The 72,089-nt window shown below is 44.6% G+C and overlaps 1 protein-coding gene across 1 annotated transcript; it reads left to right on the top strand.

The window, feature by feature from the left end:
- Nucleotides 1–43,320: 43,320 nt before the first annotated feature.
- Nucleotides 43,321–60,111, top strand: DIPK2B (divergent protein kinase domain 2B). Its single transcript, XM_074929426.1, has 5 exons — nucleotides 43,321–43,688; nucleotides 48,923–49,187; nucleotides 55,775–55,948; nucleotides 57,708–57,996; nucleotides 59,163–60,111. Exons 1-5 carry the CDS (start codon nucleotides 43,465–43,467, stop codon nucleotides 59,501–59,503), a joined length of 1,293 nt encoding a protein of 430 aa, XP_074785527.1. The 5' UTR covers nucleotides 43,321–43,464; the 3' UTR covers nucleotides 59,504–60,111.
- Nucleotides 60,112–72,089: the final 11,978 nt, after the last annotated feature.

Here is a 72,089-nt window from a genome sequence, read left to right on the forward strand (position 1 = left end):
AGCCAGAGGGCTTTTCTAAAGCTGCTTTTCTAAGCTAATGAGGTTTGTATATTTCCACTGTATGTGTATTTTTAATTATGTGCAAATATGAATACCTGGCAATACTTTTTGAACCTGTTCACCAAGTTAAAAGAAAAAAATCTAACAGGAAGAGAGGAAGAGATGTCAAAGCTACAAATTTCGGCCAAATTCATTAAAACAGGCAGAGAAAGAGCTAATTAAAATCTACACGGGAGAAAAGAAAGGGCAAGAGGGAGACAAAGAATGAGAGACTATCAATGTCTAGTTATGAGGAAAACTTCAGTTACAGTTCACATCTTTGTAAAAATTGAGTTGGTCACACTTGAGACAAAACCCACAGTAAATTGGTTTCCTTTATTCCACTTACTTGGGGTTTTGGTTTCTTTATGCAATGACATTTTCCTGCATAGTATTCCTTACACATACTACTCAGCTACATATAAAGGGGCTTTAAACAGTGGGAGGCTGGAATGGATAAATTTAGGAGGGAGGGAGGGATTCTGTTGTACCAATTGGACTTCACCATCTCACTTTCCATGACATCTAGAGAAAACTCTATTAGAAAGGTAAGAAAAAATGACAAAGTAAACCACAATTTTTTACCTCCTGAGAGCTTCAGACATACAAATGAGTTCTTGCCAGATAACAAGTGAGACGGTTGTATCATTTCCAAACAAGTAACTCAAAAAAAAAAAAAAAAAAAAAAAAAAAAGCAGGCACCTTGAGAGTCTTCCCAGACTCAAAACCACAGAGATCATTTTGCAGAAGTAAGCTTTGCTCTTGGACTACAAATGTTTATGTCAAATTTCAGTTTCAAATGCTTTTGCCTGTGTGTGAGCATGTGTAAGATTATTAATCCTTGAAAGCTGGGATTCATAATAATGGAGTTATTGACATTTTCTTGGCTCTGACATTGCAGATGTGATGCTAAGGATAATAAACATTCACTGTTTGATGAAAGGGGTTCCCAGGAAACACTATCAGTAATCATTCTTCAAGCAGAAGATGTTTTCTGTCATGTGGTTCTTGACAACTATAAATAAAGGACTCAATCTGATTTTTATACACTATTTCTACACTGTAAAAGACAGAATGATGTATCACACAGTTTGCAATGAAATCCATATACACGGTGATGAGATTATAAACAAAGTATGTATGCACCATAAATGTTTGTGTTTTAAGCAGTGTTGTGAAGCAGAGGTTCACAACTGCACTTGTTGGTCTTGGTTAATGCAAAAACTCAATTTTTTGTGCTGTAGCTAAAGTGTTTCAGAGACAAATGTCACTACACAAGCAGAGGATGAAACCAGTATTCATTTGCTAGCATTAAAGTACTGTTATTAAAAGCTATCAAAGTGAAAGCTACTTTTTTTTTTTTTTTTTTTTTTTTTTCCCTCAGCTATGTCAGACTTCTATTTGTAAACAGAAATACAGACAATACAGTGTGGTACTCATCCCCAGGCTTGGAAGATCTCTAAATGAAGCACCAGCACTCCCTCAGAGAGCAGGGGTGTTGAAGAGCTCTGGCAGGGTAGGGTCCTCCTCCTTGAGCTCACAGTCAAGCTCTGCTTGTCTGTTCCTCTGCAACAACAATGAGTTGGGACCTCACCAGGAAAGGTTCAAAAGAGGTAACCAGTAAAACCTTCATTGTTAGGGGAAACAAAACCCGTGGAAACATCGTTACTTTGCAATGCGGTGTGATTCAGTGAGCCCTAAGCTAGCACTGGTGCAAGTCAGACAGCCCAGCACCCTCCTCAATGGGCATAACAGCTTAGCCCCACACCACAGTCAAGCTATTAGATTTTCACCAGCAGGACTGCAATGATGCAGCTATGCTGCCTCCCATTCAGAGAAAGCAGGACTGCCAGTGCCTCTACAGTGAACTCCAAGCAGTGAGTGCCTCTGGTTTACTCATGGTCTCCAGGTAGCGAGGGTATTCTGCACACCCCAGGAACATGGGTCAATTACATGCTCCACCATGGGGAGCAGAGATCCTTCCTTTCCCTTTCCCTTTCCCTTTCCCTTTCCCTTTCCCTTTCCCTTTCCCTTTCCCTTTCCCTTTCCTCTTCTTTAGGTCTGGCCATTTCAGAACCATATAGGAGGAAAATTATAAACATAAGCCACACAAACTCTGGAGCTACTAGACAAACAGGTAAAGAAGGTTTGAATCCAATGCACTGCATTTGAACATTTATTTTTCTGTTTTCTTCTTTTTATATTCTGTGGCCTGAATCAGCATGGGCTCCCTCGTTATAATTTCTGCCTTCCCAGGAAAGCACTTTCCTCCTCCCCCCTTCCTTTATGCTGCAGGATTATGGCCATTCATGCACATGGAATCCACCGTCTGCCCAGTAGCAACACAAGACTAAGCAACACGAGACAGAGAGTGAAAAATAAAACCAGAGAACGTTATAACTTCCAATGTTTGCATTACCAAATCTGTAATGAGGATAAATCTTGATAACCACACCCCAGCACTGGAAGATTATGCACATCTTTGAAAAGCAGATTTGACCCTCTGGCCATTCCCCCCTGACAATCTGCACTGCAAATTTGCAGCAATTTTTATGGGAACAAAGACCTTCACTGCACCATAGCAGTATGTTTGCAAGTAAATGACCATGCCGGGAAGCATGAGTTCTTAGGCTATCTAATGACTATATCAGCATGGATGTGTCATTGCTGTTCTCACAAGGCATCATACAGCCTCTCACAAAGTCATGTGAGAGTGAGTGAGAAATCAGCTGAATCTAATCAGAAGGAATGGGATAATTAATACGAACTCTGTGAGGACCTGTTTGTAAAGTGATACGCAGGGTTCTCTGTTTAGCGGCTCATTATTCAACCAAGCCCTAGTAAAGCTTCACTGTCTCCACGGAGCACAATGCAAATAGAAAAACAGCTTCATTTTTCCCATCCTGTCACTGCAGTCCATAATTTAAGCTGATCATACTTTTCCATTTTTCTCAGAACTTTTCCACAATGTGGATAGGGGCATCTAAACTGTTACTAAAATGCGCTAGCTGAGGAAATGGAGGCAAGGTGGTCAGAGCTGTTTGGAGAGGGCAGCCCCACTGCTCTCTGGTTTCTCCTGAGTCTGCTCAAAGCATGAGGAAGCAAGCAGGTAATAAACAGATTTCTGGTGAGACATGGAAAGTATCAGTGAGGCAAGTTCTGAAAAGAATGTCAAGCTCATGTGGGGAGGTTTTCTTGGAAAGTAGCTTTCTCTTTGAGAGACAATCCAGCATTGGCAGGAGATACGGAATCTCACCCACCCCATGACACTGCATTGTATGCAAAGGGAAATTTCAGTCAGCAGAGAGGAGGGAGGAAAAAGAAGCATCAAGTTGGCTGTTGCCAAAGGAATAGATCCAACCTGACATGACATACTGCTGCTGGAACAAGCCAACCAGTATTGCTTCTGTCCCACCATCCACCTTAGAGCATGGTAAATGTTCTTCCTTTCCCTACTGCCAAGGACTCGTTTGCTAATGGACTGCTGACAGATGGGTGAGAACGTTTGTTTTATTTTTCTCCTTTTCTTTATTTCTGAAAAAAATACAAAAATAACCCTTGCAAAGAAACAAATGCCATCCATTCATCCATTCCTCTGCAGTCTAAGGAAATATGGGCAACTCCCTGTTGACTTAAATAGCCTTTTTCAAAGTAAAAAACAAAATCCCCCAAACATACTGTCCTCTGCTATATGAAATGCAACAACATGGCATCAGGCTTTCTTCCAATTTGTGCAAGAAGTGCAGTCATTTAACAGTCTTAGGTACATTGGAGCTGTGCTGCATAGCTGCTGCTGAGCAAGAGCAAGCAGAAGACCACCACAGTTGTAGGGCAAGGACATATAAGTAATGTGCCCCAGGTTTTATTGTAAAATCTAGGTAGGAAACCAAGGCCAGTACATGATCAAAAGTATAATTTTGCTGGAGAGCCGCACAGTGAACACTTTTCCATCTTTATTTCTCCCTTTTTAGTCTACACCATCATAATGACTTTTCATCCTAGGACTTCCACAAGTCTGCCAGAGACATCCCAGGCAGAAATGTATGTGCCCATGCAAGGTACTACATGTTCAGAGGCCTGTACCCATCTTCAGTGTGCTGGAGTCACTATGCTTGGGCAGAACATCTGCCTAGGATTCAAATTTCCCAGCTCTGTCTTCTTTCTCTGCCCAGAAACTCTGTCCAGACAGGATCTGAAAAATACATGTCCATTTGGCCTGAATTTCTAGATGTCCAGCACTCCAGAAGGCGTGATGTTTCCAGTCAGAAAATGAGATGAGATCAACAAAACCCAGACACATGGCAGCTGTATCTTTTCCAACGCAGATGGACTGGATGCATTCTTGCTTGAAAGACACTTTCATCTTTATACCCCATTTTCAATAACTTCTATAACAAACTGGAGTGTATCAATTCACTCTTGTTTCATCAAATCTCAGCTCCGCTTTGCTTCTAGGCTCCTGTTAGTGAGCCCTGACTGGCAGCCAAGGAAATTAGAGTGTGTTGCCTAACTGTAGGGTCTTGGAGAACCAAAAGTAACCCCAACCCCAGACAGTGGTTAGTATGCAAATATGAGGTTTGTCATACATGTAAGAGATGTAGAGACAAATAGAGACCAACCTTAAATCCATTGCTGATGGTGACTCAGACATGAAGGGACAGGAGCGCTGATCAAGGAGTTGTGGGTTCCTGAAACATTCTCTGGAAGAGCAAACTGCACTGCTGAATTCAAGCACCACGACTGAGACACCCAATTTCCAAGTTTAGCCGAGCTGTCCAAAGAGTGGCAGGTAAGTTTGTGGTAGAATACATGTTTCCTGGGAGCATGTAGCTATATCACTCCAGTCAAGCAGAAAGGCAGTTATACCAATAAGGCAACAAAACCTCCTCCCAGAGTAAAAGTTCGAAACCAGAATATAATAGCTGGATATATTTTTTTCCCATTCTTTTCTGCCTTTTTCTCTCATTAGCCACACTAGATCTGTTAGAAGGATTTTCTTTTTTTTCATTCATGTTTCATGAAGGCAAAAGCATGTGCAAAATGTGCAAATTAAGGTTATAATAGACAGACAAATGGCAGCTGCCAAAGCCAGGAAGAGAAAAGTTTCTAAAAGCTAATGGTTTCACAGATCCTTACAGTTGCATTTTGTCTGTTCGCTTGTTCTTGTCTGGTGGTGCATAGTAGATTCTGGTAAGAATCCCCAAAACTGATGTTTTTATGATTTGAAGCACTCTGTATGTTATTTATGTCAGAATCAATAGAACAGTTTATGTAAAAAAGATGTGTTGTAGCAGTCAATTCAAACAGAGCGATTTGTATGCAAGTGGAACTGATCAATCCAATAAAAATGATTGCCAAGTCTCCTGAGCCTTATAGAAATACTTTCAATAAAGACATTTTTAATAAAAAAGAAATTAAATGTGTAGCAGCAAAGGATTCAAATGGAAAGCAAACCTTTTCTGAACAAGTGAGGAAAAGAATTTACACTTTGATTAAAGCCTGGTTTTATTCAATTATTGATACAGTATGGATATTTTAGTAAGGAGTATTTATTATTTATTTTTAAATCCTAGATTGTTCACATGGATCCTATTTGTCCATATAGTTATTTCAGGCGAAGTGCCTAACTCCAGGTTAACTTATCTTCCCAGACTTAAGGAAATAAGGTGCATCTTTAAGTTTGTGTTGTGGTATCTCCACAAGAAGATATAGAAATATCTGGTCAGAGAAGGGAAGTGAACAAAAAGTGCTTCACTCAACACTCCTTTAACTCATTAGCACTCAGAATCAGGCTCAGGCTATACTCAGCCTAACACAGATGTTAGAAATTTTACTTCTTACGTGTCAAAAACGGTCTGAAATACAAGTCTAAGCAGATGACACTCTCTCTAAAAAAAGGCCCAAATTTTCTGGGGTAGAGACTACAGTGTATCTGTGTGCTGTTAAGAGAGTCACCCTTCACTGGAAAGCAAAACACACAGTTAGCTGGTGTTCAGCTGAGTCAGCATTAGTAGCAAAGAAACAGTGCTTCCAAGGAAGGAGGGAGAGAATGCCTCTTTAGATTTGGCAATATAAGTCTTCCTTCCTTCTGACTGTAGCAGAGACAATTTCATAACAGGACTCCCCCATTCAAGTTTTTTTTAATCGTGGCTGATTCCATTCCAGCTTCAGAGGTTGGGTTATGACATGATTGGGTACATGGTGATACACTAAGTGTGATCTGCAACGTGTCATTGCCTTTGCATGAAGCGAACAGGCCCTTGCCTTCCCGCATCTATGTCTGTAACTGATCAAAGGCAATAGCACTGCCATTTGCTGTGCGCATGACATCCATTATCTCACAGTAACATGAACCCATGTTGTGATGACCTGCTTACACATCACCTCTGGGTAGATGGGGAACACTTGCCAGAGGGTTCTTATGACACAAGATGAAGTAGTCACTTTATGAAACGTTTTTTCCTTTCACTACAGATAGATTCAAATAGGCATCTACTGGCTTGCCAGTTAGAAGGAAACCTAACTTGTTAATACTTGCTTATAAAGAAAGTCCTCACTCAGGTTTCTCAGACATAGACACTGGGTTTGTAAGCCATTTCTGGGCTATGATCTGAGTGGAGGTACTCAGTGTCTATGGGATTCACTTTTAAAATTACACTTTCAGTGAATGGACTCACCTTTTGCTGTCTTACCTTAAATATATAAGCTTCTGCATGAGCCCAAATAAAACATCTTCCTGCCCATTCACCAGAGATGTGCCCGCCCGAAGTCTATTGTCTGTTGGTGAGAAAAGCAGAGTAGTGGGGTTACAGAGCTGGTTGTTTTAGAAGCCATTTCTCCTGTCTACTGCAATTCCTTTTAGCCTCTGGGGAATCATGACTATTAGCTGTGCAATATTTACATCAGCAGGAACAAAATCACAGAACTAAGGCCTCCCCACCACAGTCACAAGCCCAGATGATGGAGACAAAACAAGAAGTGTTGCCACTAGTCACCATCAGGCAGACTTAGGCTTGCATATTTGTGGGGTACATGAAATGAATGACCTTTGGCATGATACACACTTAGTCATTAATACACAAAACCCAGTCATCCAGCCTACTGCTTCTCCTACATTACCAAACTGTTTTCATCTTCCAGAAAATAAGTATTCCTGTGAAGTCATCCCTCCCAGGCTGCTCTCTTTTCCTAGATTGTATCCCTTTCAACTTGGGACCAAAACTCTGGATAGCAGCATGAGAAAAGCAATCATTAGAGACACATTTAATTAACCTCTAACATTTAGACTCACAGGTACAAGCGTAGTCACTCCTGACGTCAACATCACCAGTGACATATGGCAGCATAACGTAGGTCTGTGTGAAACAGAAATAAGTTAATGTCTAAAATGAGTAACCAAGCTCACAGTGAGAAATAGGTGAGGTAGTTTGGAAAATGAGATCAACCACTTGTCTTTTGACATTGCAGTATGATTTTTGTGAGATACTTCTTCACCAAGGAGAGCCAGAACAAATTCAAAAGCCTGACAGTGACCACCACCAAAGTGGAATACGCCTTTACTGAAAGTATGTATGTCTTCCTCTGATGCTTAGTGATGTGCTCCATCAGATTCAAGTCCACTAAGGGGTCAAGGAGGCTGAATCAGACTCACAAAACCAGTCTGGAGAAACACCCTCTGATACTATCTTCCAACAGGGCTGTTATCACAAGCCCTCAAACTTTCACTTACATATGCAGTAACTCATGTCAAAGTATTGCCAGTACATGCTTGCTTGATTTCTTATTCTGACCATCCTCACATTCCCCAGATTTGTCCTGATAATTAATGTTAGTCACACATCTAACTGTGAAATTTGTCCATCAGAAAATTGTGCCTTTAAAAAACTCAAACCTCTATTTTGTGGCATTTTAAAGCAGGGAGAAAAATCCTGAAAGTTTCATTTCAACAATGTTAATTTCTACATTTTGACCTGCGGGTGTATTGCAGATTGCTGTTTTCATGCTAGCAATAAATTTAAACATCAAAATGAAATGCTGCAATTTTATTGAAACTGATACCTGGTATTTCTGACATAACCTAAAAAGGTATTGTGCCAATGATTTAAAATTGTAAAGTTTTACTGTGCTTTGGAATAAGAAGAATCGTTGGCACCGTACCATGATGTTCCCTAGGGCAATCCTGCACATTAACCACAAAGGCAGATAAAAATTTCTCAAGAGCAATCTCTGTATGTTTTCCTGACCACAGAACACATGGAGGTAAAATATCATGCATTAGCCCTTTCACTAAAGAGTTTCAAATTATTTAAAATACTGAAATAGAAATTTCAGATTCAAAATCCTGGATCTGAACTGCAGATGGAGAGCTGGGACCCAGCAGCTAGTTTATGTTCCAGAGCCAGCAACTGACATTATGATGCAGTCATCTGATGTGACAGGGATCATATGCATTCCCAAAACCAGCTTCTTGAGCTTACAGTCCTTGAGCAGTCATAAAAATAAGATGTCTCTTGAGACATTTCAAAGATAAGGCTGGAGAGACAAGGGCCATGTGGTTTACAACACTCTTGGATAAATCCAAAGTAACCCTCTCCTCCCATGACGCACCAAGACCATTCATAAAGTATCCGGTTCTCTTCATGACAGCACACAGAAATGCTGTGCTAGAGGAGCAAAATAGGAGGAAAATATTTGGAGCTTTGCCACTTTTCCAGAAAAAATGATGCTTTCATGGAAACACACTCTCAAGAGTATCTTTGTCATAAAATCTGATTTTGGTGTTGGTTTTTTTAATACACAGCCCCAACACCTCCACACCTACCCCACCAGCTTCTGCACCCCAGGAGGATGCCTGCTTGAGGGGCTGCCCTGCAACATCCTCTCTCTGTCAGAAGGATCACAGACACTTTATTGAAGATTTACACAGTCTTGTCAGTTTGTGCCTATAGGGCATCTGGTGTTTAGTCACACAATCGTAGGAAGGAGGCCTATTAGGCTTAATTTCTGCCAAGTTTGCTGCAATTAGTAGAGATGCTCCCAGTTTTTAACATCTGTGCAAAGCACATCCTGGTATGGTGTTTTCTGTCCTTCCTCCCTCCCTTCCCCACCTCCTCTCCAGGATGTCTTCTTCCTCCTCCTCCCCTCTACCCTCCTGCAACACAGAGACCCATGGCAGGTGTTGGCAAGAGCTGGCAGTGCTGGGTTGCCCCGTGAGAGCCAGGGCCGCTGGGGTGGCCATGCCATCTGGGCGCCCCCGGCATCGCCCTCCCGGTGCGGGTCCTTGCAGAAGCAGGGTGCGGCAGGCAGGGCTGAAGCTTTTGATCTGAGATCAGAGGTGGGGAAGGAGGCTTCACTTCAGTTCCCTTGCCAGCTTGGGTCGTTAATCTCTACCCGTACCCACAGCAATAAAAATCGGCATTTACATAACACCGGTGGTTCACCTTGGAAGCACTCTGCCGGTGTGAGCGAAGCCAGTCCTGGCCTTGGGTCAGGGGATGCCCCCATCCCCGGAGGGGAAGCTCCTCACTGCCAGGGCACAATGAGAAAGGATCCTGCCTCTTTTGGGATGATGGCTCAACCCCTAGCCTGTGAGGGACTGGGTGGGTTTGCACAGAGAATTACACAGTGGTGGGAATCAGCACCCACCTGCCTGGGTCCTCACCATAAGCAAGACTGCTGTAGCCACACAGGGCTAAAAAGGTTGACTTAAGGTGCTCCCAAAGCAAATCTTTACCATTTTCCCCCTCCTGTGTCGCACATAAAAGAAAAACCTTCAAGTGTTATTTCTTCTGGTTTTTTATTTAAAAAAAAAAAAAAACAAAAAAAAACCCCGAACCAAATATTAAGTCCTGGCTTCCTTATTTCTGCTGTAGTGTTCCTTGGAGGGATGGGAAACGTAGGGAGCTGGAGCATCACAAGCATCAAGCAGCAGAACCCTGAGCAACGGGAATATATTTCATGTAAAATGCTGCTTGTGTTAACATCTCTTCAGCACAAATGCCTGCAAAACACCCAAGGGACAAACTCTTTCTGTGGAAATTGCAATATCACTGCCTCTTTCTCTGCAGGCAAGAAAGGATTCCTTTCCAAAATGGGAAGGAAAAGTGTGCGACATTCTGGATATTTCTAAAGGAGAAAAATAAACAGCGTTTCAAATGAAGTATTTAAAGAAATTACATTGTTTGGAGCATAGTATGTATGATATATTAATAAATGCATAGAGAATTATCCATCTATATAGAGAACTCTGTCTTTATGTTATATATAGATGTGTCTATATAGACAGAGGGACATACGCAGCAATATAGAAAGAAATGCATTCCACAAATGTTAGGGGGCAGTGTGACATATTGTAGGACACTGACCAGAAATCACAAAACCTGAAATTAAAGCATAGCTCTGCCACCAAGGTTTCATATCATCTTGGGACAGTACTTAATTTCTCTATGTCTTTCTCCTCTCTTTGTCTGCTTAAACTGTATCTCTAAGGACTTTCAATTACCTGCTGTTGACACAGAGCTTTTCAGCATAGGGATCTCTAGGTGCAGCTACCATCATCCTCAGTGGTTCAACCCAGTTCTCTTTTTGAGGACTGTCTGTAAATCTGTGAATACAAAAGAGAGAAGTACATTCCCTGTAGATCTAACAGCTTCCAGATTGCAAGTCTAACAGTTTCAGTTCCCTTTAGTTTACCAAAGACTGTACTTTGAAATGTCAAATTTCAGATACATTTAAGCAAAATCTTGTGTCTAGGTAAGCTTTAAAAACGAGCAGCAAGTGTTTGTACCCTTATGGATCACAGGCCTTCCCATTCTGCACCTCCAAACTGAGTAAGTAAAAAAATTTTTAACAAGATCAAAATGAAGATGTTCCCATGTCAAAGCAGAACTGTAAAGATGAGTGGGTTTTGCAGCAGAGAAATACACAGTCCTGGCCAGCAGTCTGATTTAATTGAGGCTGGTTTAAAGAACTGAGCTTTTCATCATGACAGAAGTCTTTTTGCTTGTATATGTTGGAAAAAATGATTCAGTAGGATTCAACACCAACTATTAGCTAGCTAGTATACTTATTTAATTACCACTATAGGGAGAGGGTGTAGGAGTGTGACTGTGGAGCTATCTCTTGTTAAGGGAGCAGTAGGAACCTGCCAGTGTCCCCCATTCTCCCCACTTGCTCTGGACAGACAGGTGAGTTCCAGCCTAGCTTTTTGACAGAAAAGATAATCTCCATCAGCCTTGACTGGGTGTGAATGGAGACACTGTTCTCTCAATTCTTTCATAGGCATCCTCACAAGAGTGAGAGTCAGAGAAGTAGTCGTCCACCAACTGGGCAGACTGGTTACCTAAGCAGGAACAAGGAACCAGTGTGGGGAGGAGGGATGAGATTGGTATGCATATGTGAAAGTTTAATCCCCAGTAATGATGTGCACATTGAAAGAATTTGCAAACATGCCTTATAGGTGGGGTTCTAATAGATGGTGGGGGATTTTTTTTATGAATACTTTTTGAATGCAAGGAAAGCAAAGATAATGGAGCATTTATACAACTGCATGCTGCCTGGCTATTTTCCATTTCTTAGAGGCCTGGATATTTGAATTCTAGTGGTCTGGCTATGGATTTTGTATTAGAACTACTTTATAAATTGCTTCAGGTATTTAAATTTTATGCTGTCAAAGACATGGAAGGTAGAGTGAAATGTGTTTGTTTGTATGTGTAGATGTGTTTTTGATAGGGGAATCAAATGTTTATTATGATTCAGCCATGATGCTTGTTAGAGCACCCTAGAGTACAAAAATGTACTGTCTACAGATATGCAGTTTAGATCTAACAACAGACAATTCATTCTGTGTACTGACTGCTCCTCTGAAATTTTTCTGTGAGGAATACATCTTCTCCATAAAAAAAAGAAAAAAACCCAAAACACCTTAACAGTATGTAACTGCAGAAGAGTGATATCACACCCTGGAGTGGAGAACAGCATAGGTCAGTTTTTCTAAGACACATGTAGGAAGGCAAATCATTGTTTCTACTGGACAACTCTGCTGAAAATGTCATTTGCACTCACTTTTTGGTTTGACTGAAACATCTTCATTTCTCCTGGAACACCTCTGAAAGGATTTTCATTCAGAGTAACTATAATACCACCAAATGACAAAAGCAAAAGAGGAGACAACACATGTCCCTATCCATGCATGCATATATATGCATATGTGTGTTCTGAAATAAACTCAATGCCTTAATATGACAGGGGGTTAGAGGTTAAGAAAATATACATCATACTACCTAATTTACTAATGCAAAATATATTAATTTCTAAGGCCATATATGGTCCTTTATAAAGAAAGAGAGTGTACACACCCTATAATTTACCCTACCTTATGGTAGCTCCTAGTATAAAGAAAAATATCACCCAGAACTCCACCCAAATCTCAGGCTAATTTGGAACAGTCTACATCCACATCCTAGATTAAGTATATTTTAAACATTGAAAGTAATGCCTTCCTTTTTGCAGAGCTCAAACTGGCTCCCTCATCTGCCAGGCTCTTGCCTCCAAGGGCTGAGCGGCCCTTTCACCCTCCGATGCCCTGAGCGCATCCATTCTCCTCCTGAGATCCGCCGCTGCCCTGAGCAGCTCCTGCACCTCTAGGCCAGGCCCTGATCAGATGTCAGGCCTTGCTAGCACAGACTGTAATGCGTGAAATGGGTTTAAACACCCAAGGAGGTATTCATATTCCCATGAGAACAGAGGACCCCTGCGGCAGGGTGCGTGGCAGCAGGGGTGACAGGTCCAGTGAACCCTGGACACCTGAGCAGCTTCTCTTCCAGCTCAGGAGGGTGCCAAGCCCCAGGCCTGGACCTCCTCTCCTTTGCCAAAGTCAGGGAGAGCTTCTCGGCAGCTGAGGAAAGAAGACAGGAGCCAAACACCAGCATGAGAGAGAGAGAGAGAGAGAGAGCAGACCCGTGCTTTGGAAGGTGGTGACAAGCTTTGGCGAAGAATTCAAACTTTTTGCCAGGAACAGAAACTCCCCCGTTCGCTGCAGGAGTGCTCCTTCCAGGCTCGTTCCCTTGCCTGCGGGCAAACGCACACATGCTCATCCTCTTCCCTGCTGAGCTCTTCTCAAAGGCAGCTGCGAGGGTGAGACCTTTGTGGCGACTTTGAGCACACCAGTGTATTGTGGCTGGTCTGTAGTGCACAGAAGGCCGGGCAGTAGGGGTTGGTCACTTGGCCACTAAAGCAAGATAAGACATTTTCACTGTCATCATCCAAATCAAATATTGGGCTCTGTTTGTTCAGATGATCTCTCTGCTACTCCCTCTTTTGATTAGCTGCACAGCAGAGCTTGAACTAAAAGAAAACAAGACAGCATGAGAGAGAGAAGAAAGTCCCTCTCTTGCTTTTAATCTGACATTTCAATAACACTTGCTTCTCCACCATCAGCAGCACCATGCTCGGCACAGACACAGATCCCCTGTGATCCACTTCTCAGAAGTGCATAATTGCCTATTTGCACTATATCCTGGGGCGAGGGCAAGAAGCTCCCACGGTCCTCTGACAGGGAAGGGACTGGCTGGTACCACAGTCCAGCACCAGTCTTGAGGCATAGCTGATCTGACCTAATAAGAAAGTTAAGCAGCATGTGGAGAAAAGAACCTACCTATGAAGAGTGGTGTATAAGAAAATGACAAACTTTCTTTCAGGTTAACTCTTCTAGCCTGTGACAGCGCTTGTAACAAGCATGTCTCAGATGGAAAGACTCCAGGAGACGTAATAAGCACATCTGTAATAAATGCTCTGTCTGAAGGTCTGGAAAGACCAATCTGCCATCAGAAAGAGCTCTGTTAGAGAAAAAATTTGAGAAGAAGTGGTGAAATAGCTGGGAATAACACAGTTTGGGGGGACAGGGTTGATAGATCAAGGATTCTCTTCCACTTTCATATTTGAATGCAAAAGTTTGCAAGGAGTTTTTGATCTATAGGGCCCTCCACTTTCATTGCTCTTACCAGACAAATTCAGCCTGTAGGAGCTGGTCAGAAAAAGGCCAGGGATGTCCCAGCTGTGGTAGATGATTCCCCAACCTGAAGCTGACGTAAGAACTGGGCATCCCATGGACAGACCTCTGATGGTACATAATGTATGGAAGACCTTCTGCCATCAAATCTTTAACAGTGGTCCGTCCCAGAGATGTTTCCTTTCCAATATTTCCTGTGTCCACAATAAGGACATTTTTTTGGTAACTCTTAAGCTCTCTCCCATTCTTTTATCTTGGGCAAACAAATAGCTAGGCAAGAGATGCAGGGCATAGAGCAATATCTGCCAAAAGCACTACACGCACAGTTAGAGGAACAGTATCCCACAGCTGAAAAGCTGGTTTTGAGCCAACTCTTTCAGCATTAGTGTCTTTGTACCACACAGAGCAAAAACACACAGTGATAAAGTCCTTGCTTAGTGATAAAACAGCTGTTGTTTTCAGCATTTTCAGCTCTGTCCCTGAGTTCCCCCTGCAATTTTTCCACCGACCCTCTAAAATGACCTTGTAGAAACCACTTGACTGCTCTGTGCCTCCACTCCAGTCCTCACACTCTGTGTTTGGGCTGCAAGCTCCACCAGGTAGAGAGGTACTGTATGTATATACCTGTTAGCACCCTTATGTGCTGGGGAAATGCTAGAGACACCCCATGGGACTGGTTTGGTGCACGCAACTTAGTCTAATTTCTGTTCTCAGTGAACACAGTTAAAAACAGTTGCATTTAGACTTTTCACTCTGGGGGTGACTGAGTACCGGCCCAAGTTGCCAGGCAGATTGTGGAGTTTCCATCCCTGGAGATATTCAGAAGCCATCTGGATGTGGACCTAGGCAACCAGCTCTAGATGGCCCTGCTTGAGGAGGAGGGGTTGGACTAGATGGTCTCCAGAGGTCCCTTTCAGACTTAACCATTCTGTGATTCTGTGGTTTGAGCTGCTGGTCAGGGTCTTCTCAAGACCATCTCAGAATTTCAGCAGCTTCAGTATTTGGTGTGTTCAAACCTGGCATATCATTCCTACCATTGGCTTCCAGCTGGGGGTGCCAATGTGACACATCATCTGCTGTAGACAGTTCATCTGATAAAAATATTGTCGTGTCCTGTTTTGAGCTGCTCAGATCTCCCTTTTGTGGTTTGATATTATAGCTAAGTGATCTATTGACTAGCTGATCTGAGAGGGGCAGTTCTGCCTGGAGAGATGAAGGCAGAGGGGTTGGAAGACTCACCCATATTCAGCCATAACATCCTATGAAAGACCCAGCTCTGACCAATAGATCTGCTCTTCTTGAATGTCAAGGCGCATCTCAACCTTCTTGGGCTCAGTCTCTTCCTGACCCTGAAAGAGGCAGAGCAGGGTAATAATACATCATGGCTCTTCATAAATGTTACTGACTCATGATACCAAAAACGCTGTGCCTGGTATTGAAATGAAGATATCTGGCATTATCGTCTTCCTCTCTTACAGCAATGATTAACACTGAGTTTTCAATATCAGCCCTAGGAACATGCTGAATGAATATCTCAATGAGGTGAATGGGTCACTTCACATGTCATGGAGCTATGGTCCCAGACTGTCTGAAGACTCACATCTGCCTCACTTATCTTCATTTCTCATTTTTGAGGTTTTCCTTCCCAGTCACAGCACCTGGAACCCTGTCTGTGTTGTTAAATGAAAACAGAGTTTCCAGAGATTAAGATAGTAACTTAGGAGAAAGGCACAACTACAGCAAATTGACACATGTAGGCTATTTCCAAAGTTGCTTCCAGTAATTTCGCAGCTTGTTAACACAGCACCTTGGTTCATTCCAGGTAGTACTAATACTAACGATAGTCCTTGGAAAATAATAGCAAAAGAGAGATTTTCTAGCTCATATTTTCTTCATCCTAAATCACCTGTTTAAATTCATCAGAGCGCTGGCAAGCAGTTTTGTGCATTCAAGCCTTTCTACTGAAGATCAGAAGAAATTGATATAGAATTAAAATATTGAAATTTTAACTTCACAGTCATTATTTTGACTGCTGTCAAAATAATCCATATCCCTACTCTGTTGAGGGAGACTCTTTGTAAGCTTCTGCATCTTGAAAGAAGAGATTAAATTCTATTTTGGTGGAAGAGGTTACAAAGATGCATATAGGAGGAATCTGCCCTGAGGGTCTGAATATCCTGTATTTAGGGGTGCTACAAGAGACCACTGTTCCTCACCCAGTCCCTAGCTGCTGCTTATCACCACTTCCAGTCATAGGCTCCAACCCTGCTAGCAGACCCTTCCCATCTGAGCCTTCCCAAACCCTCCTCAGTCATAACAACCTGAGAGTGCTTAAACCATTGGGTTTTACAGCTCCAGCTTGTTTTGCCTGAAGAAGGTGTGAGAAATGGCTCTCTTGGCAGAGAAGATAGTGAAAGCAGCTGGAGGAGACCCATGATGAGTCACTTCTGGATACAGAGCTGTTTGCTGCCCCTGGTGACAGGTCTGACTCTGTCACCATGCAGGAAAGGCATCAGCTTCAAGATGCCTGTAAGCAGTGATGAAGAAAATTGAAAAAGTGGTCCATCACAACCCCATGAGCAACTGGTGGGCCTCGGCTCACATGTGAGCTTCATTTCTGGAGTATTAAGGGCCTTATACACAGAAAACTGAAAACACAATCTGAATCCAAATAACCACTGGTATCTGGGGAATCCTTTTCAAGTGTTGGCTTCCAGGCCTACTTCAACTATCACCAATAAATGGTGATAAAATTTTAATTTAATAATAGTAATAAATTAACTAAATAAAACACATATCACAGTGAAAACATTAGACTCGTTGGATACAGGAAGTTATGTTGACGGAGCACTGCAAATTTCATAAGACCATTCTCCTCTCCTCTCACAGAATCACAGGACTGCTGAGGCAGAAGGAACATTTGGAGGTCATTTAGCCCAACCCCCTGCTCAAAGTGGGATCAATTATGGCAGGTTGCTCAGGATATTTGTGGGGTTTTGAATACCTCCAAGGATGGAGACTCCACGACTTACTCGGATAAGCTGTCCCAGTGCTCAATGACTCCAGCTGGAATTTGTGATGCTGATCACAACCCTTTCAACTAAGCAGTTCATCTAGTTTTCAATCTACCACACTGACCATTTATCTAGTCCCTGCTCTATCGGTTTTTCAGTGAAGATATTATGGGAGACAGCATGAAAAGCCTTATTAAAGCCAAGACAAGAAATATCCACAGCTCTTATCCACCAAACCAGGCATCTCATCAGGCATCATGGTTATCAGGTTGGTCAAACATGACTTCTTCATAAATCTATGCCAGCTACTTCTAGTCACCTTATCCTTTGCATGGCTGGAAGTGTCTTCCAAGCTTATTTTCTCCTTCACTTCCTTTCCCCAGAGATGGAGGTGAGGTAGACTGGCCCGTAGTTCCCTGGATTCTCCTTCTTTCTTCCAAGCATCCACTGATCACCATGACTTCTCAAGGATAATTGAGAGTAGCCTTGGAAGGACCTGGACCAGCTGCCTCAGCACTCATGGAAGAATCCCATCAAGTCCCATGGATTTATATATGTCTAGCCTGCCCAAATGTTTCCTAGCTTGATCCTCCTCCATCCAGGGTAAATCTCCATTGCTCCAGATTTTCTCACTGGTCTCAGAGACCTGGTATTGCTGAAAGAAATTCTTACTAGCAAGGACCGATAAGAAGGCAACATTGACTACATGGACTTTTCCTCAACCCACCTTTCCCCTGCTCCTCTCTCTAGATAGGACTTAAAGAGCAGAAACAGCAAAATGGGTTCAAAAAGTGACAGAACACATTCATGAAAAACAAATTACCAGAAACTAGCAATTACAGGGATCCTTCTTCCTCCTCATTTATCTCAGGAAGCAAATGGGCTTCAAATTGTCAAAGATTCTTCTTGGGACACAGCACCATATGCACACACTTCCCAAGGCTTTCTTTTTGCCCCATCAGTGATGGGCTTACTGGGCTACATTGATCTGTACAGACAGTTTTCTCTATGCTGGGATAAATGTGAGTGTGATGCTGAGGCATTGTGTGCCATTGCTCCTTCTGCTTTTTCAGTGACTCTCATAGTCTTCTCCCTGCTAATCTGCCTGCTGATGGAAAAAAAATCTGTAAGACTCATCTTGAGTAGTACTGGTATCTATATCACAGTCTTAAAATGGGACTGCAGCTGTTGTTCATATATTTTAACCAGCACTGTCTAGATAACTTTCATATAGACGATGCTGCAGCCATCACAGGGCAAAGCTTAGTGAGGTCTAACAAACCTACCTAAGTAACTAACTGTTTCAATTAGGTGCAGAGCTGCATTGTTGTTTACTAATTGTGATTAATCTTGCAGAATGAAGAGGCTACTGCGATAGATGTTGTAGAAAGAGACAATCATTGACGCTGAACACTTATGGCATATGTATTAATGATGGAGAGGAAAAACGAAATTTTACCTTTGTTTTTTCTCAGACTGCAAGCTGAATCTCAGACAGATTGCCTGTCTTGTTTAAGACCTCACCATAGGTCTGTGGCAGAGCTAGGACTAAATCCGAATTTCCTAAATCCATTCAAGTGCTGTAGTCACAGCACAGTGATGAAGTGTCCCAGGTTTTCAAAACTATTAGTGATTTCACAGAATCACAGAATCATCTTGGTTGGAAAAGACCTTGAAGATTATCTAGTCCAGCCATCACCTAGTTCTGACACTGGATTCCTGGGAATCCAACGTGAGGCAGATTGAAAGAACCTGGTTTTCAGAAAACATATTGATGAGAGGTCTCAATTTGGACAGAGGAAAACTGAGTCATATAAAATTAATAGCTGCATTTAAAAATCTTGGACAAAGTCCTTGTTCTTCTAGAGTTGCAGTATATTTGGTTTCCACTGTATTGAGTGGGGCTTTTTTCTTTGTCTTGTTTATCTTCTGGGGCCAACTTAAGAAAGATACATGAGAAAAGGTCTTTGGCTTCACATATTCAGAGTGCTCTTACCATCAGTCTATTATGTATTCTTGAATACTAAAATTGACCATGCAATCACTAAGTAGAATCTGAAGGCCATGATAAAAACAAAGAAATACAGTATTCCTGACTATAATATTTAGTTGCCACGGTGATGCATTTGGAGAGCAAACATGCTTGTTGGTCTCTCTTCCCAGCATCATGGCACAGAGAAAATCATGCTATTCTTATTTGGGGCATCATTCAGCAAATTTGGTGACTCTTTTGCTCGAGAAAGTTGAGAGGGCTGGACTGCACATGAAGCCTGAGAAACTTTCTATAAAATGGCCTGCTTGGGTTGTAGTCAAGGAGCTGGGACTGACTCAGTTCCATTGCCTCCCTGTGCCCAGCTCCTGTGCACATCAGCTGGGTGAGCTGCACCTCTCTATGCTCCTGTTTGCAGAATGGAGATAATGATGCTGCTCTCCCTCACCAGTGCTGCCTGGTGATTGAAGAGTGCACTGTTTCCTACTTTCTGTTTATATGGGAGCATTCATTCTGCTTTTGGTTCTAGCATTCATACTGTAAGAAAAAGGGTATTTTAATGTAAGAGAATAATTATTTTTATAAGGCAATACTATAAGAGCAATATGAGATATTTCCCCATAAGAATCTTCAAAATATTTGAAGAAAAGTGAGCAGAGGGCACATGAAAATCTTCATTTTCTTTGACCTGTGTTACTGAGATTAGAAACATACGCTGGTAGCTTCTCATATGTGCACTCAGAGGAAGCAGAACCAAGATGACAATATGGCTGGTACAGCTATCGGCATAAAATAGGCAGGCAGAGATTCAGCTATTTATTTTTTAATGGTTGTTCTCCAGCTTGCATTTGAGCTAAAACTCTCACAGGAGTCTTCAGTCTGTTGCCAGTGGGGCAGATTTCCAATTCTTTGCAGCCATCACATTAAAAAAACCCCAAAACTTAAGGTAGAAAACCAGAAACCAATTCTGGATCCTTGAGAGGAATAGATGGCAGCTGATCTGAGAGGTACAGCAAAGACTCTCTGCACAGGCTTCTTCTACAAAGGCTCACAGATGGCCTTATCCTGGGCCACCCCCTTCACCTATGGACAGGCATACACCCCAGTCAGCTGTGCTGGCTGAGAAAGTTTCAATCCATCAGGTCTTTATGATGGCCATCTTCTCTCCCCAGCATGAAGGATCACACATGCTCTCTCATCCACTCCATGTGCAGTGCAGGGACAAGCTTTGGCTGTGGACAGATATCCCTGTGGCAGCCAGAAGCAGCAGGGGAGATGGTTGCGGTGGCAAAGGCTGCTCCTCTGCCAGTTGTACATCTTCCTCAGGCCTTCCATCTGCAAACCACCTTTGGTTCCACTGAATTTGCATAAACGCTTTTCCAGGCAGGGGATACAGGGAGGGTGGGTGAGCAGCACCCTGGCAGATCTGAGAGCAAGGAAGGGCACAGGGCAGCAATAGCAGAGTGCAGGCTCTAACTTCACCATTTGTCCCATCTGCCTGCAGAGCATACGATTGCAGCCGAAAACACCCAGGGAAGGTGTTTTGGCCAGCAATGTCTTTCACCAGCACAGCCATTCATTCAGTGTCTCTGCTTGCTGCCTGATGCTCCCCCAAACATCCCAACTACAACCCATTGCCCTGCCTGCTGCCTAACACTACTCACCTCGTGTAAAATCAGGCAGTGATTTAGTGATACTGGGTGCAGGCTGGGGCAGATCCTCCTGTCCTTATTCACTGTGAATTGTGCCATAGGCAGTTATAGTCCCAGGGAAATCAATGGGATAATGAATACTAATTAGTGGCAAGTCACAGTGGGAGAATCTGGGAAAACATCTGTCCTTGCCCCAGGAGTGGGAGTTCCTCAGGTCCCTGCCACTGTCACACAGTTTGGGGGCCCTCATGATCCTGTGGAAAGCAAGATTTTTAGTATTTACAAGCAGCATAAAAATTGGCCCCAAAAATTACTTTCTCATCAGTTTCACTAAGCCTTAATTATAATGTAAATTGCAAAATTGGAAGGAATTCAGAGACGAGCAACAAATACGATTAAGGGGATGGGAGGATTGGTTTATGAGAAAAGATTAAAAGACCTAAGAATTATGCAGTTTGACTAAATGATGGCCATGGGCCTGGTCTTACAAACTTTTCCCAGAGATGGCTCTCCACGTTAGAGGAAGAATGATTTAAAAATACCTACCATGTCCTTCACTGAGAAATTCTGTAAATTTCTAAGGCAGAGAGGAGCATTAGTTTTCATTTTACAGCTAGTGAAAGTAAAAATTTCTAGTGTCAAAGCTTGTGTTTGCATTTTTTTTTGGCTGTTATACATGGAAAAAAAACCCAGAATTTATTCACAGCAGATAGAAATAGGGGTATATGTAAATATTTGAGATCTGGATAAGATCAATGTAACAAGAATGATAGAAAAATGGTACTTTTCACCGGAAGATTGTTAAATGCCTTTATTTGTAACTTTCTAAAAGTAAAAAAGAAATCTTCAGCCTCCCCCAAAAGTCAACAACCTTGAACAGATTAATTGCACCTTTGCTCCACAGCTTTTTAATGTTTTTGTGGATCTACTTAAGCTCTATAAAACATTACAGAGATACACAGATTTCACAGGACCAAGTATACAAAACAATTCCAATGAGAGAAAAAATAGCAACATGAAAATGGGAGATGCAGCACTGCAAAAGGAAAAGGAGAGATGCAACACCAAGTCTGAACCAGTCCTCTCGCTCCATGGTATGGCTGCCTCCTGGGGCATGGGGCTCTGCTGCAGACGAGTCAGCCTACTGCTTAGGATGTTCCTACGCATGGTCCTTTGCCCTTACTGGTGTTGGTACCGGAGAAGGGTCCCATGAAAAGCAGACTTTGGGGCTAAACTTACAGAGAGCTACTCTTTATTTCTGGTACACATTTTTTTAATTATTATTAGTTTCTCTCTCCAGACCTCCTTACTGAAGACTTGGCCAAGTGTTGGTGGTGGCACAGGGGGAATGATGATGGAACTATAGAGTTGACCTGGGGAAGGCAGAGGCTGGCAACACAGGTCTTTCTGGAAGCAACCAGCTGTTAGACTGTCAGCCACATCATAAAACAGCACAGGTTACCTAGTAAGTTTTCTAATGGGACTGAAAGTATACTCTTGACTGTCATACTTCCAGGGTTTTCTCAACACTTTTGAGGCAACCAGTCTATGAAGAGCCAAAACTATTCATGTCTCTGCTGTACCCAGTTCTGTAGCATGGAAAAAACAAGGTGCAGTATATCACTTACCAAAGCATGCTCTCATTACTGTTTTAACAATCATCACAAAATGAAAGAAATAATATTTGTCGTAACTGGCAAATACTCCTTCCTGAAGAAAAAAGTGAGGTGGTATTTTTCTTAAAGTCAGGTTGAAATGCTTTACTTCTGAAAAAGCAGCCTTCTTTTTGTTAGATTTTGGAAACATCAGAACTTTCAACTTTTCGTTTTTTCCCAATTAAAAATTAACCTACTATTTCATAAAGAAAAAAAAAAGTTTTAAAAGTGTCAGATGAATCAGAATCAAAACCAACACCAACACTAACTCAAAAAGTAATGAATTCAGAATCAAAACCAATACTTGGATTGATCAAAATGTAGTGTAATGGCTTATTCAGTCAAAAAAATTTAAGTTTGTGTTTTGGCTCAATCTAAGCAAAATCCCACTCATTTTCTTCCTGTCTGTCTATCTCCAAAATCCATCACTCATCAGGCTCTTGCCTTGGATAGCTAATCTCTGTGTTGTCCCAGAGCCTGGCTTGGACAAAGATTCAATGCATGGCACGGCATCTCTGCAAAATAGGGTGCAAGTAAATAAGGTCTCCAATCTAGGCATAGCAACTGAAAAACCTCACAGTACAGGTACCAAAACCAAACTTGGCTCAGAGAAATTTGTCTGTGTGAGTCCATGTTGCAATGAGGGCTGATGATAGCCAAGCCACTCTGCTCATACAACATACCTGGGAGAAACAACATGTGAGAAACACAAACACCATTAAAAAAGCAGAGCTGCCCACCTTGGGACCCACCTGTACCAACTCTGAAGAAGGCAATTCCTAGCATTTCCAGGAATGACCTCGGTGATTCAACAGATTCAGATTTATAACAGCAAGCAGAGCAGAAACAAATGCCATGCCTTTTTCAATGGCCCTAGAGCAAAAAAATAACCCAGTATCTTTTCCAGAAACCTCACAGCTGCTTATCTGAAGCAGCTCATGACAGTGAAAGAAGTGGATAAATGTGTCATGTAATGCTGCAAAGTGATTTTTAAAAGCAGGAATGATTTCACTTAGGCAAGCAAAGGAAGGGTGAGTCAGCAGATGATTTTGTAAGAGTGCTCAGCAGCTGGCTCCAGCGTGGTGGCTACGAGGGCGGCGAGCAAGGCAGGCTGGCTGGTGGGCTGGGAGGGTGCCAGCCATGACCCTAACCTCACGTAACGCACAGCCAAGGCTGCAAGTCTCCAAAGTCAACATGGAGAGAAAAAACTGCTGAGGGAGGGAAGGTGTTTGTGAAAGGAACAAATGCCATGGGAGAAATACCCCCAAAATCTTTGCAAGCCAGGGTAGGTCCCCTATGGTCTCCTTCCTCCCTCCTATCCCTGCTCCTTATTGCATCTCTTTGACTTCCACAAAACTTCCTCTTGAGGAGGAGGAAGAGAAGGATAAAGGCCCTTGGAGTCTTGGAAGGTGTTGCCCCTCTTCCCAGCTCCACTTTCACATAAGCCTGGTTTGAAGAGGCCCCCCCGTTACCCCACAAGGTGTGACTGCCTGCCGCTGCCAGCATTTCCCTACCCACCACAGTGCCTGGGTGGGAAGCAGCTGCTCCATAGCTGCATAGGAGCTACAGCACAGGTAGCAGTGTCTACCCCCCAGGCAGTGTTGAGACAGCCTCTCTCCAGCTACGTGCAGGATTTCCACCCAGGAGCCCAGTGGAGATGCAGGGGGTGGTGTTACAACGTCTGAAAAGGAAAAAAAAAAAAATCAAATTGCTCACCTGGGGCTGGTGAGAGGCAGCTTAGCTCTACACTGCCCAATGAGGGGCAGGTAGGTGTCCTTCCTCCCCCTCTGTGCTTGGGGATGTCAGGGCTTCCTCCCTCTGTCCCCATGCTGCATGAGGAAAAAGCAGAAAAAGCCAGGATGAAGCTGTTGGGGACTTTTGTTACAGGTACTGGCACAGCACCTTCCATTGCATGCAGGGAGGTGACGAGTCATCTGTGGAAGGAGGAACTGAGAGGCACAGCCTTTATTAGACCATTGCCACTGGCATAAATATTGAATCCATATGCGTTCTACCTAATGTCTGAATGAAACCAAATCAAAACCTAAGCAAACCTCAGGATACTCATGAGGAAATACGAAAAAATCCTCTGTGAGAGAAAAGGAAGTAGTGAATAAAGGACAGTGATCAACGAAAAAACGGGAAGAAGCTTCAAAAAAACCATGGATTTGTGTTTTGGGGTTTTTTAATCAACAATCATTTTTATTGCAATCAATACTTTCAAGTAGATTTTGCCATGTGAACTCCATTAGGCTTTGTTGTGCTAGTATGATATTGCTGTTCTACTTGATATTTGCTGTGGTTATTCCTGCACAGGTTCACACAGGTTCACACTCACCATTAAATTCCTCCCCCCCTTTTTTTTCCTTTGCAAGAAATTCATAATCAGCTTCTCCAAAAAACTCTGTAGTTCAAGAGTGCCATCTTGAGGTTTACTACATATAAGGACTAGCATGTTGATTGAACTAGTATTCAGAGAACTACTAGTGAGCTCAAGCACCTAGCATTTAAAGTATTGTTTTTAAAAGGCATGAACATATGTACAGAGGGTCAGTTTGTCTCTGCTGTGTTTCACCTGGTGTTAAGAGATCTAACTAACAGAAATGTCACTCCCAGTCAAGATTTGCAAAAGGAAATAATAATAGCAAGTGCTCTGCTTTGGGATATTCTATTTGGAATGCCTTAGGAGATACCTGATGTTCAGACTGTGCTGAGTTCCAGCTGTCTAAAAATCAATGAACTTTCAAAGTATTTTAAGTAAGGCACCCAAAATAACTAAATACGATTTTTAAAAATTTTGTGTGTGGGTGTGTGTCTACAAGATGCAGGCATGCTCGTATTCTTAATTTAAGTTAAAGGTAATGTCAGAGGCAAAACAAAACTATGACTTTCAAAAATATTTAAAATCTACATGAGGAGTATATTGCTTTAGATATTCCCATGTTTTAAAATACAGGAGAGACTTTTCATGTTTTGGGGTACAAGTTTAAGGGGTGTTATGAAATTATTTTCCTTCTACAGCATTGTCCAGACACTAGTTAGTTATCACTGCGGGAGAGCAAATGAGTAGATTGTTACCAAAAAATCACACATAGGTTGAGAATTTACCATTGAAAGTGGCGATGTTGCTTTTCATTCTTCCTGCTGCAACTGCCAGGTGGCTTTTGGCTTGGGAAAAGGATGCGTGCCAACACGCTCACAATAAAGTGCATTAAGGATGAGGCACCACAGGAAACCAGAGACCCTCAAAAATATGCATTGTTAGCACCACAAATAACCCGTGTTTCCTTGTGATATTTTTCATTTTGAAGCTGAGCAAAAAAGTAAAGCTTTCTGAAACCATTGCCCATGATGTATATTCCCTAGTTATCACCACTACCCAAACTGCACAAGTATGTTTCATTCTTTTTACAAGAATTTTATGTTGTATTGTATGGGAAGTCCTAAATCTATAAATTTGACTGAAGTCTAGATGAAAAGCAATCTACTTCAAGCTATGTAACAGTCAATCTAAAGGAAGAAGTCCTGTTTGTTTTCCAGTGCAGCCGCAGACTGCAGCAGAAGATATTTTTATCTTAAGCATTTAGTACAGCAATGGCACATCTCACAAAAGAAATCCAGTATCGGCTCTGATCATCTTTAAACTATCAGGGACTGAGTCATATCCCGGTCTGGAAGGAGGAGTAGGTAAGAAACTAATTTCCCCTTCACAGCAAAGAAAACCATGAATTTGAATTATTTTTCTTGCTTTGAAGTCCAAAATACTTTGCCAATAAATTGTGGCGGTATGTCAGATCTTCCAAATGGGATGGGAGCAGCCCACAACAGCCTACGGACTGCCTTCCCACACAGACCTGCCTCCTGCCTGCCGACCACAGCAGTACTGGGATGGCTCAGGGTGAAAGAATTATATTTGCACTGGTCCAACAGAGGGTGAATAAGACAGCAATGGTCAAGGGGCTTGAAGCAAAGGAGGTCTACCTCCACAATGAAAGAAAGGCCATTTCAAAGATCTAGATTGTGTTAATGCTATTCACAGAGAATAATGTTTTGTTCTGGAAGTAGTTTGTGTTATTTCTTGAGGAGTATCATGCTACTGAGCATGAACAAAGTGGCAGAGTCTGTCTCTCTGTAAGAGATCACTGAGATTGAGCTGTGAGTTGGTTCACTTGGAAACTATTGCTTGGGTATGAGCCAGGTGTCTATTTTGGGTCCCTCCATAGGCAGGAGTTGCTTGCAGTCAAGCCAGACTCCGTTCTAGGACGAATGAAAATGTGGCCCTGTCTTCTAGAAGGGCAGAGAGCAGGAAAAGTGCAGCAACTAAAAAGAAGTTAAAATTTAGTTGCCTCTTAGCTTTAGGGACATTCAGATAATTTGAAGCTTGCTACTGTAGTTTTTACGATCAATTCCCAGTGACAACTGAGAAACCAATCAAGAGGTTCAGGAAGATTTGCGCAAAAATTAATACCACAGTCTGATCAACTACTGAAAGGTTTTGAATGTGGAAGTTTCAAAAATTATTTAACCAAACATTACATTTACAATTGCCAAAGGGAGATAAATTTTTTGTACATCTTTGAAAAAAAAAATCATTTTATCCTTTGAATTAATCTGGTTTTGAATGTTTCATAAAATTGACATTAATCATTGTATTACTAAGCTGTCTTTGAAGTTTTCTGTGTTAGTTACTCCAGTATTTCATATCTTACATGACCTGTAAAATGACATTTTGTCCTGTCATGCCTTTACATTGTATTCCAAACAAAGATTTTTGCTTGTGTTAGAATAAAAACTAAATATCCTGAAAAACTGTCATTTATGGAGCCTTAAAATTGTTTTGTTCCTTTGTCTGTATTTTTGTAAGATGCCCTAGGTACTTGACATTAATATTTATGCCTTTCTGCAAACTTGATTTATTATTATAACTCAAAAATAATTGGTGCTACCTTATGAAATAAATCATACATTTAAAATTTAAAACCTTTTTTTCTGCCAGAGTTAATAAACTTCATTTTGTGAAGAGATAAATGAATAAAAGAGAAAAAACATTTGCATTGCAACTGTCTTCAAAATAACAAAAAAATGAGGAATAAACTTGTCACGAAATACAAAATGACTGGCAAGGAAAAAAGCAAAGAAAAAAAAAAAAGGCGCTGGGAGGAGTTCAGAGGGGAACTTCAACAGCTGTCTACTGGAAAGAAATCCAAAACCAGACGGCAAAGCTGCTGATCAGAACTTGAGAAAAAATAGCACTTTAATGCTGCTGTAGGGGAAAGCAGCTCTGTGAGTCCTAAGAGAAGAGTCCTCCTCTTGCTGACAAGCCCTTGTGCACTGCTTGCCCATCTGTGGGCCTTGCAGGGTATCCCCTTCCCCACTGAAGGGTCTTCTCCAGCTTGATGGTCCTCAGCTGGGGCAAATGCTCTCCTCAGGTGCAGGACAGAGGCAGCATCTCAGCACTTGGGTCCTTTGTGGCATCTGCTGTGTATCCAAAGCCATGTATACAGGGACTAACCGCTGGCCAAAGGCTAATTTATGATAGTGAGAGGGGTGGCTTTCCCATCTTGCATTCAAGAATGAGACCACATATGTCAGGAGAAAATAATTTCATTGGAAGAGGGAGAGCAGCTCAACTGTCTTGAATGAAGCCATCACTGCAGTGATTTGGAATGGTAAATACATGAATGTTCCCTGGATATAGTTGTGAGGTAAGAAAACCATTAGCAGTTCCATAAGATATTTCTGCAAGGGATACACAAATAATTTTTTAATTCCTGCACACGTAAGAAATATTTCCAGGAGAATTTAAATAGAATCACTTGCTTGAGAGCAAAAGCTCATGCAATGAGAACAGAATATAGAAATTACAGGTAATGGAAAAGGCAACTGCTCTTTAAAAGCACTCTGCATGTATTAAGAAATACACAGTGCACCATCAGTGCTGCCATCAGTGAATGCTAACTGTATATTCTGAGTTGCTCTGTATAGCTCTGTGATAAGCTTATGCACGTTTTTTTTTGCATTAAGCAAAGAAACCTTAGAGTAGGACCTACAATAAGAGTAGGAGCTAAAAGAAGGATTGCTCTTAAATGAATTGTGAAAAAAATAAAGCCATATAGACCTTGTATGTAATCTTCTTAACTCTATGCATTTTTTGATCCAGTTGCAAATCAAGATGCCAAGTTCACCTGCCCACAAGCTGAAGGTCTAGAGCTAGTGAAAACTGGAGTTGAATGTAAGCAAGGAGATCTAACCAAACACATGAGCAGATGAGTGTGAAAATGACAAAGAGACCATGAGAGTTTGTGTGCACAAGCAAACTTTTGACATGTGAATGGCGGTACATATAAATACATATATGCTACATTGCAGCTGAAGGCATGATTGTTCTAGAGTCAACCCTAAAAGTATGTACCCAAATGGGATTTGCAAGTGTGTGCAGGATGTGAATTCCTCGTGATGTAAGGAAACATGATAAGAGTTATATTCACCTACACCAGCCATTAGCCAAGCCAGCACTGCCCACTGTATAAAGACAACAACATCAATTCAACCCAGATTAAAATTAAAAGTCTAATTGTAAAGCTGCCGATATAAATAAAAACAAAAACAAAAACCCAAACACACCAAAAACCCACAAACCAAAACACAACACCAAACGATTTAATATTAAATGTATGATTCTGTGTGCAACATCAGCTGCCTTGAGGGGATCCAGGGTTTCTAAGTAAAAACATCAGTGCTAAAGCTGTCCAGCCACATCTCTTGTAGCAAGGCTGATGCCTTCACAAGTGGGGCACTTCGCACCAAATAATACTGCAACTGCTGACGCAGTGATGGGGGTGATGACCATGGATGGAGTAAGGGGCAGAAGGGATAAAACTATATATACAGAGAACTGTGCACACGATTTTCCTTTGTTTACTTTTGACTTTACAGCATGTCAAGAAGTTAAGTTTACCTGTTAAAAAGTTGGAGATCTGGATAGGAGCAAGGCTGTAACCAATACGTCTGTGGCTGCTGGTATTCTAAAAGTAGAGTCATTTTTTTCAGAAACAATTTTGACACTGTTAACACAATGGGAGGTAGAGCAAGTTTGCGGAACTCTTCTTCCATCGTTGCTATCATCAGCGGGATTGATAGTAATTGTAGGAAATTAGTGCAAAAAAGCAGCTACAAACATAGATGCAGCCTCAAGTTATCAAAGTGACTTCTGAGCATTATTCTCCTCTGGAGAGGAATGCTCAGTCTTCCAGGAAACCAAGCCTGGCTACATCTTCCTCTTGCCTTTCATGTGATGTGTCAATACTTATTTATAATTGTATTTTCTTCATGTAGACTCAGAATGCACATTAACTCCTGACTACAGCTTTTTCTTTTTAGTCAGTGTAAACACAATTTTCAATTTCTCCCGTTTCTGATTTATGATCAAGATACATCTCTTCTGAGATGGTTCATATGCTGTCACTTTTGAACAGAAGAGCATTAGGGAACTTCCAACTTTGAAATTAATTACAGGAATAAAGCCTTCTTTGCATATTTTATAATTATCCCTTTCTTTGTTAATGCCAAATAATGCCTTTAGCATCTTCCTGGAAAAAGTCTCATTGACCCTGCTCTGTGATTATGGTTCTTTTATCTCCCATCTGTGCTGTGAAAGCTACAGACCTTCCATTTCCGATGCAGAAACCTCCAGAATTAAAACCGTTAGTACAAACAATAAAAAGATTAAAAAGCCATAGAGGTACATGATGTAAGCCATACAAAAGGCAGCCTTATCCAGTCATGGCTGAACGAGGGAAAAAAAAAGTGATTGTCCCTATGATCTCAGCTCATGAACAAATTAGACTTTAAACTAACCCAAAAATTTTACAGACGTTGAAAGAATTCGCAAGCCTTAAGAGTCCGTTAGCAAGATGTCTGGACACAGGTCACTTCCTAGGTTGAGCTCTGAAGCAAAGCAATCACACTGTTTATCTGGTCTCATTTGCTCTTTGCTAACACTTGCTTCAGTTGCAGAAGGTGCTGTTGCAGGGCAAAATGTCACGCACATCTACTCTGACTTGCCCCAAAAAATCTTCACAGAATCACAGCATCATCTAGGTTGGAAAGGACCTTGAAGATCATCCAGTCCAACCATTAACCTCACACTGACAGTTCCCAACTACACCTGATCCCTCAGCGCTATGTCAACCCGACTCTCAAACACCTCCAGTGATGGGGACTCCACCACCTCCCTGGGCAGCCCATTCCAACACCTAACAACCCCTTCTGGAAAGAAATGCTTCCTGACATCTAGTCTAAACCTTCCCTGGCACAACATGAAGCCACTGCCTCTTGTTCTATCCTTGTTACTTGGTTAAAGAGGCTCATCCCCAGCTCTCTGCACCCTCCTTTCAGGTAGCTGTAGAGGGCGATGAGGTCTCCCCTCAGCCTCCTCTTCTCCAGACTAAACACCCCCAGTTCCCTCAGCCGCTCCCCGTACGACCTGTGCTCCAGACCCTGCACCAGCTTCGTTGCCCTTCTCCGGACACGCTCGAGTCATTCAATGTCCTTTTTGTAGTGAGGGGCCCAAAACTGAACACAGGAATAGAGGTGCGGCCTCACCAGTGCCGAGTACAGGGGTGAGATCCCTTCCCTGTCCCTGCTGGCCACGCTATTGCTGACACAAGCCAGGATGCCATTGGCCTTCTTGGCCACCTGGGCACACTGCTGGCTCCCGTTCAGCCGGCTGTCAATCAACACCCCCAGGTCCCTCTCTGACTGGCAGCTCTCCAGCCACTCCTCCCCAAGCCTGTAGCGCTGCTGGGGGTTGTTGTGGCCCAAGGGCAGCCCCCGGCATTTGGCCTTATGGAAACTCCTCCAGTTGGCCTCAGCCCATGGCTCCAGCCTGTCCAGGTCTCTCTGCAGAGCCTCCCTGCCCTCGAGCACATCAACACTCCCACCCAACCTGGTGTCATCTGCAAACTGACTGAGGGTGCACTCGATCCCCTCATCTAGATCATCAATAAAGATGTTAAACAGGAGTGGCCCCAACACTGAGCCCTGGGGGACACCACTCGTGACCAGTTGCCAACTGGATTTAACTCCACTCACCACAACTCTTTGGGCCCGGCCATCCAGCCAGGTTTTATCCAGCGAAGCGTGTGCCCATCCAAGCCACGAACAGCCAGTTTTGTCAGGAGAATGCTGTGGGAAATGGTGTCAAAAGCCTTACTAAAGTCAAGGTAAATTACATCCACAGCCTTTCCCTCATCCAATAAGCAGGTTGCCCTGTTGTAGAAGGAGATCAGGTTTGTCAGGCAGGACCTGCCTTTCATAAACCCCTGCTGACTGGGCCTGAGCATCTGGTTGTCCCTCATGTGCTGTATGATGGCACTCAGCATGAGCTGCTCCATCAGCTTCCCTGGCACCAAAGTCAAGCTGACAGGCCTGTAACTTCCCGGATCGCCCTTCCTACCCTTCTTATAGATGGGCGTCTCACTGGCCAATTTCCAATCTGTCGGGACCTCCCTGGTCAGCCAGGACTGCTGGTAAATGATAGAAAGCGTCTTGGGGAGCACCCCAGCCAGCCCCTTCAGCACCCTCGGGTGTATCCCATCTGGTCCCATAGACTTGTGTGTGTCTGTGTGATGCAGCAGGTCACTGACTGTCTCCTCCTGGATTGCGGGGGGGTCGTTCTGCCAGTCTCTGTATTCTGGCTGTGGCGGCTGGATTCCCTCAGAACAACTGGTCTTGTTATTAAAGACTGAGGCAAAGAAGGCATTAAGCACCTCAGCCTTCTCCTCATCACTCGTTGCCATGTTTCCTCCTGTGTCTAGCAGGGGATGGAGACTCTCCCTAGTTTTCTTTTGCTGCTCACATACTTACAGAAACATTTCTTGTTGTCCTTGATTGCTGAAGCCAGATTAATTTCCAGCTGGGCTTTAGCCCTCCTGATTTCCGCCCTGCACAGCCTCACAGCCTCTTTGTAATCACTGTGAATGGCAAGTCCCTTCTTCCAAAGGCCATAAACTCCCATTTTCTCCTCAGGTTGCACCCAAAGCTCCCTTGTGCTAAGAAGTAGGAGAGAAAGGAGGATGCTAGAGAGGAAGGAGCTTGATCTGAGATAGATGACAACCTGGAACTGGAGCAAGGAAGAAATGCTGGCTTCCCATCCTCAGGGACTGTACCAGGAGCACCCTAGGGTGCTAGCCTCAGCAGGTAGCAGTGGCCCCACATCCTGCCTGTCTGCTTCTCCCTGCCTAGCATGAGATGCCAGCAGGGATGCGTGTGATTGTGGTTTTACACATAATTCAGTCAACATCCAACATCATCTCATGCCTCTGTGAAGAGGTTTTTACATACAGCGACTTTTGGCCAGAGCCCCAGGGAGGGAGATTCCCAGCATGATGGTACCCTGCGCCCATGGCAAGTGCCTGGCAGCTCCTGCTGCTCCACTTTTCCAGTGAGATACTTCCTCCTGATGGGAGCGGTCTCTGCTCTGGGAATAGTCTCTTTACAGGAAAGGCAGAGGATTGCCTGTATTTGCTTTGGACGTTTCCATCCTTCCTGCCACACAGTGCTCTGTGGCCACCAGCCACAGCACCCCAGGGTTGGCACTAGGGCAGGGGCAGCAGCACAGCCAGGCAGGATGCCCAGGACAGGGCTTTCGGCATGCTCCAGAGGGCCTGGTACAGCAAGGTTGATCTGCCAACGTTATAAAACTTACAGAAAAGTGCAGGCATGTAATTTTTGCCGCAAGGACCTCATGTCAGACCTTGCTCTTTTTAAAATCTTTTTTTTCTTGTTTTTGGCTCCACAACTTGCTGTTCTTGTAGTTTGTTCTCATGATCCCTTGAGTCATGCTACGGTGCTATGAGCTGTTTGCGGAAGAATTGGCAAATTGTTCCTATTTGACTCCCTGGGTGATTTACCCATTGCAAGCTGAGGGGCATGACATTTATGCGGGTTAGTGACCTGGAGACCTGGAAGTACTGGTGCAAGCCTGAAGAATGATGAACAGTTGTGTAATGGAGAGTCAAAAAGGTACGTTGAAAGTTTAATTACAAACACCTGGGGAGCAGTGGCTCTCAGCTCCCCCCCGCCCCTGCTTAAAATGTATGAGTTGGCTTTCCAATGCTTCCCTGATATTTTTTTCCATTCCAGCAGAGACCAAAACTCTTCCAGGGAAAATATTAGTTAAATGCCATGGAGGATTACAGGTAACACGGCACTGGGTTTCCCCCTTCAAGCAGGACCCCAATAGCTCAAAACCAGCTTTGAAGCAATCACATCACAGCAGCAACAGCAGCAATAAATGTCAGATAAAGCAACTAGAGCAAGTTCCTTGAATTTTAAGACAACATGTGCAGTAGGGAAAAAAAAAAAAAAAAAGAAAAAGAAATCTCACATGTTTTAAAAGGTTTCTTATGCAAAAAATTCTACCTTTTTTTGGCAATTTCTTGAGGGTTTTGATGTTTCTTGGGCTTTCTTCAAAGAAGATCAACAGAAATCAGTCAGAAAATGAGCACATTCCTTATAATACCTAAAATGAAGAACTGTGAGGTCCCAGTCCAGGCCTGATCCACTTCTTTAAAGCTAAATTGGCCTGCACTCTTCATTTATTTACTCCATCAGCAGCCCAAGGGAATATACTTAGTGTGTGAAGTGAAGCACGTGCCCTTGCAAGAGCAGATTTTATGTCATTAAAAGGAAAAATGTAATACTGCAAATAAAGAAATGTCTCATCAGAATTCCATTTACTTCCCCACAAATGCCAGCCAAGACTTTTTTTTAAAAAAATATATACCTATGCTTTTGGCTTCCAGATATATGCTGCTACCAAAAAAGGGCCCACAAGTGACCTGTGATATAATACGTTGGTTTAGGGTGTGTTTGCAGCCTGTTAGAGATGTTTGAGGAGCATGTAAGCAAAACGGTTGTGGAGGAAGAGAGAGGTGGAGGATATCTGGGAATAATCCCAATTTACAAGCAACTCAAAGAACAATGGGGCTAAGGACTAGACTCTTATCTTTGTCCTCACACAACTTTCCACCAAGAAGAGTATCTTCCCTACAGACAGTTCCACCACAGCAACAGCTAAGGATCAAAAGCCAACCTCCATCCTTGAAATAACTTTCTATTGAAGTTGGTTTTAATAAAATGAGGTTTGGATGAAATTTCAGTTCTTGAAATAACAGCAGAATTTTTTTTGTTTGATTCTGTTCATATTTTCCTGCTTCCCCATCCACATTTTTCTATAAGAAATAGGTTATGGTCAACTTCTTTTATCTTGGTGAAATTTTGCCTTCCCAGATTAGGAAAAAAAGAAAGTGGTATGTTTGTTGTAAAACACTGTCAGGAATTCCCCCAGCTAATCCTCCTTTGCTTCTCTCTTGAAACTCTGAGACACAAAGTATTGCTTTTGGAATGGGGGTAGTTTGCATATGGTAACTCTGAGAAAAGCAAGGCTCTTTCTGAACTCTTGGAGACAAAGACAATCTAACGAGGCTGTTGCATGGTTGCATTGCAAGGAGCTGTTAGTTTGGCGTCCTAGAGACTACTGTGACTATCCAGGCCAAGAGAAAAATGTATTTTATTTACAACACGGAGGAAACTTACAAAATGTTTCTAAAGATCAGTAGCTGCCCTGTGAATTCACTCTCTACAGAGTTCAGCAAGCAGTCAACAGTTGAAAGAGCCTCCGACGGTTTTCAGTAAGTTGCTGGCTGCCTCCCCTTACCAGCTATCTTTCTGATGGAGGTTAAATAAGGACAAGCCTGTAAAACGCTAGTATTTTAAAACAAGTTAGCTTATTTTTTGCTGATTTGGCATCTATTTCCATGGAAACAGAAGCAAGAACTAGAAGCCAGCAGCTGAAGTTGGCTACACCACTGCTCTTGGCTTGTTCTATTTCCATTTCCATGGAAACTGATGTAAGATCAGTGCAAACAAGGCAAAGTTTGCTTTTTCTTAAAAAAAAAAAAAATTAACCCTTTCTTGATTTTCTGCTTCCAGATTCGTTTGGTGTCAGAACTGCAGATACAAAATTGCTGGAAATGCAAGAGCAGCCCACATACCTTTCATGAATCTGTGTGTGTGTGTTTGTGTGCGTTTGTGTGTGTGCACTCCATTTTCTAACATGGATCTTCAAAGTAGTCACCAATTTACTTTAAGGATGCTAAAAATCATGAGAAAATAACTAATGTAGAGGACAGTTAAGGAAGAGTGGGAAAGAGGAGCTAGTTATGTCCCCACGTTGACAGGACACCTTTTTGCTACAGATTTGTAGTCTGCTGCATATAGGTATCCAGGATGGAGGAGTGCACCGAGCCCTGGAGCTGCCTGGCCATGGCTCTCACAAAGGTATCCAGCCTGCAAGGGGCTCCACAAGGCTCTACTCTGCAACCAGTGCTGGTCCCCAGGGCATCCCAGCTAGCATAAAGGCTGCTGTGTCATGTGGCTGTTTCACAGGGAAACTGGCAAGTGGACAAGCAGAGATGGGAGTAGAAAAAGCAGCAGGGGAAGGAAAAAGAAATGTGTGATATAAGGGAGGTTGACATGCACTGTTGCCCCCTGTGGAGGTTAAAGGCAGAAGTAATAGATTGGTAATGAAGCAAGGCAATCTGATGAGAAGAAATGGCAACTCCTTGCTAATTGTTTTCTAGGAGTTTTATAAAGAGTATTTCTCCTCTCAAGCCATGTATGGTCTCCATTTTTGCTATAAAACCACTGAAACTCAGATTTTAACATATATTTTTCTTTTATTTTTTCTTTTTCTCCTAATCTGGCAATGTGCTGGAGCACATCACAAGCCTTTAAAGGTGCTTGGTAATATATGCAATCTAATGTGAAGCCAAAGCATCACGGACTGTATCACAGAGTTTGTACAAGCTGGGGTTGACTGCTGTTCATGCAGCATGAGCTATTGAGGTTTTCTTTGAGTTCATGACTGAGTCTGATCTGAGATTAAGTCATGTTTAAGGAATTGATTCACTTACCCTGTTTCATTAACAGGGATTTTGGTGCCTATGCTAGAAAGTCTGGATTCAGACATGTAATAAATGTAACAAAGCATTGAATCATGTACCTGAGTCCTCCAGCTTCATGCTGTTGGACTCCAGACACCAATGTTTACATGTAGAAAAGTTTTTCCAAATAGTAACAGTCTGCTTAGGCCTGGGGGGCTTTGGTTCAGTCTCCTTATTTTGATTGCTCTTTCTGAAAAATTAGAGGAGGAGGCTGATGGGAGAACACAGCTAAAGAGAAGGGAGGTGGCCTAGGTCACACATCTAGTTACCAAAACATTAAAATACCAGATTTATATCCAGAAGAGAACAGAAGCCAGGGTTTTCAGAGAGAGATGAAAAAATACAAAGAAAGTCGATACATTTCATGTCTTGATTAATTTTTCCTTCCAATTAATACACTTCTAGATTAGGTCAGTTTTTAAGAACCTGTTCATGTTTGCACTGAACCCAACAGCATGCGGTCTGTATCAACTCTGATCTCACCTGAACAGGAATCAATGCCTGAATATCAATAATTGTTAATGAATGTGGAAAAAATGTCCCCAGTGGAAAAAGTGTCCCCAGTATTGTCACTTGCAAATGTCAGTTGGATGATAACAAGAATATACAAGACTATAGGGTTGTGTCCTTTGGTACATGGGAAAAACAAAGGTCACTTCTCAGAGTGCACCTGTACTGTTAAAATTCATACTCGAATTCCCTAGTTCTAGCACTAGGTATCGGTCAAGACCCCTCCCAAGGTTAGTCAAAGCAGTCTTCACATCTTTCTCACAAACTACCTGACCTCTCCTTGCATCTGGACAGCTGGAACAATACAGCTGATAAAAAATATAGATCGCTGTACTCCCACTCAAAAATAATTAACCAGAAATTCCATTCTGATGGACAGAAACCAAATGGGACCGAACAATTGGTATCTAGAAAGAAATATGTGGTTTGACAAATTTAGTAGTCTGCCACTAGATCAAATATCTGTCATGTTTTATTCTTTCAGGGCATATGTTTTTAAAGATTTTTCCTTTGCCAGGTAACTAGTTCAGAAGGAGTCTTTTCATACCCATATTTTAAATGTGTTTCACTTTGGTCTTGGAAACCAGGGTGCTATTTTAACAGCTCCGGTTCATTAGCCAGCCCATTCCAAGCGTGTCACCCTGCCATACCATTTTTATTGTAGATGACCCTGTTTTGTCCTGCTTCTGCCTCACAGAGGAATTTGATAGAGACTCTGAAGTTACAACACCAAAAAGTCTGCGTTATTTTTAATCCTTTTAACTGTTGGGACACAGAATCAATAGCAAAATCCAAGAAAAATATTGCGGGTAGGTCTTTACTTTCTGGAAAACTGTACGACATGAAAATATTTCTTGTTTTCTATAGAAAGAGGATCTTATTTGTTTATTTATTTTACTTGGGGAGGCATACTTTGTTTCTTTGCTGCAGTATTGTCAAAGAAAATCACAATGCACGCACCAGTGTTAAATTGCGGTCGTGTGGACTTGGACTCCACCTAAGGAGCTGCTTTGCTGAACCAGGAGCTCATGCGCTGCTGCCGCTTGTGTTGGCAAGGCCACCACTGACAGAGGGCAAGTGCTTCTTGACAAGGAGCTTTGTTTCCTTTCCAGGCAGCTCCTCCTTGCCTCTTTCCTGCATGGTTTGTGCAGGGAGTGACCAGCACACCCTGATATGTTGTGCAGTTAATTTTCTTTTCACTATAATTTTCCCTTAGACTCAAGATCTCTGTATCTTATTTTCTGTCTTGGACACTGAGGTACGAAAATCTGGAATCTGCTTCCATGTTTTACACTGCTTGGCACGATCTCTCATAAATGCTGCAAACACCACAGTAGCTGATAGCATTTGGTGGCCTTTTGTACTGACATTTCAGTCTCTCAAAAACTAGAACTGGCCTTATCTGTTGGTCACAGTGCCTGAGGCTTTTCTTCTAGCTGGCTTTTTCTTCCAGCTGCCGACCAGTATGCAAAGGCAGAGATTTCCAAACAGCAGTTTTCCTCTTCTGTAGCTGAAGAATGGAGTGAGGGAGAATCAAAAAAATACCACAGATACAGAACAATACCTATTTTCTTATGTTATTAATAGAGTAAATTATTGATGCTTCTGATTAATTACATCCAGGCTTATCAAACGATAGGAATTATTTTCTGGTGAGGAAAACAAAAGTCACATTTTTATTTCTGTTTTAGTATTTTCATTGATTCAAAATGTAGAAAAATACACACACACCCCCCCATCAAATCTTCTCATAGTGAATTGAAATGCAAACATGATCTACCAGCTCAGCTGTGGTGTTTCACACCACCCACACCTCTGTGGCCCTTTTTTCTGTCCGTATTTGTAGTTTGGGCAGTTGAGTTTGTTTGCTTGCTTTCTTCTCCTCCTCTCACTTTCTCTTTTATCCTTCAGCAAGAGAAAAAGGGAAAGAAACAGAGTAGGGAGAATAAGAGCATATAACAGTTGTCCATTACAAATCCAACTGGAACAAAAATTTTCTATTGCGGATCACTTCAAAACAGATGTTTCTTTCATAATCATGCAATCAGGAGGAAAATGCAGAAAAAGGAAGTGATCGCATCCTCCCAAATGTTATGAGTTTTGTAGCATTCAAAAAGACACATTTTTCATTTTGAAAGAATTGAAAATGTGTCAAGTTGCTCTAGCTATTAATCCATACATCCAGCCTGAACTGGGATTGAAGTAATAAGCAGCTCGATATCAAGTCCATACTGGTTACTTGGCAATAGTTTAATGATTATCTTGGATGTGATTAATGAAAAATACTATTAAGAATAATCATGTTGCACCACACCCTGAGCTGACTTCCACCCTGTCCTGTGAAGCCGCTCTGTGTGGCAGCCAAGGTCTTATCCGGGCTCTGCAGGCAGCAGGGCCCACCAAGGACCTCAGGAAGAGTAGGAGCCTCTCCTCTTCCAGCAAAAGTTCGATTTTTCCTATATTTTGTTTCTTTTCTGTGCATGGCAGTGAGATGCAGCCCTCCCACAACCCACCAGGCAATACTCCGTTGCTCAGCAACCCTGTACTTGCTGAGAAGGCTCTTTTGCAGCAGTAAACCTGGACTGAAGAGGAGAATGAGGTGACATGACATCCGAAACCTGCCGCTTAGGTTGCCGAAGCGGCAAGGTCCCTATGAGCAGATGCAGGTCAGTAGAAGTCTGCACCTTCTGCTCCTCTGCATCTGGTCTGTGCTGAAGCATTTAGTGGTGATTACCCAAAATTAATTAATTACCTAGTTAATGAAAAAGATCTCCTGCTCTGCGAAACCATCTCCACTGTCCCAGCTAGATCCAGAGCACAGAGCTGGTGCCACGTTTTGCTTGGGGTGAGCCAGCCAGCAGTGCCAGTGAGATGGGGAGAGGATGGCTGCAAGGCTCTACCAGCATGAAAACCACTCCTGGGGGCAGCCAGAGATGCACAGGAGAAGGGACCAGGGTGGAAACAGGCAGCAGGGAACAGCTGGATTGCATTAGTGGATTGGGTGGAGACTGGGAGGTGGGTTAAGAAAAAGGTGTATTTCATCCCGTGAATACTTAGGAAAATCAGCCTGTACTCCTCTCATCTGCTCCAGAGCCAGCAGCAGGGGAGGGCATGTCCTCTCCCACCTTGATAAGCAGATGGAGACCACAGCCATACCCCTCTAAACCCACAGCCATTGCAGTCTGGCATTATTTGGACCCAGACTGGGCATTATTTGGACCCGGAAGGTCCACTGCCTGCAGGGCTGCAGCCAGGAGAGGGGCTGTGCTGCTGGGTGGGTTTCCACACCCCTTGTGGCATATGGAGAAAGGAGACATGAGGACATAGAGGCTAAATAAACCCTTTCATCTCTGTTGGTAGAAACCACTCCAAAAACTTTTTTGCACTTGTTTTGACTTTGATAAGACAGTACATGCATTTTGGTCCATGTTAGAAATTTTTAGAAATTATAACTTCTAGACAACTAACTAGGTTTTTCCATTAAGGCCACCAGGTCTGCATTCTAATGTGGTTAATGGTGTTGTATAGAAATGTCTTTGTGAAGGTCCCATCAGGTCATTAGGGCCAACCCATCAGCAGCTCCAGCAGACCCCACTGTGATCAGTTCCCTGAAAATTCCAGCTGCTAGTTCCACCTGGCACAAAAGATCTACACGGCTACTGTGGACATGGCCATTCGCCACCTGACCACAATACCTATGTGCCATGTTACCAGAAGGAAGGGAAAACAAATACAGGTTTGACTCTACCTCTGAACCACCTCATTAAAAGAGAGGCTGCTTTCAGAAGCGCAGCCTCTCTCACAACATACAGCAAGGCACGGTTTCCTAGCTGTCATTTCAGGCTAACTCAGAGGTGTGTGTACTCACTTTTGAGCTTTGCTTTCAGTGACAAGAGCATGATTGAGTGTTTCCTACACACATCATCTATGGTCAAATATATTTGAGGTCAATATATATATATATAATATATATATATTTTTTTAAATATATATATTTTATATGCTTATATATGTAGTCAAATATATCTGAGCAGAAATACTTGAGGGAATGAGGGGGTTCTGACCCTGGGAGCAAAGTGCAAATGCCAGCAGCAAGCTCAAGGTGGGCATGACAGGAGCAGCTCCCACTCTTTAAATAAAAAGTTGCTTTTCTAATACTTCAAGGTGATGCAGGTGTGATACACTGTAAGAAAACACAATTACAGGTGCTGTTCCTAGGGAAAGATAAACATTACCTTACATGTGCGTAAACTATGCGAAAGAACAAGAACAACACAGCCATCGAGGCATCATTAATAGAACAGAAACCCTGCTATCCGTGTAGTGGGTCTTTATGCCAGAGCATGGGGTTTGCCATGGGAAAGGCCTGGTTACCAGCCCTAGAGGCTGAAGCCCTCCCCTTTCCATGTGTTGTCATGGGCCAGTTCCGGGTGAGGCGCCAGGAGATGGGAGCCTGGGTCTCTGCTCTTAAAATTACAGTGGAAAATTGAAGACAGAAGGCAGGTAATTAAATTATTAAAGAAGCTGAAGGATATGTATTTTATATATTACGTAATGAAGATAAAGACAGACTGCTGGTGTTTAATTTTGGTACCATCCAGGGAACAGCTGGGCAGGGAGCAATGTGAACATGGCCAGTGTTGCAGAGCTACTGGCAGGCAACAGCGGGAAAGGCTGATTTCTGCAGTGGGGAAAGGAGCAATGTACCAGCAGGAGGAAATGACAAGGATAAACTTCTGGGTATGGTAAGTGGTTAATACTGGTGTTTAGCTTGGGTATGGCTCTTTCCACCAGCATATTTCAAAGACCTTTATACTGGAGTATAAGGCCAAATGTGACCATGGCATAATGCAGAGCTGTGTGCTGAATGCACTCTCTGGCGTACCAGCACCAACTAGCCACTCTTGTTTGTAGCACTGGCAGGGTTCATTACATCCCCCTTCACTCTCAGCAGGGCTTGTTATTCTTGTCTGTCTATGCTGCACCCTGTAGACAAACCCTAAATGTCACTACCTCCATTTTGCACAGAGGGATGCACCGGGAGACGAAGCAACCTCCCACAAGGTTATGGAGTGGCGGAGAGACCAGAGACCTCCCAAGTGCCACAACTAATGATCACCTGTGCTTTAAATATCTGCCTTGCCCTGTCAGGATCGCCTTCCTCTGGCAGCCCCTCCAGAAAGAGAAGGGCAATCACAGAGCCCAGCACACACCCCTGCAGTTCACGTGTCCCTTAGTCCCATCAGGCTGTGGTTAAATGCTGGAGGGGATGATAAAGGATGGTTTTCCTTTAAAAATTGTGCTAGGAAGTGGCTTGTCCACATGGTGTGAGTGGTCCAGCTGGGGGGATGAGAAGTCTCTGAAGCCTCAGTCTGCTCCTCACTGCTCCCATGGTGAGATACGACACAGGAGAGCTTCCCTAATCCATCAGAACATGACAGCTGGGAACGGGAGAGGAGCAAAGCCTGGTACACTACAGCAGCACGCTACATGCTGTAATGTCTGGGGGCAGGGTACAACAAGGGATAACCCTTCAAGGTCTGCTTTCCCAGCCTTGAGCAGCTATCTGAAAGCAGCCTGCTGGGCCCATGCCTGCACCCCAGTGCTCTGGACTCGGGAGAGGGGTAGTCTTGCGCCCACAGCCAGGCCAGGCCAGGTAGCCAGCAGTTTCCATAACTTTCAAGTCTGTGGCCTAATGAAAACAGATTTTGGGTGTGATTGCTGTAGTTTCTAAGCACATTTTAAACCTCTGGCAAGCTCCCGTATTAGCCCCCATCCCTTTCTCCAGCTTCTTTCCAGTGCCAGGACCATGGGAAAAGCCATTCAAAAGCACGAATGTCTTGCTGAAAAGCCCCATTTTTTCAAGCGGCTTAGAAGCCAAGCTGTTACGTCAGCTGGGTGTTTTGGAAAGCTTCAGGCTATCCTGCTTTCCATGGCATGAAACACTGTGGTGCAATCGCTTCTAAACACCACTATTTTCAAGGAACAAAACAGCGATGATTCCACCTGACAGTCTTTTCAGTGCTCTTGTGAGAAGGGGAAACTGAGCCAAGAAAGTATCCGAGAAGTCAAGCAACACGCCATCGCAAATCTCCAGGAATAAAGCAATGCTAATGGTCTGGCTTCTGGTAGAATGTCCGTTCCTGTTACACTATTATTCCTTCCAAATCAATTTTTACTAAGTGTCCCGCATATGCCCTTTGCTCCAGCAACAGGATATCCTTCATTTGTCTGCACAAAGTGCAGATGAGCATTTCTTCGTGTTGTTTTCCAAGTCGGCTGATGGGAGGGTCAGCAGGGGCCGAAGCAGCTGCACCAAGTAAAGGAAAGGTAACCATGGCAACCCAAGTTATCTGCATCCTCCATGTATTTCCTTCTCCCCACCCCACATCATATCTTTCCCACCCAAACCTCAAGCAGATAGAGCCAGTGACCAGCTGGCAGGATGGGGACTGCAGCAGGGTCTCCCGCATCCAGTGTGCCTTGCTGTGTTTCGGGGCTCACCACTGCAGGCTGAGGTCATCAAAAAGAGACTGAAAGCATAGAGAGGGGTAACTTGCAAAAGGCAGACCTCTCCGCTACTGTAGATGGGGCGCTGGATATGTTGCCTTTGCTCCAGAGTTGCAGATTCGTTGATGCTGCTCCTGGTTTTGGCTCTGAGCTGTAACCCTTCCACAGCAGCAACAGCTTCTCCGTCTGCTCCCCACATCAAGCCCAGCTACAGTTTTGGCCGGACTTTCCTGGGACTTGATAAATGCAACGCCTGCATTGGGACATCCATTTGCAAGAAATTCTTTAAAGAAGAAATAAGGTCAGAAATTCAGCACAGTAATTTTTAAAGCATTCTGCGTAGTAACTTGAAAGTTGCCTGTTAGTATTTCCAAGTACTTTAATGAACGACAATGCAAAGAGTAACTTAGCACCCGGTTGCCATTACAGCGCCTAGTATTTTAATTAATGTCTATAAGCTGCTGCTTTGTCTCTTTCCTTTTAAAGCCACACAAGCATTATCAGACTTCAGCCCTGAATTATAATTTGAAAGCAGGAGTAAAAGGCAAAACTTTCTGCATGGAACATGGCTCCAAAACAATTCAAGGCAGTGGTGGGGGAAGGGAAGAGGGAAGGAAGAAATCAGCTTCTTTAGATGTACTGGAAATACATTGTTATGAGCAACTGAGTAAAGGCAAAGGGGGGTTAGCTTTGTGTGCTCTCAATGGACTGTGTTAACTACAAACATATAAACATGCTGTATAATTTTGTACCAGGTGCAACAACACAAATGTGCAGAATTTCACGTGCGTATTAACTAGAGATCAAAAAGGATCTAAACCTGCCTGAGGCACAAGGACCTACGCATTCGAAAATAGATGAGGCTAAATTATTAGTATGTTTTTGGAAGGTTTCTGTGAGAACTTGAAAGCAGAGGTAGAAATTGCATCTGCCTCGAAGCTGATGAGACATATGCTGTCCAAGCAGTCGTCAGACTGATCCAATCAGTTTTAGGTTCAAAAGCAGAGCATATCTGACGACAGCAAGGAAAACGTTGCCAGTGTATTTGAGGAGAAAGTTAAAGGCAGTGCTTAGCAGAAGAAGGGTTTATTGGGTCTGATATGATTTATAGAGCCATATGCACTTTCTTTTATAGATATAAAAGCCTGGGGGAGAAGAAATGATTATAGTAAAATTGTATTTTTAATGCTATAATGTAAGGAGTATTATATTGGACAAATCACCATTTTTATCTTAAACTATCCTATAAAATGTAGCATAGTAAAACCATAATGGTTTGTCTGGGATGGACTTGTAATACCAAACATTCATCCTTCCCTTACTGCAACTGGAAAAAGGCAGCGTGTGGCTTTGCTATGCCAGAGCATCCCTTGCTGTGGCACACAGAGGGTCCCAGGCCTCGGCACTTTGCCCTGTTGGCTTTCTGCTTCCCCCAGCTCATACCAAGGCATGCGGTAAGGTGCAGCATCACTAGGAAGGACAAGCCCAGCAGTGCGGGATTTCTCCCATCCCAGTGCAGGCTCCTGTCCCAAAAAGCAGGACTGACAAAGGCTGGTGTGGGTCTGCAGGGGATGGGAGTGTATTCAGGTTATGGGATGCCCTACATTTTACTCTCTGCAGCAGGGCGGCACAGGACCTGGCTCCTGTGTCGTGCCCCAAGCTGCTGCAGCCCCTTTCCCACTCGTCTGTGCAGGGTTTTTAGAGATCTGCCCCGGGTACAAAGCAGCTTCCGTGCTTGCAGCTTGTTGCAGGTGCACCGTTTCGGTTACTCCCGCTTAGCCGCTGGGGAGGTTTGGGGCCTTGCAGCTTCCTTCAGCCATGCCGAAAATAGCAGTAGCCTTCTGCAGCGAGCAACTGCTGCCTCTGGCTGGCCGGTGGCCAGTCGCATGCTGCACCAGGGCACGGGGAAGAGGTGCTACGTGAGCAAAAGCGAGAGGCCCCCGTGCTGGCTTTCCTCCAGCAGACAGAGGAAAAGGGGTGCAGGTGTGCACAGGATCCAAATGAGGTCTGGGAGTGCAGAGCTGCAACCCTGTGGGAGCACAATGCTTCTGTCTCATAGAAGGTAGAGGGTCTTCCTAAATCGGAGACCATTTTTTGTCTCCTGTGAGCCCACAGTCGACTTCCCACAAGCAGCGCAGCACACATATAAGTGATGACAGTTCTGCTCTGAGCGCTTTGGTAAGGGTAACTTTTACAAATGTTTTCCTGAGCAGCCAGTCAGCTTCAGGTTTTTCTTTGTAGGGGTTAAACTTCTTCTCCCACTTGATTTCTTGAACAGCCAGGATATTTTGGCAAGTGGAAGGTTAAACAGGGGAAATTTCAGTGGCACTTACGCTCTTTGATCCACCCCCGTGTACCTTTTCACATGTTCACAAAGGTGGATGGCACTTGGTGCTTCTCAGTGTTAATCCTCATTAGAACACGCTTCATTAATTCTCCATCATTTCCAGGAGCTGTGACATACATTCACACTCAACTAAAGAGTAAGATGTGGGGTTTGTTCCCAGAACGTCTGGTGACTCAGCTTGTGCTCTAATGTTCTTTACTTTCCTTATCTTTGCCCAACTTTATCCATCTGTAAATGAGAATATCAAAGCCTGCCTACCAACTGTCCTGAGAGTGCAGTAAAAGTTTAAGTAAAATATTAGATTTTCAAAACACTGTGAAACTGAGCTCACCAAAACTATTTGCAGATTTGTGCCAACGCTGATGATGAGCTTTGACCAAAAGTAACGGGAAGGAAGTCTGAAAAAGCTAGAACGCTTCAATTTCATGGGTTTTTATATGGCATTTCTTTATGTTTGGTTTTAAGACTTAATTTTTTTAAAATGTAAAACTCCAAATGCAAGCAAAATTATTTTGGCTGAAACAAAATACTTCATTTCATCCAGGAAAAAGAAAAAAAAGAATAAGTTTGGTTTTATTCAACATTTAGTTCTGGGTTGATCTAAAATCTGTAATCTGTGACTCAGTTATTCACACAGATCTTACTGAAAGTCTTAATTACAGCACATTCAGGTCCTTAGCTAAAAGGCTTCATACAAGAGTGAATTATTGTTAGAGCTCAACTTGATGATGTCTCTTGAAAGTATCTAGCAAGTGTGCCAGGCTGGTGCTGTGCTACCCAGAAATGACGCCAAATACAGAACTCCTGTGGCCCATGCTGGGTTCCCAGGCCCGCATGGCTCTCCCCTGGGAGCTCTGTGGAGAAAATCACTCCATCCACACTCAAATTAACCCTCAGCCCTGGATTTCACACATCCATGTGCCACTTGCATGTGGGAGGTCGTTCTTTCCTGGTATCTGCCTGATGTGAGCTCCCCTGAACACATATGCTTGAGCTGAATCACAAAGCATATTTGTGCTAAAGAAAAGAAAAGAAAAAAAGAAAAGAAAAGAAAAGAAAAGAAAAGAAAAGAAAAGAAAAGAAAAGAAAAGAAAAGAAAAGAAAAGAAAAGAAAAGAAAAGAAAAGAAAAGAAAAGAAAAGAAAAGAAAAGAAGGAAGAAGGAGAGGAAAGGAAAGGGAAAGGAAAGGAAAGGAAAGGAAAGGAAAGGAAAGGAAAGGAAAGGAAAGGAAAGGAAAGGAAAGGAAAGGAAAGGAAAGGAAAGGAAGGAAGGAAGGAAGGAAGGAAGGAAGGAAGGAAGGAAGGAAGGAAGGAAGGAAGGAAGGAAGGAAGGAAGGAAGGAAGGAAGGAAAAAGAAAGAAGGAAGGAAGGAAGGAAGGAAGAAAGAAAGAAAAAGAAAGAAAGAAAGAAAGAAAGAAAGAAAGAAAGAAAGAAAGAAAGAAAGAAAGAAAGAAAGAAAGAAAGAAAGAAAGAAAGAAAGAGAAACCCAGCCCATAGCCATCTCTTCCCTGTACGTGCCTGGCAGACTATGCCGATTAGGCACTGGGAGGTGTTGTGGTGCACAACAAATCACAGTGAGGTGTAGCAATTATTCCCTCTTTAGTACTAGCTCAAAACCAGACCCAAAAAACTCTCCAAACAAACAAAGCATTTATTTTCATGTCAGATGCCTTAATCGTAAGCAAACTTCACTTTCAAACTGGACAAAACACCCAAACAACCAAAATGCCTGAACTCCCCTGACCTGCTCACACAAGGGGACAGGCTCCTTCATTTCTGGTCAGCCTGTGTCTCTGAGGTAAATCTTTTGAAGGAGGCACATGGCTTTAACTGAAAGCCAAAGCAGGGTAAGCACCACCATTTGGAGGAGATGAGCTTTCCCTACCCAGCACACGTGCTTGCCCCGGAGGTGAACTGCACAGGTCCATGGTGGGAAAAGGGAGTGAGACGCTGCCTTCAAGAGGGGTCATGGGCAGGAGGACCATCGGTTACTGATCATGGAGGGCAGCTAGTGTCGCTGAGTCAGTTATTTGCCTGAAATCAGAGAAAATTAATCCCCCCCCCAAATTCCTTTGTGCCAATTTCCCAACTGGAAGTTGAAAGGAAAGATCAGCTTCAGCTTTCAGATTTGTTAATGACTTTTCATCTAACTACAGCTACCTGATCCTGCAGGGAACCTCTTGCCTCTCCTGTTTCACTCCTGAGATATCAGCTTTAATTTACGATGAGATTAAATTAGGACGTGCTTTCTTACGCACTCGGGCAAGAGTATCATTAGAAGATTTTAGAGGCAGCAAATGCTTGATGTTGGTCAAACCAAAGGTCAGAGTTCATCTGCTTTTCAAGAGCAGGTTATAGACATACTTACAGAACAGGCACCATGCTCCTCGGCTCCTGCATGTGCGACGTGTGTGTGGGCAGGGCTGAGGGGGCTGCTGAAACAAAAAAAAATCGTCACAGCCTAATTACCCAGGCCATATGCTCCCCTCCTGTGCCTGTGTAGGGGGAGCAAATCAGTGCAAGATCTCCATGGCTACAGTGGTGTCACACGCCCAGGACACACGTCCCCCCATCACACTCCAAACTCTGCCACTGCCTGTGGAGGTCACTCATCCTGGCTGCTAAAGTACAGCCAGTGACACTGGGGGGGGACCTGTTGACCCCAGTAGTGAGTAAGGCCACCACCTTAAAACAAAAGGCCATTTTGGTATTCCCAAATACATTTATTGTCAGGAGGCTTTGTTCTGCAGGGTCTCTTAAAATGTCAAGTACTCCTTTTTTGGGCCCCTTTCTCCAGGATTGAGGAATTTAAAAACTCCAGGGATTCCCAGCGAACAGAAACCCTGCAGCCCTCTCCCTTCCCTCCCTATCTCTACATGGCTCAAGAGACCCCATCTGGGCGCTTTGCCCCCTGCCCCATGGCACTGTTCATGACAAGGGATGGTTTAAGTGGGAAGCAAAGACAGACATTTTTTCCAAAGCACGTTTCTTCGGCTGATGGCTTTGGCCTGCTTGCCTCACCCCGACACCTGGGGCCGCCCGCCTGGGACCACTCAGCCGTTGTGACACGATGGCAGAAAGCCCCTGGGGCCAGTGTGCGGTGGAGCAACCACAGCGGCACTGGTGCTGGGGGAGTGTCCGTGTGGCTTGTTAACCCGCTCTCTGTGGGGCTCTCGTTTTGGTTTGGCAGGTTTGACACCTGGCTTTCTTCTCATTTAAAGCTGCCCCCCAGCTACCTGCTCAGCTACTCAGGCAACTACACTGATGATGCCAAGAGCTGGCGGCTGGTCGACATCACCCGGCTGACCTCCAAGTACCGGCACGACCTGGCCGACAAGCGCATCTGCACCTCCCTGCTGAAGACGAAGACCTGCAGCCTGGAGCGCGCCCTGCGCCGCACACACCGCTTCCAGAAGTGGCTGCGGGCCAAGCGCCTCACCCCTGACCTGGTCCAGGTCTGTGCCCCACAGCCCCCATGCCCCACCCCAGCAGGGGGAGGGGGGATGTGGGGAGAGGGAGCCCCAGGGGGGTGACATGTGGTTTTGGGGGAGAAAAAAGGGTCTGAAGGAGACATGGCAGTGACTTGCTAGGTGGAAGGAGAGTCTGGACAATGGCCAGCCCTGTCCCTCCTGCCCTGGTTGGTGGAGAGGGGTCAACCCCATCTTGCCCCCATCCCAGCCCACCTGCCATGAGGGAGAGGCAAAATGAGGCCCCAACAGGAAGAAGAATGCCTGAGGCCAGAGGCCAGCTGTCCTCCAGCCATAGGTAAGGCAGTGGCACAGCCTGGCCAGGGCTGGGGCTCAGCCCCAGGAAGGTAGGCACTGGCTCCCAGCTCCTTGTGCAGGGAAAATACAGGGCCATGCACACAGGCATGGCAACAGCTTGAGTGGGAATATTTCTGCCAGGTTTTTTTCCAGTTTTCCATCATGTCTCAGTGATTAATTTTTTTTTTTTTTTTTTTTTCTTTTTGGTCACAAAGTTGTACCCAAAAGGTCAGACTGTGTCTTGAAAGTGATTTTTCTTGGACCCCTCTGCTTGTGGCTGGCAGACTGAGCATCATGGGCAGTCGGAGCCAGAGCCTTGATTCTTCAACCACCTGCCATCTATAGCAAATGATCTCAGGCACAAAGAAGCACGCTGCCCTTTCTGTCACAGTCTTGGGGTGTCACAGGCAAAGCCAGGACAGGCGGCCAGGGAGGGGGGGTCACTGCCACCAGGTAGACGGGCAGCTGTGGTGCTGGCAGACAGACAGTCAGGCAGGGCTGGGGGGGCAGAGCAGGCAGGCTACGGAGGAAAGTCTGTGTCTGAGTGCTGCCCGTGCTGAGGGATGACATGGGCAGCCAGGGATGGCCATGGGGCAGGTGAGTGTGTTTTGCATCTGCAGGCTTGCATGCAAGAGCAAAGGTCTCTTCCCCAAATGCACACCTATCCTCCCACCCATCCGAAAACCAAAGCTTTGTGATAACCACTGCCAAGGGGCAGGGGCCAGGGTGGAGGTTGAATTTACTCTAAACAAGACCCTGAGAGTCAAAGAAGGATTATTCCAGTACTTCTCCCCCTTTCAAGAGAGAAGTGAATGTGAAAAAGGGACTCTTTTTTTTTTTTTTTATAAAGGCAACTGCTTCTTCCTGCCTGCATGCTGCCACATACGCTCAGCTTCGCTGAGTGCTAAAGTTATGCTGCTTTAGTTTTTCCACTTCTGTTACCCCATGTAGCAGTATGCCTGAGGGGAAAGAGTGGAAGACCCCATGCAGCAGCAGCGCCGGGGCTAGTGCCTGAGCTGCACCAAGAACTCACCTGAATCACTGACAGTGCCTCATGGCAGGCCACCCCAAAGCCAGCATCCTCCCCGGGGGGTGAGGTGCAGGATGACACCTGCCGGACAGGAAAACCTTTTTTTGGAGCTACAAGCTACACTGTACTTTGTCTAGTAACCTCAGGAGAGGCACTAGGGAGAGGAGGCAAATTTGCATCACTGACTCAGAGTAGACCTCACCTGAGCTTGTGTGCCACGGGTGAGGACAACTCCTCGCCGAGGGTCTCAGGAGGCAGCTTTCCAGGTACCTGCAGGCCACCACTGTGCTCCAAGGCAGCACTGCAGGGGCTGCAGGAGGGCAAGCTGCGGTGCCAGGCCCCCCAGTCTTGCTGGATTGTCCAAGGGGTTTGTGCCAAACTGTGCTACCCCCACAGCAGTGTTGTGTAAAAGGGAAGGATTTGAGAGCTTAAAACTTCCATTTGCTGAGCGGAGTAAAAAAGTAACTGGAGAAATGTGGCTCTATGGTATCTTAGATCTGCTGCAAAGCTAAATCACTAGCTGAGCCCAAATCCTTCTCCTTAAAAGGCTCTTGATGTGCTATACAGTTTTCCTTACCCCAGCCTCTCTGAAACTGAACTCCCAGCTGAGCTGGCTGTGTTGCACAGACACATGCACACACATATGCATGCACACATGCATGCACACACACGTGCATACACACACACACACGCACGCACGCACACACATGCCCATGCAGCACTACGCAGAGAATCTGGCTGGGGCACCCTGGCCTTGCACCTATCCAGTTTCTCCCGGGGTTGAATTTCCCCATGCAGCAGTGGGAAGCTGAGTGACCCCGGCCCCAGGGCGCCTCTGAAGCAAGTTCGGGGGCCAGCCTGGGGGAACGTGCCCAAGGACAAACTCCCCAGGACATTTCAGCAACCCCTGCAGTTTTTCAGCAGGAAAGGGCACAGGAGGCTGCAGGGCGGCCCAGACGTTCACACATTGACCTTAGGATTGCTCCACTCATGATGTCATGGTTCTTTGGTTCTGTAAATCAAGCAGAAAAACCTAAATCAGGATATAAATCCCTTCTAACACCATATAGGCTTGAATACACAGAGGACCACAGCAATCCAGATGCCCTGGGGCCCCCTGCCTGCTCCAAATTTCATCAGCAATCACTATTTAAGATCCAGAACATGCTCTGCAAAATGGCTGCTGGTCTCACAGTGGTCTGAATTGAAAAAAACAGACTGCGGCAACAACATTTCAGTCATACAGTGTGTGTGAGTTTGTACGTGAGGACACCCCCTAGTCCCTTTGCGTGGGCCACCACATGCTGCAGGGTGACCCCCTCAAGCTGTCCAGTCCTGCAGAGCCAGGGATCCCCTTCCCCTCTGCCCACCCCACCTGCCCTCCTCAGAGCCGAAAGCTGCAGGAGCTCCTCTGCCTGCACCCCAGCCCAGTGTCCCTGCCCCTCTGAGGGGTTTGCTGGGCAGATGCATGTTGGTAGCCCAGCACAAGCCATTGGAGAGGGCTTTCCTGGGGGTACCATACATCACTGCAAATACTTATCTGCAGCAGCACTGCTCTTCTGCATTTTTTCCCCCCGTCTCTCTCTTTTCAGAGGTGTTAACAGCACACTGCTCTTGAAGACTAACATCATGCCCACCCTGTTTCACAAGGCTGCAGTCACCCAGTGGTGTCTGTACTCTGCTCCCTGTAGTTTTTCCCATATAACAGACTGAGGAAAGCTAATGGGCTCAGGTAATTTTGTCTTACAGAGCAAAGAATTACGACAAACCATAACATGCTTGAATCAAAATGACAGACCCTGAAGTAATGCTTTTTCACTTTACGCTGCCTGCCCTGCCTGACCCAACCATCAGCTGAGCTGCTGCCACAGAAATTATTTCATTCACTGCAATTAAAATCTTTACTGGACACAGCAATGTCTTTACTGTTAAAATACAGCCGACCTCGGAGACGAGCAGGATCTAGCTGGGGCTCAGCCTGTGTTGTAGCCCCAGCCACACACTGCTTTTCCCAGGAGCTCATCACCTCAAACTGTGCTGTGTGCTTTTCCTGCTGGAGGGGAAGAACAACAACAAAGTCCACACAGAGCACCCACAGGACAAATTTACAGCCCTGCCTACAGTGCACAGCCTGGAAAATGCTGAAGACAGAGAGACGAAAGCATCACCAAGGAGAAAAGCCAGCCATTTTCATCCCTTTCTCTAGGACATACTGTTTGAAAATACTGACCAGCACCTCCACCTGCCCTGAGCAGGTGTGCTGGTTGTGCTCTGAGTCCAGTACACATCGCCTCACATGCAGCACGTGGGCAGCAGCTCGCTGATCTGGCAGCTGGTCTGTCCTAGGGAAGGATGGGTATTACGGGGCTCCCAGAGCCACCACCCAGACCTGCCGCCTCTTTGACCTGGTACCTCATCATCAGAGACATGCTTTTGTAAACCTGCTGGCAGTGGGGATGAGCTCGTAGCTTTGCAGGGCATCCTTAGTTTCTTCCTTTGGGGGGTGAATGAATGGCCATGAGCTGCAGGTGCTTTGACAACTCCATTGAAGTGTTTCCTCCTGGAACCCACCCTAAATCTGGCTGTTTGATGAAGCTCCACCCAGGCAGTGGCACATGGGGCAGGAGACAGCTGTGCTCCTGATCTGTGCCATCCCTCCTTGGACTGCTGAAGAGAAAGCAGAGTGAGGAGTTGTCTTCCAGAGGTTGTCTTTACGTCAGAGTGAATTCTGGGTGTGTCTGCACTAGATTCTCATACATATGCATACATGGGAGTTTTAAAATGCATCGCATACTGTGCAGTAAGGGGAAAAAAAAATCACAGCTGAGTACAGGTAAGCTTTGAAAGAACTACTCATTATCAGTGGGTGTTTAATCAAAGTAAATAAGAAGCTTTCATATCAATCACAAACAATACATCAGGCTGTCTGTCAGGTCTTATTCTCTGGGGTGATAAGACGCTGCAAAGGACTTAGGATATTCTTAGATAACTCAGTATCTTCAGTGTTCTGAGTGTGTGTTCTTCAAATTTTTCTTCTGTCAACAATTTTTGTCTGTCAGTTTTACAACTCTGGCTCCTTTTCTGCTGTGGGGATGTTCCATCAGTCTGCTGGAAGGGGAGGCCCCTCTCCACTGAAACATTCAAGCAGGTGCTGAACTTTATGCTGCTGACTAGCTCTGCCCAAATCAAAAGGTCCCACTGTCCAATTTTGGTGAATTGGGGCTTCACTAAATCATAGAAAGCTGCACCGCCAGCAGATATAAATGTGGCAACACCCAGCCCTGCTCCTCTGCTCCCTCCCTGCCACTGATATGCCTGAAACGGTTCCTCAGGAAACGAGCAGCCGTGATCACCACATGCAGCGTATGACCACATCTGTGTTAAGAGGATGAGCTCTGACCTTGGAAAAAATCCTGATTACAACTTTCATGCATTCTCTGCCACTGTGGTTTCTGTTCCTACTGTATACTCTTAAGGGTATCAGCTTTTGCGTGGCAAACTCCTGGAAGCAACAAGGCTTTCTAACTTTGGCTGCAAATATTTGCATACACACTGAGCTGCAAGAGACTTTCTCCACCGTTTTTCTCTAACTTAACACAGTTCTGTTCTGCTCATTTTTTCTCACTTCTCCTCCAAAGGGAAAGTGACAGAGTCAGCCACAACGTGCCTGCAAGTGCTACAAGACAGAAATCTGTAACCATTTCTTCCCCCAGCTCCTTCTATGGTTTTAGATAACTAGTTGAAAAAATATTTCCTTGATAAGGCTACAGCAGAGGAAAGGAGTATGTGAAGATTTGTAACTAGAACTGGGGAGAATTATTTTTGACAAATGTTTTATTCTTCTGGGAGAAAAAATGGCTTTTTGGTTGTTGCAAAACAACATTCCGGTTGGGGTTGAGTTTCTCAGGTAGTTTTGACCAGCTGTTGGCATTCAGGGCTTGTTTCATGCAACCGATGGCCAAGGAGGGAATAGTTGGGACCTCACTGAGGCCAGCAGGGAGACAGAGGAGGGGACACGGGAGGTCCAGTCCCCCCTTTCCACCTCTGACTGGGAGAGTGGCACACTCCTCCTTTCTTTGTTTCTTCATTTCGTTGTTGTGGCTGGGTAGTTAAGTGTTTTATGCCAAATGAACAGCTCGCACAGGAAGGGCTGAGAGAGACCTACCTCAGAGTTACCAAATGACTTGGGGAGATCCTGAGTCAAATCTTTTCTCGCAGCATGAAGAATGGCAGGGAGCAATGTGAGCTCCAGTGCCCTTTCCTCTGAAGCACGTCTCCCAGCCGTCAAATCATAAAGAAAACCCAAAAGAGTAAATCTGGCTACTGGGATCATTTGGAAGAAAAAGGCTTAGCAAAAATCTGATTCCCTTCCCCAGCAGAGGCAAGACAGGGCAGCATTTCTGTGCCACTATGGGCAACTCTTCATATCCACTCGCCTTGGTTGTTAAGGAAGACTGACTTAAAAAAAAAGTTCTTTTTTGACTATCAAGGTATAAATTTCTATGACATTTATTCCATCCATAAATTGCTTGTGTAATTTTACAAGCCAAACCTCCAAATCTGAAAAATGAAATACAGTGATGGTTGACTCCAGAAGCTCAACAGTTCTTTATTTGTTGCTGGTATTTACGAAAAATATGCACTGGCTATTCAAATTTGGTTTTGATAGTTAATGCTCAAGTTTATCAGAGAGAGAATATATCCTGTGCTTGTACCCACATACAGTGTTTATTTATACTTTCAAAGCATGTTTACTGACCTCAGCAAATAGTATTTCCAAGAAAGCTACTCACAGGTTAAGTAAATAATGAAGCGATCCGAAGACATTATTTAACGAGGGAAGTGACTCACTGGCTTAATGACAGGGAGGCCTCCAACAGCGAGCCGTGATGCCAGGGCTGGAAACCCGGGTGGTGAGAGGAGGCCCGCTGACACGGAGCGATATGGTGCCGCACAGTCAGGGGGAAAATGGGGTTTTCAGCCTCTGTGGCTGTGCCATGAATACTGGGAGTAATTTTGGAAACCTGAGCTGTGAACAGGCATTTTTGGATGCCACAGGGTGTTTTCCCAGGAGGGGTTTTCTGTAGAGATCCCCTCATGTGCCCATACCCACCGTCAGTTGTGCCGCAGAGGGCAGAGGCGCAGTGGACAGATCACAGAGGTGCCCATACCCTGGCCTGGGCCAAGCACATTGCGACATCTCGGACTGGAAAATAAACATCTTTATTGTGTTTTCCCCTCTCATCAGGGCCTGTCTAGCCCAATGCTACGCTGCCCGTCCCAGCGTCTCCTGGACAGGATAGTGCGGCGCTATGCTGAGGTACCTGATGCTGGCAGCATCTACATGGACCACCTCACCGACCGGGACAAACTGCGCCTGTTGTACACCCTGTCAGTGAATTCACACCCCATCTTGTTACAGGTTCGTAACACCTTGCTCTGGCTTGAAAAGCCACCCCGCAACCCCTTGCAAGCGAATCCTCTGATGAGATGTGTGCCAGCACCCAGCTGCAGAGGCGTCCCAGCCCTAGCCTTCGGCAAGATCCCTGGCCTTCATAAAGCATGTTTCTTCTATGGGGCTGGATGGCTGAGGCCAGGCAGACTCCTGCCGTGCTCCTTGAGTCAGCTTGTGGAGTTGTGGAGAGATACAGATGCCCAGCCCCATAAATAAATCAGAACCCAGACAGGTTATTGCACTAGCGCACTGTGAAAGCCGGGGTTTTACACATCCCCAATACTTCAGTGCTGGGTTTGCATTGTTAATGTATTACAGAAAATCACAGCCTCTTTATAAAAGACAAAGAGAATGCTTTAGCATGGGAGGACCAAGACAAAACATTGAGGTAGAGCATGGACTTGGGGACCACTGATTTCCCAGGCTCCATGTGCCAGTGCTGGGTTTTCCATTTGCTTGCCACTGGTAACTAGCTCCATAGCAAAGTGTGGCTTTGCAGAAGTGTTTGGTGGATTCCCAAATACAACTGAGTTCTGAGTTTGAAGGCAGAGAGCTGGGAGGATTCATGCCCCTCCCCTGGTCCCCTGCTGGCATGCCTGGCATGTGGCTCTCATGTGTTTCTGAGGGAGTATCCTCACCCATCCCCACCTCATTGCTCTTTCTTTCAACCCCTTGAGATTCCAGAAAGGAGAGAGGAAAGGGAATCTATGTCCTGCCCCAGGCCACAGCTGGGGCATCTATCTCCTGCCCCAGGCCACAGCTGCCTTCAGCGGCACACAGGGGTCTGCCTGGTCCCAGGGAGGGGGAAAGGTGCTCATGCTCTGGAAGTCTCCAGGGGATCATTCAGCCACCCCAGCCACGCCTGCTGGGGTACGCTGTGGGTCTCAGCACTGTAAAGATAACAGAATGCAGCTTAAAGAGGTGAGAAAAGAATGCCGAAGAGAAATGGCTTGATTTTACATGGGTGTCCAAAATCCCTTCAGAACAGAAGGGAGAAGCAACCTTAAGCATGAAACTGGACAAGTTCATAACCCTGCCTCAGCAGGGTCTGGGGTGCTGGGGACACAAGTTATAATGTAAATAGCAGAAAGCTTCTTGTTGGCACAGCTCAGCAGTCATGCAGTTTGGTTTCCACCTGGGATAACTGTGCTGCTAGCAGGAGCTGCAGTGATGCAGGGACCCCAGCCCAGGTGTCCCCACTGTATTAAACACCCAGCCCTTCTGTCCCTGAGACTGCAAAGCCTCTTACAAAATGGCCAGACAGTTCTTACAAATTAGCAAAAACTCCTTGGGCCCCACCTCACCTCCAAGCCATGACTTCAACTATGCTAGTGCTCATGAGGGATCCATCAAAGGCTTCATAAAGACACCTAAAATTAGCTCTTCTGTGGCTAAAATTTTCATGAATTTGAAATCTATTATTATCTCGGACTTTCACAGAATAAGTCTTGAAATATCAGATTATTCTTCCTTAATTAAAAAAAGGGAAAAAAAAAATAAAGCTGCATAGCTACTCCAGGATGGAGCAGCACCTTCCCCGGCTGCTGGGGTAGACTGGAGTGAGGAAGGCTTGCGGGCTGCTTTAGAAAGCAAAACACAACACAGACACAGATGCTTGAAGCCAGCCAGGACACTTGAGAGTCCTCCGGGAGGGAGGTGGGTCCACAGGCAGAGCGCAGCAGCTGGAGGGCCGGGACAATCGCCCCACTCCCTCTCTCCCCGGCAGATCTTCCCCGACGTGGAGGGATGGCCCTTCCCGCGGTACCTGGGCTCCTGCGGGCGGCTGGTGGTCAGCGCCAGCACCCGGCCCCTGCGCGACTTCTACAGCGCGGTCCCTGAGGTGGCCGCCGACCTGGCCCTCCAGCTCCTGGCTGTCCTCCGCTCCATGGGCACCAACGACCTCAACTATTTCTTCTACTTCACTCACGTGGATGCTGGCACCTTCGGCGTGTTTAGCAACGGGCATCTGTTCATCCGGGATGCCAGCACGCTGGGGATCATCGACAAGGAGGAAGGTACTCAGCAGGCTCTGTGGCGGCGCATCTGTTGCAGGAGGGCTTAGCGAGGCAGGGGAAACAAATCTCTCACCTGCTACGCTTGATTCTGCTGCTGATTCTTTTTTTTAATCAATCAACCAAACATTACTTGCTAAATTAAATAATGAAAAGCTCACAGAGAGATTTACCAACAGCAAAAGCATCAGCAGCTCCTGCCATCCTGGCTCTGAGTTGGGAAGGTGACAGGCATTTTGTTTGTGCAGTCAGTGGTTTGGTGATGGACTGTGGGCACTTATGTCCTGCCTGGTGCCCTCTGTGGCTGACAGCATTCAGTGTGTGTGGTGCTGAACGCTCCCATTTGAAGTCTTCCCAAATCACCTCTTTTAAAACATTTGCCACGCATGTGTCAATATTTGCAAGTAGAAAATTCATAACATCATTTGTTTTAAGTATTGGGTCAATTTAGACTCTTTTTAGGTGCATTTATCACATTAACTAATAATAACAATATTGTTATTATTATTATTACAACAAAATCCCCCTTTTATCATTTTTACTTGAAATCAAGGCTTACTATTCACTTTTCACAGGTTACATTGGTCTATTGCTGGAAGTCAAGCTAGTCAAAGACTATTCCTCCAATAATTGAACACTTTCATTTCGAATGTTCAAATTTTCAAAAGGCCTTTGCTCAGCTCTCACATTCAGCTGAGCAGATCTCAAACATTCAGAAGCAGCTGTCAGAGAATTTTCCACTGGGTTTCTTTTTCTTGTCCCAGCAGCTATTACTGTTAACTTGACTCCAGCTAGATGAGATGCAATTTAATGATTTTGGGTAACATGGAAAAATTACGGGTTTGTCTATTTGTGGTAATTTTTGTAGGAACTCCACATTTTAGGTTAGTACTCCAGTTCTCAGTTTTTCTGCATCAGTTTGACTTGACAGACTCCTTTCCAATTCCTCTGTCAGGCGGTTCTGCAGAGCTCTGTCATTCAGAAAAATATAGATATTTCAGGAGTGAGAAAATTGGCCCATATACAGCTACAGCACAGAGTACTTTGCGGTGAAAGATAGCCATATCCTTTAGATAGTAACAAACCCCATGTTAATACAAAGGTACAGACATGTGTGATTATCCAAATTTCACTACCATGTTTGTAACTGGTTTAATTGTCTCAAATAGGGAGCCAGCTGATTGATGGCCAACAGGAGTACAAAGATATATTTAGCTGTTTGACTGTGGACTGCCAGTCTGCATTTGTGTCCTGTAACTCCATCAGAGAGAAGCACAGCCTCGTCATGGTGTGTCAAGAGCTTTTGCCTAAGCTCCTGAAGGGGAAATTCCTGCAACCCGTGCAGGAGAAAATAGACAGCTTCCTGCAGCACTGTGCCGACGGCCTCGCTGATGACCAGAGTCTCAATGAGGCTGTTGCAAAGCTGGCAGAGCTCCTGAAACCTCTGCGGTCTTGTGATTCCCGTTTCGCCTACCGCTACCCTGACTGCAAATACAGTGACAAATATTGACTGCTTTGGAGAAGGCATCCTCTGGGAAGGACTGGGGCAGTGTCAGCCCCCTGCCAGTACAGGAAGTAAGAAGGAACCAGGATAGCTCGAAAGAGCTGCACTGAATCTGGAGCTTCCTCATCAAGGTGGAGGAGGAGGAAGCTGACTGTGCATGGGATTTCTTGTTCATCTCCCAGAGATGCATCCGTTATGTGGGATGTTAGACGCGATGTAAGACTTATGGATTATTAGCATTAGCGTGAGTGACAGGGACTACAGGATTAATAAATCTCATTCACATATTTTGGCCTTGGAAGAGTTTTCCATGCCATTTGTCAGAAAGAAACCCTCTGAAGGCAGCATACTCACAACTAACTAGACAGAGGAGCTTTGTTACCAAGGAAGTCTTTCTGATTGAGATGATATATATACATAACATGGGACAAATGCAAACATTTAAGACTTTCCCTGTGGGCATTTTTAATGCGCTAAAAATCACAGATAAACTGAACCACTGGATCAGTTCTGTACCATCACCCGTCACAGATCGCTTTTATAAAATACTTAAATTTTATTACTTTTATGGCATACAGAACACAAAGACACAATCAACAGCATTAAAAAGCTGAAACATCCCATGTCTCTTGAGACTTAATTTCCCTAATCCCCAGATAGAATTATTTTCAGTCTTTCCCGAGTAGACTGATGGTAATTGGAGATTAATAAAAGTTTTTAAGATCAGAAAAAAACCCAACAACTCTGGGATGTGATTGTCCAGCAGATGCTTTCACATTTTTATCTCCAAAGAAAACTGGAGGAACCATTCGCACAAAACCATTCAAATGGGAAAATTACCCAGAGATGAGAAACAACACAGGCAGAAGGTGAAAGATTAGTTTACCTTGAGCCTGATGAGACTTGATGAACACGTAGTACTCCAGTGTAGGTAATGGAGCACTCCCCAAAATTTGGGGAGGTCTAAGTCCTGACCAGCAAGAGGTATAGCCCTCCTCATCAATTTGCCTTTCAAAGGAGGAATCAGTAAGCCAGTCCCCAAAGGACTGACTCAGGCACCTGAAATTTGAGGTGGTGGACTTGTTTTTCACAACAGTGGCCAACCCAGAGTTAGGTGCAGGTGCCTCATTTTGTGAGGGAAGTTTGCAAAAGTGACAGAGATTTCTCACCCAGCATCTGTCGGTCCCCATCCCATGTGCTCTCTGTGGGGTTTTATTAGAGGCTCACACCAAACCTTCCCTGATGTCTAGAGGACTGTCAGACCTCACATGGGTTTGGGGCTTTCTCCTGGGTTCCAGGTGCGCAGGAGTCTCCAAAGCAAGTTTGACTGAGCTGAGTCAGAAACTAGATTTTCTGGATCCCCCATAAGTATTTTCATCATGGAAACAGCCTTCCTCCTGCCATGGTTCGAAAAAGAAATCAGTAGCAGCATAAATGCAGAAAATGATATGAGGGTATTTGCATTGCTAATTGTTGCACAAAGTTACGGGGAGCAGGAACGCAAGTCAAGATTTTGTATTGGCTGTGGAGGGGCTCTGTGCATGCAGAGCACCCAGCCTGGGGTTCAAGGCAGGTGTTGCAGACAGATGAAGGCATCCAAAACCACACACAGTTCTGACACTGGGAAAATCTGACCCAGGACATTATTTTGCCTTTCCTCCAGGCATAAAGTATCAAGTGCACCTTTCACCTCTCAAGAAGTTGAAACATTGAAAATAATTTGTAGGTAAATTTAGCTCCAGGCCCAGATGGTCCGACAGCAAAAATGTTTAAATATACAGCCTAAGCTACGGCTGCAGCCCTCTTTCTTGATTTCAGTCTATTTCTACATCATGGCTCTCTTCCAGTAAGAAAAACATGTCCTTCGCTGAGATCCATAAGGCTGTCTAACAATCTGTTTCCAACAGTTTTTCTTGAATCTGTCTGCATCTCCAATACCTTGGTCCCCACTTCACCACCACTCTCGCTAGGGTCAGTGGTGAGGTGCTGCTCACTCTGGGCTGCGAGCTGCCAGCATCCTCTCAGTGCTAGAGGGCAGCCTTCTTTATGCAGTCATAACTAAAAATGCACACCACAAAATGCCCAAAAAGTGCTAAAATGAAGAACTGGCCTGGTCCGCCCGTGTCCCAGCAGAGGTGATTTGCAAGCCATGGATCTGTGGAGATGTCTTTGCAGCTGCTCTGTGACTCAGGCTGGCCTCTGATTCAGTGCTCTCTAGTTCAGTAATGGCTTGACTTGCATTGGAAGGAGGAGCAGCCCTTGCAACAGGGCTCCACAATGTGTTCACCCTCCTGTGTGTCCTAGGCATTTTTTGTTTCACCACACACATTTTCCTTTTGGAAAGTACTGGATGTCTTTGTGCAAAATGTCTCCTGGGCAGCAGAGCATTTCTCTGCTATCAGACAAGCCCAGGGAAATGCAGAGGTGATGCATGTGCTCAGCACCTGAGAGAACAGCAGGAGCAAGCCTAGATCCCTCAGGTCTAATCCAACATTGGGCAAAAGGACTGAGAGGTGTCACAGGGGCTTCAGCTGGGCCCCCATAACTTGTGATCCTAAAATACTGGGTGTAAGAAACAGAAGAGTCATGGTCTTACTTTGCTGCTTGGACTCAGTCGAAGAGATTGCAGCAGAAGTCTTGAGGCACGTGGCATCTATTTTTACACAGCTTGATTCGAAGTTGTTAAAGCTGAGAGGAGTCTCCCCACTGCTTTCAGTAGACTTTGATATGAATTTAAATTTTTAAAAAAGCATGATTAAAAATAACAGAATCATGGGTTTAAAAATTATTAAAGTGTTGGGAGCTGTGTTCACCACTAGTTTCTCTTCAGACATTGATTACAAAGGCCAGGCTCATGTAAGACTGTGACTAATATGCCAGCCATAAAATCAGTCCATGGCTCAGAGAACAATAATTTTCCTAAACTAAATCTCATTTCCCTATATTTTCCTGGCCTTTTTTTTCACTGCCAATTTTTTCTCTTAATATTTTTCTTTTTCTTGGCAGTCAGGCCCTGGAATCAGTGCCCACCCTGTCTGCCAGCTCCAGTCAAGCCTTGAAATGCTAGTAGGCCAAGCTCCAAAAGGATGTGAAATTAATTTATAAATGGCAATTATTTTAAACCTAATCCTTCCCAAAAGAACTCTCGAGCAATTTCTTTCTCTCTGTGTTCAAGTTATTTCTGATGGTGGCTTTGTGTGAGCCTTTGCAAACTGTTCCTGGTAACAACTTAAACTGTTTCCGCAGCACGACAGGAATGACAGGAGAAGTCTTGCACCAGCCTCACAGTCTCAGCCTCAGCACTTCCTTTTTTCGTGGGTAGTTTGCAGCTGTCTTTATGTCCAGCTGTTTATCGAGTGTCTCTCTTACTGCCCCATATACTGCATATTTTTTAAGTTTTCATGTCAAGAGGTTTGTAAAACTGCATTTTCTGCCATATTTTGTCCAGCAGTGTATTTTAACACTGCTGTTTCTCAGGTGATGGGGGGTGCGTGTGGGCAGCCCATAGCAAATGACAGTCCCAGTTTTACCCAGCATAGTTCACAGCTTCTCTGTGTCTCACTTTCAGTCAGTGCTTGGTGTCTGTGGTGCTCACACTGCTGCCCCTGCCCCACACAACCCCTTGGGAAGGAAGGGCAGGCAATGGTGGCATTAAATTGTATTTTTCTTGCACTCCTCCTGCCAAAGAGAGAGCACCCTGGCAGCATTGGCTGAAACAAGTCCTCATCATGGAAAGTGGAAAACTGGTAAAAACTGGTTCCCTTCCATGAGTAACGCACCCGGTGCCTATTTGTACCCCTGTCTTCATTCGGTCACACTCTTACTGACACGTAGCTGATGCATGGGGGAGGAATAGCACTGAGACAGATTCTCTGAAGTGGCCACGTGCTCCCAAACGTCACAGGCACGTCTGTGCCGCTTGAGCCTGGGCTGTTCTGACACCTCCCAGCATGTCCTGAGCAGCGCCCTTGGCAGGGACGCTGTGTGTCCAAAGGGAAAGGGGCACGCTGTGTATTGCTGGGAAAACCCACATGGGTATTTGAAGTGTCTGGTAACACACAGATCACCCCAAAACCTTCTAGCAGGGGGCACTTCCATTACAACCAGTCCTGGGGTGTTGGAGGTCCAGGTTTCCCACTCCATAGGTTTTGTGCGTGATAATTTCTTGCCCCACTTTGCATCACCCCAGCTCCAGACTTCCCACCAGGGGCTACCCAGAAAACATTTGAGGCATTTTGTAGAACTTAGGATCAGCATTCAAACAGCTCCTGTCCACAGGAGCAGCCAGATGAGCACATTCCATGCAAAGGCTTTTCCAGCAAGCTTGGCCAACAACAGTTGTTTGCAGGTGCTTTTTATTTGCCTTCTGGTTTTCTGAGACTTTAGGATGCACTTGGGTCCCATTTGCCAATTACTCTCTACAGCCAGGTGCTCTAGATACTTTATTGCTAATTCTTCCTAAGTGAAACCTCGGCTTGTTCCATTATCACATGAATCTGGAAAGCAGAGCTTTAACAAAAATATTGAATGTCATGAGATGTTACGAAATCACAAGAGCCAGCACCACAGTATTCTGAATTGGTTTACCAAGACACATTAATTTGATTAATAGATGAGTCTAGCTGCTACTGTATCCTCTGTTTCTCTAATTCAGTGCTGAAAGGAGCTTAGTGGCCATCCTGAAATTAAAAACAAACAAATTTCAGGGAAAGGGAAATTAAATGAAAACAGCTACTTATGGCAAGGCCATTGGGGGGTGGGGGAGGCATGCACAAGTTCTTCCTTCTGGATTAGAACAAGAGGTCAGACTCACCTGCTGTCCTCCACACAGGGATGGTCTCAGCCAGAGAGTGTTGGTGGGTTTTTAGCACTGCTCCTCAAGAAAGACGTGAGCAACCAATACCCAAGGCAGCATGAGGATGAACCAGAGGTCCAGAAAAAGTGGAGAGAGAAGAAAAAACAGATGGAAATCTAGGGAGGGACACCTGATAAAGATCTTCAAGCAAATTTTTTTTAAAAAAGGCAATTAAAGGCTAAGCTGTTTTGCGTGTGAGCTTATGTGGTAGTGGGCTAGATGGGCTGTAGTTGGACTAGCGTGGAAATGGATAGTGGAGCTGCGAGGTCTTCACCATTGGGACACTTGAAGCAAGAGAAACATGGCTGCACATGGCGCTCTACTGGGCAGGAGGCTGCCCCCGAGGCTGCCAAAGATCCTTCCCTGTACAAGGGCTGGACATTGAGGTGGCCAGACCCCTTTGCCTCAGTTATCTCTGTCATGTGCGATGAGCTGTCAGCCCTTAAAGCTGTGGCCCACACATGTCTCTCACATGGACACAAGGCCTCCTAAAAGAGGAGAGGTTAGTGGTGGCTGGTGGCTGAATTCAGAGAATAAAATGGCAGGGTTACCCATCTGTGCATAGACCACCAGAAGGAAAGGGGCAGCAGCAATAAGCTAATTTTCTCATTTTAAAAAAGAAACCCTGTGTTTCTGTCAGAGTTTTACCTGCAGAATTTTACATTTTTGCTCTTCTGGAGCAATAAAAGGAAGTGTCCCTTTTTGCCACAGGTCTCCAGCTGGAGGTGAAGGATGCTGCCTGCACCATAAAGTAGTCGATACTGCTGCCTAAGGGCCATCAAATCCCATCACTGAATTTCTTACCTATCCCTCTCCTAGCCTTCAAGACAAAAGAGAAGGCAGACGTTTCCTCAGCAGGAAAAGGATGTGAGCTCCGGTGACAGCCAGTGCTGCACCTCCTTCACCTTTGCCAGCTCCCCCTGTAGTCCTCTCCAAGCCTGAGCCCCTCACTTTAGGGATCAACTGCCTGAGATTAGCGACTGATTAGTTTGAAGACCAAGTTCTATTCCTTACCACACAGAGTATATATGGCAATAGTTATTCTAAAGCAAACTTTCCAGGTGTTTGAAGAATAAGAATACCCAACCTCTTCCCTGGGGACATGGAGATTTAAGAGAACAAGTTTGTCAGGTTTTACAATCCTATAGTACTACTCAGCAAGGATGCATACAGCTACAACTCTTGCCTTACACAGTTCATATGCTACATTGCATGTAAAGATAGCTTTTTAGGCTAACACCCACGGAAGTGTCATGTAAGGTTCAGCGTATTATGTGTTTTAAAAGGACCTTGTCAGTCATGCTGGATTCTTTTTTTCCCCTTTCAAAATTTAAACATTCATTTGGATAAAAGCTTGTCAAATTCATTCCTCTAGTGATGCCTTAAAATATCTTGCTCTGAAAAAATAATCAAGACACTAGGAATAATTGGAGACTTCACAGGGATGAAAACCTCGCTCTGTTTGTATTCTTGGTACAGAAAGAGCAAGAGAGAAGATGACCTTTGGGTTTTCACTCTGATCTGGCTGGAGCAGCTGTAAACATTTACTTGTGGTTTTCCCCAGCACCTCAAGCTGGAGATGGGGAAAAGAAAGTGCCCTTATATGTTTGCGCTGTTTCTACTAGCAAAACAAAGCAGGGATTTGTGTCCAGTTCAGGTACTGCTGAAGGACAGGAAGAGAAAGGTGCTGGAAGAATGATGGTGCTGGGGGAAAGTGCTGAGATTAGACATCTCTTTTTTCCCAATCAGGGCACTTGTCACTGTTTCAGACATCCCTGAAGGGAGTTGCTGTATCACCATTGGTGTTTCAAAATGGAAATCTCTTCAGCAAGTGGTCAAGGCATGTGAACAGCTGTCCAGGTTTCAGGAAACTAGTTATTTATCCCTTCCCATTTCTACTCATGATGCTGCTTGCTCTGCCTTTCCCGTTCCACCTGAGACAGGGACCCCACGGGACACCTTTGCCACATGAAGGCTGCATGGGATTAAACCTCCCAGGTGCCAAAGGACCACAGCAGCCACCTGATGAGCAAAACCAGGGATGATGCCCAGTGCTCAGGAACTTTCCATCTAATGGCTATGTTGCCTGGGGACAAATGTTGACAGGGGTTTCTCTTTGTGCCACAAGGGAGTGAAAGAAAGAAGCCCTGTAGGAAGCACTTTTGTTGAATTCTCTGTGCAGAATGACAAGAGAAACTAACAAACAGCTACTGACTTGCTTTATCAATGTCTTTTGAAAAAGGGCCTCCAAAGTTAAGCTGTTTGACTTTTTTTCCAACAGTAGTGTTGGAGTTACTGACTGACTGTTTCACATAACAAGAGGGAATGTCTGGCTGCAGGGAGAGCAGGGAAGGGCCAGCCAAGCAGTGATGAACTTTACAGTTGCACGTCCCTAGGTAGGAGCCAAGCAGAGCTTTCTAAAAATACAGCTTTTGCATGACTGAAGGATTGTATATACAGCAATATAAAGTTACTGGGGAAGGAAGGCAGAAAAGAGAATCTTCTGAATGGAGAACATGAGTGAGAATATGACCTTGAGGTTCCACCAAAAAAAAAAAAAAATTACCTAAGAAAAAGTCTACACTTCAGCACTGGCAAATCAAGAAGGAAATATAAAAGGCTAAAAGCTGTTGAAACAACTAGGGCTTTTCTAACTGGATCAGAGTCTTCAAAAGACTGTCATCCCCAGGGATATCTGTGTTCATGGGCTTTTATGAGAAGAGTTGTTCATAAACTTGACAGAAACACAGACTGAACCAAAGGACAGAGGACTCTCAGTATTACAGATGTAAATTAAGAATTACTGGAAAAGCTGTGACTAGAAAATCCCTCTTTTCCCCACTGCAGATCTGGATCTGTGAGCACACCCATTCCTGCTCTGAGACACGAGCCAGCTTCTTCTGGAGCAGATGGGGACAATGGCCCTAGACGCAGTCCCCTAAATCTCCTCTTGCTGCTGGACGAGGATGGAGGGTGCTACATGGTGGACAAGTGAACTCATCCAGAGAGAGGCTTGTTCAGGCCGGGTTTGCAAGTTACAAGAACAGCTGTGAGCTGCTTCATGACTTCTTAACTTTTTAAGTCATACATGAAGCCTACCGAGAAAGCCTGATCTGCTGTGACGTCTGCCCACATTTTTCTTCAAGAGCCCTGCAACAGTGGGATCTGTTTAAAGACAACACATTACAAGTTCAGAGTAGATGTGTACCAACAATAAATAAAAAAATATATACACACAACCCCAGGTGGCTAAACGGCAGCACAAAGGAGTGATTCAAAGCAAACAGACACCCTTCAAAAGGTAGAAATCAAATGCAGAAATTAGGCAAATTAGATGCAAAACTACAGTAAGGCAGCCCCAGAAGAAAAATCCAAGGAGCTTGTTGCTAACAGCATGAAGGCTGACAATAAACCCTTTCTCAAACACATCAGAAGCGGGAAGCCTGCCAGAAGAGCTGCTGTGGCCAGCACGCAATCTCAGTGCAAGGAGGCCCAAGGAACGAAGGAATCGGTGTTTTGCAATAATACTCACAGACAGTGCCTCAAAGAAGAAATAAGAATAATACTTAAGTGAAACTGTTAAGAGCAAAATCAAGTAAAACCCACCCCAGTCTCCTCTTTTGTCAGGGTAAGGAGCCTATACAAGAGGGAGGGTGGGGGGTTGTGCACCTTTCCTCAACTAAGACTTTGATGCTGCTCTGTAGGGAAGTTGGCAGAGTGAGGAATCCTGCTCAGGGTGTGTACAACTCTGTTAAATGCAGATGATCATCATGGGAAGAAAACCAGGAGCAGAGCAGGGGCTCTGGGGAGCTCAGACTGCCAAGGGAGCTTGGAAAGAGTTGGGTTTTCTGCACAGTGCAAAGGAAAGCGGGATAACCACATGGGCACAGGTGTGGGAGGATTTTCCCAGGGGAGGTCAGCCTTGCAAGATGTCATGGATTGCAGGGTAGTGGGAGGACACAACAGAAGAAGGATCCCTCTTCGTTTTTTTTTCTTACCTTCTTCCCCAGACACAGCACCAGATATTTGGCCTGATGTGTCAGCCCAAGTGAATTTCAAATGTTGCAGGAACAGGTGGGAAAAAGGGCTGGGGCTCCCAGGGTGATGTCCCAGCTCATGGCCGGGCACCCACTTCCGATGACCAAGGAAATATCCTTCTCAGGATGTCTTCAGCTTTACGATGTCCATAAAATTAAACATGAGTAATTTAACAATATTTATGAATAAAGCTATTGCAACATAGCTACTAATGACTCAGTCTTCTCAAGGAAACACCCTAATTTTCCACTGATACCTCTTTTGGAGAAAAAAAAGAAAACAACTCGAAGGAAATAAGCTTGTCCTGATCCAGAGAAACCATCTTAACATCAGTGTTGTGAGTGGGAGGGAGAGAGCACTTCGCAACAGCATATGGGAGGTTTGAGATCCCAGATCTATTAAAGCGTTAGTATACCAGCCTAGCCAGTTTGCACGCCTGGAAATGTTCATTCAGAACAAACCTTTGTCATACTCAAAAGCAAGTCATCAGGCAAAAATGAATCTGGTTTAGAGGACAGGTCCCCTTGAAAGACCTTTTATTTCAACATCTGAAACAGCTTTCAGTGGCTGTACATGGATTAATACAAGTTTCTCTCATAGATTCAAAATGGTCCAAGAGAGTTGATCTGATCTTTGTTTGCTTTTTAGGGTTTGGAAACCAGGCTCAGAGAACCTGCTTACCTCCCAGGTGAAACCTGGTAGCTCAGGAACCTGTCCCTCTTCCTGTCTCCTTGTATCCTTCTTGGTTTTTTTGAGAGATTAACTACTGTGATTGCGCTCTCTTGACATCTTACCCAAATCAGCTTTGTTTGTGGCTGTAAGGTGGTTTTTTCTTCTAACCACCCTCACTCCCTTATGTTTACTGAGGTTGAATCATTTTTCCAGGAGGACTGCAGAGACCCCAGCCTTCTTGTTAAAGGGCAATTACTCATTCCAGAAATGGAGACCCATGTTTTTTCTGAACTGAAACAAAAGACGACTTTGGCGAGCACCCAGGTGGTGTCCCTTGGCTCTGTCTGGGGGCAAGCAGCCAGGGAGAAGGACACCTTTCCCTACCCTGAGATGAAGTATAGCTATCACCCTGCCTGCTCCCAAGGGATGTCCCTGCTGCCATTAGCACTAGCTGCTGTGTTGCTGCTCTCCCCCAGGGGCCCGGCTCCAGTCAAGATCTGCGCGGGCACTGCCCAGACCTGGGCTGCTTTGGCAGCTTGGAAGCTTGGAAGAGAAACTATTTCCTAGAAGTTGGCGCAGCTGGAGAGGTGCCAGGGAAAAAAAAATCCTCTGGTGCACACCAGAGATGAAAGCAGATTGTGAAGAGAAGAATTAGGGAAAGATCATTATCACTCAAATGGCTGGGTCCTCCAATTCCAACTTCGTTGAAGGAGCATGGCAGGGCAGAGGACCTTGTGCTGCAATGGAGTGTGCTTCTGCTGGTGCCACCCTACATCAGATGAGATAAATTCTGCTGGGGGGGAACTTCCCATCTAAACAGATACAACAAATACATTACAGGAGGCAGAAACCGTGAAGAATGTTTCTCCGAAAAAAATGTAAATGCAAACTTTTTCTAGTCTGTTTCCTAATAATTGGATCACAATTTCCGTCCTCTGCCGACCTGAAAACCACTGCAGACCTCAGGCGAAAAAGCCATAATAGAATAACGTCTCCTCCAGCAAAGCTCCTGTCCCACAGCTTTCCCAACCTCCCAGAAGCAGGAAACACCCCTGTCCGATGAGCTGAGTCCATCAACACACATCAACTGCACGTCATTAAACTGAAATATTTGCCATTTGAAGTCACCTAAAACCAAGCCAAGACCCAGGGGAGCAGGTCAGGAGAGCCCAGAGATGATCAGCAAGAGGAGCGAGATGGTCTCTGATGTGCGGAGGACATCCTGGGCAGGGGAGCATGGTGCAAGGGGGCACAAAGAACAGCCTGGTGTGAGGAGGCAGCAGCCTCCTGTGGGCAGCAGGCTGTATTGTGTACATTCAGGCTGTAGCAGAGAGGGGGAAACATGTGAGTGGAGAAAGACCATACAGCTCCAGCTGAAAAAGTGAGGATGAAACATACAGATATTCAGGTCAATAACTCGGGGGGTAAAGGATGGAGGCTGGGGAGGGAAAGATGTGACCTGTGGGGCAGGGAAGCGATGACTCTAGTCAGAGCATTTTAGCATGGCAAGAGGCAAACCTGAGAAAATCAAACAAAAAATCACAGAGTAATTAAAGTTAAACCAAGTTTAAAACAGCATTTCAGTAATGGGGACTAAGGTGGAAGAGCGTTGGAGGCACATTAAGCTTTCACAGTTTTTAAAACTTTTAAGACGCTTAATGCTTTCTCAGACAGCCCAAGCAAATGAGTCACCTTGCAACAACACAAATAAATGCCTATTTTAAAAAGAACTTTTTCTTGTATCCTGGTGGATTTGCCATTGTCAGTGACAGGCACAGATCTCCATACAGTTTTGAGCTAATTACTTTATCATATCCTCTGGCCTGAATGTTTCTCCTAATTCCAACCTGCTCCCCAAACTTAAATTCATGCTTCCCTTTGAGCATCTGGAAAATGAGAAGAAATGCACTTCCCTTCTCCCTAGCCACAGAAAAACCCACTTAAGTCAAATCCACCACTGCCCTGTATCCACCTGCAGCACGTGCACCATGGGGGTTTGCGCCAAGGGCAGAAATGCCAAATGTGGGCAATCATTAGCAGGGAGGAAAGGAAATGGTGAAGCAAGATGCTCCAACCCTCTATCCTCCCTTCAGGTGTCAACATCTGCCATCACAAACCTCCTTATCCCTTCCCAAGACCCTTCCTCAGCAGAACTTGGGTGTTTTCCCTCGTGGGTCTTCATGCTCTCTGTTTGCCTGGCAGCACCCATTGACACAGCCAGTGGCAAGCAGTGAGGGGAGAAGGTGCTGAGTTGCCCCAGCACCCTCCTTCATCAGCCAGCACCTCTACTGCGGCTGCCCCCACTCCCCCCAGCACCTCCAGAGTGAACTGCTGAGAAAGAGGAGGTGGGTGTTGGGGAGGCGACCTGCCTTTGCTCAAGCTCAGGGACTGGGAACATTTCCATGCTGAAAGTCAGACTGATTTTTCTAGCACAGTCTCCACATTAATGCACAGCTTAGCATTGTCCAGCATCATGTCCAAAACATCTTGTGCCTAAGGCCTGGAGGGAAGGAAGCTGTGGGTTATGCTGGCAGACCCTCAGGCTCTTATCCAGCAGACGCCAGTGGCACTGGCTGGCTGGAGAGACACCAGACAGAACTGAAATAGCCAGCTCCTGGTGTGTGGGGCAATAGAATACCTATTCTAACACAGCAATACTTCATTCGTATGCTGTCTTATGTTCTCCTGCCTTGTAATTGTGTAAATAAGCCATAGACAGCATTATCCATGGTATTCTTCATAACAGCAGTAATTGCTAAAGGCTCCATCAAGCTCTGTAAACAGCATTTTGCCCTGATTTTGAAAATTAGGAACTGATGTTGCACTTACGATAATTGCCAACTCATTTTGTTCAGAGATGGAAAACTCATTCTACCTTTTCTTTTTACTTTGTAGCTGCTGAAGTGGCTTTTCAAAGGGTATCGTCAACTACCAACACAGGTATTGTTTCTCTGTTAACCAGAACTGAGGGCGGATCACTGAGTACTGGTTCAAATAATTTTTCACCTGCCCAGACTTTTTACCCTG

This window comes from Athene noctua, chromosome 1, assembly GCF_965140245.1.
Source record: "Athene noctua chromosome 1, bAthNoc1.hap1.1, whole genome shotgun sequence".
Lineage (NCBI taxonomy): Eukaryota > Metazoa > Chordata > Aves > Strigiformes > Strigidae > Athene > Athene noctua.

Coding starts and splice junctions, on each gene's coding strand:
- DIPK2B (XM_074929426.1), top strand. CDS start 43,465: ATGGGGCGCTGGATATGTTGCCTTTGCTCCAGAGTTGCAGATTCGTTG. Junction 43,689..48,922: donor TTCTTTAAAGAAGAAATAAG/GTCAGAAATTCA, acceptor TTGGTTTGGCAG/GTTTGACACCTGGCTTTCTT. Junction 57,997..59,162: donor GATCATCGACAAGGAGGAAG/GTACTCAGCAGG, acceptor TGTCTCAAATAG/GGAGCCAGCTGATTGATGGC.